At 50.8% G+C, this 72,089-nt stretch overlaps 1 protein-coding gene across 1 annotated transcript; it reads left to right on the plus strand.

Annotated features, from left to right (window-relative positions):
- Positions 1-15,944: 15,944 nt before the first annotated feature.
- LOC136465816 (uncharacterized) lies at positions 15,945-30,906 on the plus strand. The gene is made up of 3 exons (XM_066464405.1): positions 15,945-16,177; positions 16,768-17,311; positions 30,466-30,906. Exons 1-3 carry the CDS (start codon positions 15,945-15,947, stop codon positions 30,904-30,906), a joined length of 1,218 nt encoding a protein of 405 aa, XP_066320502.1.
- The last annotated feature ends 41,183 nt before the right edge of the window (positions 30,907-72,089 follow it).

The following is a 72,089-nucleotide window of genomic DNA, read 5'->3' on the forward strand; positions in this document are numbered from 1 at the left end:
AATAAACTTACACTTTTCCTTATCAGTTTTTGTCTTAACAGAACCCCGATCCTTAGTGACTTCCGACCCCTGCAAATCGTGAGGGGTCAGACCTCACTCGGGGGCTGGCATGTGATCGTAACATATGTCATGTGTAATACAAGTATTACGCTCGCAAAAAATTCCTGTGTTATACTTACAAACATTCTCTAAGTTTTCCATTCGCCTCATAAACGAGTCTCGAGGGCTAAGATCTTGGGAACCAATTCTGAATACAACTGGTAGGACTGCGAGACACCCACGCCCCAACGGCTGCAACCTCTTTGCTCACCAGTTCAATCAAAATTAGTTCGCCCATGTTCCTAGCTTCCTATGACTTAGACCATGAGAAGAGTTGGAAAGCGCTAAAATTGTTCCTACAGAAGGGAGAAAGATAAAAAAATGGCTTGCCATAAGCAAAGGATGTAATTTTGTTCATTTTTTGCACAAATTCACCACTTACAAAGCGATGTCATTACAAAAAGGAACGATATACTCAGAGGACTATTTACTCGGGGGCTTCCCCACAACGTTATTTCATTACAGTCTCGGCTCAGCTCTACCACAAGTGCTACTACAGTCGCCGCGCCACGCTCTCCATCGGTGATGTCCGGGGCGTGTACACGGGCCAGCTCGTCTACTATAGTCGCCGTGCCACGCTCTCCATCGATGACATCTTCGCTGGATCCTCGAAGGCGCCACCATCTACGACGCCTCCGCCGGAACGTCCGGGGACTACGCCATCGTCGTCAGCCGCAACCCCAGCAGCGACGCCACCGCCATGGCATCTGGGGACTATGCCATCATCCCTAGCCATAACCCTGACAACGGCGTATGGGCAGGAAACGCCTCCCGCCAAGGGAGGAGCACAGCGAACGACGGCGCAGTCAACGACGTACGACGCCCACCGACGCCTTTTTTCCTTCAGCAGCAGCGACTCCTCAGCAAGGGCCACGCGCACCATCTCATCTACATTGGATAACCTCCAGCTCAACATCACGCACCAAACTCACGAGCAAGTTTGTAAGTTCTCTATCTCTCTCTGGCATTACTCTTCCTCACTCAGGAACTGCCGCGACGCACGGACGCATTCGGCGGAAAGGAAGAAGAAGGAGAGATAGCGGCTCGGAGGCAGAAGAGGAGGTGGGATGAGAACTCCTCTCCCCCTCCCTATTTAAAGAGGAAGCGCTGTAACTAAGGAAAGGCAAAAGGTTGGACGAAAAACCCTCTCCCTTCCCCTTTTTAAAATACGCAATCAATGCTGATTGATATCTGAGGGGACGCGCCGGAACTGACGGGACAAACCCCGGTCGACGAGGCGTCCCTCTTTGGTCAAACTGAACACTGCCTGGGTATGGCCCGCCACTGACCCGCTCCGGACGCGGCGATTAAGGCACCCACATAGGCAGACAACTTTTTTGCCTCCCCATGCAGGACCACGGATGACCTAATGACGGGACCTGTCGGATCTCCTAGGCCGGCCGTTCGGCCCAGAAGACACGACGAACGAACGTCTAAAGAAAGATAAGCATCTCAGCTTTCTTACTCTATGCATTAAAATTAATTCATGAGCTTCCGGGGATGCCGAGGATGACAACCAGTCTAGACATCCCCCACACCCGACCCCTCAGTACGCTTGAAACTAAGGGCACGACATACAGGCACAAAGCTTTGAGTAAAACTGGACGAACTAGCAAACCTTACGCCCCGATAGCTATGGTGTTTCTGTTCACCAGAAAAATCATACTCAACGCCCTCCGCGTCTCTAGTTTCGACGTCTGCCTTCTCAAAGAAGGGATCGGAGGGGTCCACCTACAGAATCTCCCCCAAAGGAGAAGCTGTCAGTTAATCGAACGGCTCGGATCGTCACCGAGACACAAAAACAAAGAATAGCAATTCTTATGCAGGGTATTTCCAACCTCGTCACGAACGTCAGGGCCCAAACCCATCTGGTAGGAGCTTTTTCTGCCACTCATACCACCAAGGTAACGTTGCCGACCCCGCCTCTATTTTGATTAAATTTTGCATTCAAAACATTACATATGCAAAACATTGCATCCCAACGATTCGTGTCGCACCACGAAACGGCTGTCGCCTCATTCGATATAGGCGACCACAGGCCGAGGTTCGAAGGTCGGCCCGCGAAGGGCTCGAGGCCGCCTCACGCTGAACAGAGCCAGGGAGAGATAACCGAGACAAGCCCCAGCGGCCCTGCCTGACCCCGCTCAAAAGCGAACAGGAACGTCTCGACCTTCTCTCGTTCCATTCTAACCCCGAGCCAAACCCATAGAATCTCCAACGAGGAGAGGCCATTGGGCCCCCTGAGCTTATCGAACGACTCAGGCATCTGCCGAGAGGCGGGTTAAGAAGTTGTGGAGTGCCACCAGAGGGCTCTGCCGACCCCATCAGCAAATGATGGACCCGGATTCCACACGAACGTACCCGTTAGTGAGCTCGTTGAGCGCGACACTCGAGCCGTCGAGGCAAGTGTCGTTCACTCAGCCCCTCCGATTGCGAAAACCGAGGATGGGGTAACACGCAAACAACGGCTGACCCCTATTAGACCCTAACAAGGCTCGGGGGCTCGAGCCAAATAATACAGGGACGCAGGTTCAAAGGCCCCACCTTGCCGAGCCCATAGAGTCCCCAGTTGGGGATTTCTGTTGGAAGACAGGGCGGGGAATATGGCGATGACCTCCATGGACTTCGTCAACCTATCACCAAAACCACAGTTCCGATCTCCAGTAACCCCCGACCCCAGCACATGCAGGGGGTCGGACCTTACTCGGGGGCTGGTTAAGGTACGGCTACCTCCTTTCCTTCCTTCGGTACGGCTACCTCCTTTCCTTCCTTTGGTCTCCTCGCATTATAATCAGCGGCATAATTCAGGGGAACATATTGGTAAGATCGTAAAAAATCAAATCGCAAAAAATCAAACAAAACGAAATTAGGACGCAAAAGCACGAAAGGCGTCCAGACTCGAAAAATACCGACACTTGTCCACATATTACATATAAGTTGTTCTCAAAATTGTTCGATTAATTACTCCCGCGGAGGGAGAACCATCTCTTTCAGACTGTCTACCAGGTTCTTCGCAAGGGGAGCGACCATCTTCTCCATTTCCTCCAGCTCTTCATCCTCGTAGGTGGACGGAAAGCCTTCGCTCATCACCTTCAGGTTTATTTCCTTCTCGTAATGGGTGTGGGCGACGGTGAAGGCCTAGGTAATCCCAGCGTGAAAGGCACTCTCCTCAAGTTGGCCCACCCGAGCCGTGATACCTCCGACACGAGCCGCGAGCAGGCTGGTCTCCACCAGCTCTATCACATTCAGGGCGTTAAGGACCACCCCGACCGCAGCTTGTAGAAGATCATGCTCATCGCTCTCAACCTGAAGGGCCCTTTGCGTATAGGCAGCCTCTTTCTCCAGCTTGGCGGAGACGTTCTCAGCACTCAACCTTCCTTTCACCGTGTCACCAAGCTCCGCCCGGAGAGAGCGGACCACCTCGACGTCCTCATCCACCTTCTGCTGGAGGGCCACGGCCCTACTCTCGGCCTTCCGCCAGAGGTCCCGCTCCATCTCCAGCTCCTTCAGGACTTCGTCGGCCTTCTCATTGGCCGCGGCATTCCTCTGCAGCAGCTCGTCTCGCTCTTTTTGGAGTCTGGCAATCTCCTCTCCATCCAGCTTAGACCTCGCCGACAGGTCCTCGAACATCCCGTGCGCCTCTTCCGCATCCTGACGCGCCTGGGCCTCCCGCTCCTGGACGGTAGCAAGCTGGGCGCCCATGTCTGCCCGCAGCCGGGCCTCCTCGGAGAGGCGATCCCACTCCGCCTTCTGCTCATGGAGGAATTGGGATTTATTCTGGCTACGAGCAACAAGAACCTGAGGAGGAAGAAGACTGATATCAGAAATGCGAAAACACAAAAACATACGAAGAAAGAAGAAAGCCCAGAAAATACCTGAGTGGTAGGGATAACGATCTCATGGAGGGCTCCTCTGGCCTGGTCCAGGGCGTTCAGCATGGTTGAGATCCCGATGTCAAGACCCTCCCGCTCCATGCTCTCGGAATGATCATCGAGCGAGAAAAGAGCCGACGTCGGGTCCTGAGCGGCCATCCACTAGAGCGGCGGCTCCCCCCGTGCAAGGGAGCGGCTTCCTCCCGACAAAGGGGCCAGCGACGTCGGGTCCTGAGCGGCCATCCACTGGAGTGGCGGCTCCCCCCACGCAGGGGAGCGGCTTCCTCCCGACAAAGGGGCCGGTGGCAGCTCCCTCCTGACCCTGTGTGGCACCACCGCCGCACTCGAGGACCCTCCGGCTGGACCCTCCTCCGTCTGGGCCGCTTCGGGCGCCACGAGTGGATCCACATGGGCGCCTGGCGGCGCGGATTGCACCATGCCCTCGGGTGCCACCACGACCGCGCCCGGCTGATCCTGGCTTGGCGCAGTCACGATCACCTTCACCGGCGGTATGCGGTCCTTGACCGGCTGTTCCACGCCCGCCACGGAAGAGACCGCTCGCTCAGTAACCTCCGCGGGCGTGGGAGCCACCATGGACGCTGTCGGTTTGGCCAACGCGGCCCTGACATCGGCACCACTCCTGCCCAAAATAGGGGTGACTCCAGGCGACGCCGTCTGTCCCGCTTGAAGGGCGAGACTCTTCTTGGGCGCCAGCCCCAGGGGGTGACCCGTCCGCAAGAACCTACACAAAGGTAATAACCGTTAAGTCAAAATAAAAATGGAAAAAGGATGAAAACAGAGGAATCAACAGCTTACGTTGACGTCCTCGGCCGGCGGAAGCATTTTGGGGACGGATCCCCAGATCCCTGCCCCGACTCGTCCGGACGGGACCATTTCATGCCTGCCCCCTGCTCTGGGGCAGGGGGGTTCATCTTGTCGGGCGCAGCGCCGGAGTCGCTCCCCTCCATCGTCTCGTCGGGCATGGCACCGGAGCCGTCCCCCTCCATCGTCTCACAGGGCGCAGCACCGGAGCTGCTCCCCTCCATCGTCGCCTCGGGGATGGCGGTGGTAGGCCCGCCCTCCCCTATCCACCGGTCCTCGGCCAACACGCCGTGCGAAGTGGCGGACTCGCCGGCCTCCATTGACCTCATCGATCTACTTCCCTCCGCGTGGAAAGGGAAGGGCCCCTGCATGGATGGGTGGCCACTCATCAACGTGTCCTCGTCCTCCAGGATGCCCCAATCCACGCCGACGGCTACCTCGTCGTCGTCATCATCATCATCGTCATCGTCGTCATCCTCACTGCTCACGTCCTCTCCCCGATCCCGTGCCTCCTGCTTCAGTCGTTTCGCCTTTTTCATCTCTTCCCTTGCTTTCTTGTCCCGTTCGGCCGCGAGTCAATTCGCCGCCGCCACGACCTTGTCCTTCGGCAGTGGAACCGGGCTGTCCTTAAAGACCAGCACCCTCGGCTGGTCCCAACGTCATAAAGCAAGTGTTAAGAGAAAAAAGAACAAAGAAAAAAAGAAAAGAGCATGGGAGAGGAGGGCTTACGAATTCAAAGAACCCAGGCTCCGGCCGCATTGGGGGGTGTCTGGGCACCGGATACACAATGTCAAGGACTCTGCCCGCAGAATCCTTCGTCGGCTTCGTCACCTCCTTGATGCACTACGCCACTTCCGAGTAATGGAGCGCCTCATCAACAAGCACCGTCCCCTCGTACGATATCCCGGGCATCATCCGATGCAGGGGAAGCACACGTGCCATCAGGGGTGCCACCCTCCTAGCATGGTAGGCACCGACGATCCCTGTCCCCTTTACACCCCGGCCCTTCAGGGCTTGGAGGGCGGAAAGAAGGTCGGTGATATGTTTCTTGTCTTTGGACTGGACGCCCCAGCCCCACGACTCTGGAACTTCCACAATAAGACGCCCAGTATACTTCGGTAGGGTGGCACTCGCATCATCCCTAACATAAAACCACTGCGAGTGCCATCCCTTGTTGGATGTCGCCAGACGCATGTATGGGTAACCCTTCGACCGGGTATGGCGCAGATGAATACTGGCACATCCCATCGGCGCGTTCACTTCTTTCCCCCCAATCTTCCTCTTCGATAGACTAATGCTAAAGAAATACCGCCACAGATCAAAATGAGGATCGATCCCCAGGAAACCCTCGCACAGGGCAACAAACGCTGCCATATGCTGAATCCCATTGGGAGTTAGATGCTGCAGCTCTACCTCATAGTAATCTAATAGCCCCCAAAGGAATCTATGCGCGCGTACCCCGAATCCCCGCTCATGGAAGATGGCAAAAGAGACGACATACCCTTCAGGCGGCACCGGCTCACCCTCGTCGCCAGGAAGCAACCACTCCTGGACGGCGGACAGCGGGCAGAGAAGGCCACGACGGATGAGGCCCTCCAGACGCCGGGAGGTGATGCTTGATCTGCCCCACAACTCCATTAAAGCAGTAGGGGGGAAGGGCAGGCACGAGCTTGACGGCGGCTGGAACACGAACGCAGACCGGTCGACGGTGGCGATGTGGGCGCGAGAGGCTAGGAAGATTAGCGGCGGATGTTTCAGAACACAAAGGAAGGGGAGCGAAATACGGAACCCTGGGGGCGAACCCTGCAGTTTTATAAGGGGCGACGGACGCGAGAAGGGCAACCGTCCGCCTCGATCTCTGGGCCTGCCACGCGCGCCACCGCGTCATGTCGCGGGACACGCGCCCGCAGTCCCTATCCTCTCACCCCAAAAATCTCGGCGGACGGTTCGCCTTCCCCAAGCGAATCCGGACTCTCTACCCACCGGGGAAACGCAAGCCACAAAGGCCTGTTCTTTTCTCTTTGGCCCACCTAGGGCCCAGAAACTCGCCGGCCGGCCCAACTAAGAAGGGATCCACGAACGATCCACAATCAAGGGCAGAAGCACCAGTTAGGACAGCCCCGAATCAGTTCCCAGCGAACGGGACGCCACGACCCACTCGGAAAAACATCCAGTTGATAAAAAACTAAGTCCTTCAGCCTTACCCGCGAAGGGGCCGATATAACCCCCCAGGCGACTCTACTCGAATCACCCGGGGGCTCGGGGGCTACACCCATCGGGTGCGCTCGCGCGCACCCTCCAGCAAATTAACTTCGACAAAATCAAAAACACCCTCTAGGCGGTTCTACTCAAATCACCTAGAGGCTCGGGGGCTATTGTCGGGGACCTAATACCAGGGTACCCCAGAAGGTGGAGCCGATAACCACCGAACGTGAAAAACCTTTGGACGCATAAGGGCGCCATGTCATCCCTTGTTCAAGTGATGGGAGTTCGGTTCCGCCTCACCCGACACCTTTGGGACGGGCTCGATCTCGCCCGAGGGTCGAGGGATAAACTCCGTCTCGCCCGACGCCTTTAGGGCGGGCTTGGTCTCGCCCGAGGGCTGAGGGATGGATTCTGTCTCACCCGACCCCGGAGGGGCGGGGTCAGCCTCACCCGACGCCTTTGTGGGATAACCCTGCCTCGCCCAAAGGCTCAAGGCTAATCTTCGTCCCGCCCGACGCCTATAGGGCGGGCTTGGTCTCGCCCGAGGGCTGAGGGATGGATTCCGCCTCGCCCGATCTCAGAGGGATGGGGTTAGTCTCGCCCAAGAGATAGGGATTGGTCTCCGTCTCACCCAACGGCCAAAAACGAGCCTCGCCCTGGTCGATATCTATACCTCATAATAATGGGTACAGGACGAGACAAGATGTTCGGGTCAACCATGGCTCCAAGGACCATACCCTGCGCCCTAGCAGGAAAAGGACTGCCAGGGAATGACGAGACTGATGCTTTAGACCCTTCCGGGCGCCGCAGAACCCAAAAGGCATTACAGGTGCGTGCATCTCGCCCTGTAGAGTTGTAGGCGCCGCCTTCAGCTCTGGGACACAGAACCCGACGAAGATATACGACAACCGCTACGCTCCAGGAAAGGATTTGCTATCTCCACGAACGACGGATATTCCGTCACCACGCTGTGGACCCGAGGGAGCGGCGCCCGCTTCCCGACCCCTCAGGCCCACCTAGTCAGAAGGCCTTAGCCACGGCGCTACATCGACCCCTGACCCCGCGTTCCTCCAACGAGGACTCATGGGAACCAAAAGGCGTGTGGAGCAAGGCTAGGGGAGGCTCATAAGTCAAAACCACTGTACTACAGCCCATACCCTGCGTAGGGTAGCATTCTGTAAACTAACCTGACATCCTACAGAGACATCGACAACTGAGCCACAAGACTAAGTAGAGTACGCGTCCTAGAGCCCTCACCCTTGTAAAGCTAGCCCCTTCATCTATAAAAGGGGATGCGCTTCCTCCATCAAGGGGGACCCCGAAAAATAAGACCGAACAAGAGAACACACTCATACGCACAGTCAAGCGGCTACAAAGCTCTTGGCCACCTTTCAACCCTTCCATCAGAGACTTGGGACCAGTCCCTCTCTCGATAGTTTGTACCCCTTACTACAGACCGTTCACGGTGCTAATAACACAAGCAGCAGCAAACTGGACGTAGGGACGTTCCGCCTGAACCAGTATAAATCTTGTGTCCTTTAGCGCACCATCCGAGCCTAACGCGCATTACTATAAATTTACTTGCCGGTGCTCGTACGAAACACTGACAAAATTCCATTATGTTGTCTTATATTCCATTTGAACTACTAATGTATTATACCCATGTATCATGTACTCGGATTACCCATGTTCGATCTTAAGTGATCACATCTGTTTGTATCATGCGTTGAGAATTCTAAAATGAACGAAATCGACTAAAATTATCTCGAATACAGCGCCATAGCCCACTGGTTCTGCCATGCCATAGCCCAGGTTCTGCCACGCCAAAGTCCACTGTGCGTTAGTGACACGCCATAGACCATGGCGTGGCAGTGACGCGGGCAGAAACCGACCAGCCTCAATTGAGCTGTTGTCGATGCGGTAAAAAACTATAAGTGTTGTCACGACCGTGCGCAAGTTGAAACGAATATGAAGCAATAAATGGACGACAAGTTGCCACATAACATTTTCATTGGTTTATGAGTCTGTAAGTTTTCGTCGACAATATTTGTTCGACATAAGTTCAATGTAATGAACTAAGTCCTAGGAATGTAAGGATCCCTCGAACGTCTCTTGGAAACCTCGTCGTCCGGTGGAAGAAGTGGGTCGTCGTACGCCACCTCAAGAAGGGGGTACATCTGGTGCATGCGTGGGAGGGGCTATCCTGTTACAAATTGATAAACAAAGGGTTAGAGTATTGAAATTAACAATATTCAGATTAACATAATATAGCATTGCAAAATTTGAACTACTTGTTATACAATACGAACGCAAATATGAAAGCACATGCTGCCCTCGTCTTCTATGCCTACTAGCCTTGTGACCAGATTGTTTGCAAACGGAGCAAAGATTCCTACCATGGGTCTCGTTGAAGTCTCCCCCGTCGTACATGTCTTCGTCGTACCCTCTCATAGCGTCTATGTCCCCCTTGAGTCGCTTCTTCTTCCTCCTACCCTTTCCTACCTTCATTAGATAAGGATGCGGCATGTAGTCATAACCATTATAAGGTGGCCACTGTGTCGGGTCAAGGTATGGCTCGAAGCTCATCTCCCAAATACTAACGGTGTTCGAACGGAGATACAAAGGTGACATATATGGCAGATCCTCATAGCTATACCCACGAACCCTGCAGGCCATGATCATATGAGAGCAAGGGGCATGCATGATCTGAGAGACGTTGCAACTGCACTCTACCTTTTCAAGATCAACTCAGTAGTTTCATCCACCATAACGTTCGCTGCCCAAGCTTGTGCCACCCTTGCTCCATACACTAAAGATATGGCGGCGGGGTGCATATGGCTCGATGATGTGCTGCTTGGCCAATTCCTCAGTGTCATTCAAATGTTCAGCTCCGGCCTTTCCAAAACGCCCCTGCTCAGCTATATTCCTCTGCGCAAGTTTCCACCTCTTCACAAAATATTCGTTGCACTTATGAAAGGAGAACTCAATAATTCTAGACACAGGCAACGATTGAACTCCGGTGAATACACGGTTGAAGGACTCCGAGGAGTTAGTGGTCATGATGCCACACTTGAAACCCCCCTTGTTATAAGCTAATGCCTACTGAGCCTTCTGTTCCATCTGCGCCTCTAACCAGGCCTTTCCCGCTTCATTTACCATCTTGTCTAGTTCTCTCTTTGTCTCTTTGAACTGGTGCTCTGTACGTACACAACATAGAGCCTTTACCTTATCACATACCTCCTGCTTCCGTTGACACCACCAGAAATTAGCGGCAAAGTGTCTCATGCACCATCTATGTACTAGAGGCGGGAACCCATCTATATGCTCAGCTGTAGCATTAAGAAGCCCTACGTGATGGTCCAAGATCAAACATATAGTGCGAGATGGGCCAAGCACTTGTACATGTAGAAGCCGCATGAACCATGACCACGATTCATTGTTCTCTGCCTCTGCCAAAGCAAAAGCCATGGGTACTATCTGGTCCTCAGGATCAACAACAGCAGCCATCATCAAGGTGCCCCTATACTTTCCTATCAGAAAAGTGCCATCAACAAGTACGACTGGCCGACAAAACAGGAATGCATGTTCCGTTTGCGCGAACGACCAGAACACACGATAGAGGACATGCCTCATTGGGTCCCGAAAACACATCCCTCCGGTGTCCACAAACCATTTCAAGCCAGGGTTGTAGTAATGCATTGCACATAAGATGCGGGGCACCCTATTGTACGCTTCCTCCCAACTACCCCATCGAATTGCCAGAGTAATTTGCTTAGCACGCCAAGCCTTTTTGTACGTCATATTGTACTTAACAAATCCAGATATGGACTGTTGTAAAGAAGACACCGAAATGTCGTTATTGTCATCAACGAGCCCCAATATACGATGGGCAAGGTAACATGCAGTGAGCTGCTGATGATTTTTCTTCCCCCAATTGTCTAGGCAAGTGTGGGGTTCAATAACTTTAGTTATCCTCCACTTGACATCACTCTGTCTCTTCTGTGCATTTAACCTCCACATATAACCATTTTTGCATATCACATGGTACCTCAACTCCTGGTCTAAATGAGTGATGGTGTATGGCCTATGGTGGTACACAGCATAGTCCTGAAGGAAGAGTTTCATCTTTGACATTGTGTTGAATATCATCCCCTTCCTAAGGGTTTTTTCTCATGGTCATACAATGATTTCCTACACATCTAGAGACCGGTGTCACAAACTGCCATATCCATCATGCTGACATCCCTTTAGTTCAGAACGCCCATGAAAGGTACGTTCTTGGACCTTAGTTGCTCAAGCTCAGCTGCTGTGTAATGTGGTGGTGGAACATACTGCCGCGCTTCACTAATTCTAACCCATGAATCATAGGGGGTATCATCTGCAACCAAATCTATGACTAGTCTACCCTGAGCCAAGACACCATGTAAAACCATAGTTGGTACTAGTAATGGCATAGTATGAACCGATACTAGCATGGCATCAGCCGGTGTTGGCATAGCATCTGTACCTCCTTGGTCATCATCAGAATCGTTTGAATCACTGCTAACTACATCACCGATCTTGTCCTCCTCCTCCTCCTGCTCCTTATCTTCTCGTTCGAACTCATTCACATCGAAGTCATTACTGCAATTGAATGAAACTGCTCCTGCGTCAACTGACCGTCCAAATCCATGTTATCTTGAGTTGCTTCCCATTCGACCCCTAATTCATGTTCATTGCCTCCAAAACCATCAATGGACGGGCCGTCCTGAACACCCTACATCCTATACCCATTCTCTACCACCACCTCAGCCATGGGCACATTGGAACCTTGGAGAACCCTAGTGTAGTGGGACCAGTGAGCAGGGTCACGCAAGGGCGCAAGGGCATAAGGACATAGTGTGCCCTAGTCTTCCTAGTATCAAACCTCCCCTTCAGTGTGAAATCACCACCAAACTTTGCATTCAAACGGACACAAAGGTCGTTAAAGTTAGGAGGTTCATCAAACCATTCCAATTCTTCTTCCATATCCTCAAACATACCATCTTCTCTACTAACACTTCCTCCGTATAAAACTCTAACACAACAATCCATCTGCAAAACCATTTCAACAAACTTCATCAAGTCGTCAAATTCGTCGTACGTAATGTCCATAGTAATATTAATACATATTCTAACTATAACTATACTAACTAATCTAAAATTAACATCTATACAAGGCTAACTACAACAACTAATTAGACTAAATCCAATATATAACTAGACTCAATAACTGTACTAACTAAACTACCTCACTTTACTATCTATACTAACTTACTATATTACATATACTAACTAAACTAAATAACTTTATTAACTATACTAACTATACTTTACTAATTTTACTAACTTTATTAATGTCGGTGTTTTGGTCCGGCGGGTCCTCAACCGACTAGTGAAAGTGTACTGCGTGCCCCTAATTCCGGATGGTGACGCAAAGAGACACAAGGTTTATACTGGTTTAGGCAATAGGTGCCCTACGTCCAGTCTGAGAGAGCGATCTTGTATTCTTTGCACCGAGGTGCTTGTAGTAGGGGCTTACAAGCTGAGCGAGAGAGGGAGCTAGTCCCAGGTCTCTGCGTGGAGTGGCGTGGGTTGCTTGAGATGTTGATCTCTTGCAGTGAGGGAGCGTGTGTGTGTTACAGAGCGTTGTGCGTTGCTTGCCCGTGTGCCCTTGCCTAGAAGCGGCCCCGGTCACTCCCTTTTATAGTCGAAGGGAGGCACGGGGGCGATACATGGATTTGCTACGTGGCATTTTGTGAGCAGAGGCGGCATGTCTGAGCCCTATAGCTCGTCACTATGGCGGTATGGTTGGTGGAGCGGCCTTGTCCTCGGTGCACTAGAGCGACACACCGGTCACGCCTGATCCTATGCGACGTGGGAGCTCCTGTGGTGGCATGCGCGCCTTCTTTTGTTGGAGGCGTGCTGGTCACTGTACATTTGATCGGCGCGGAGAGCCGAGGTTGGGTAGAGGCGACGACGCGGGTGTGCTGACTTCAAGGACATAGGAGCTTGGCCCTATGCATGATGTGGGAGCTCCTGCGGCTTGACGCAGGGTATGGTGCGTACTGCAGACAACATGCTGGTCGCTGTATGTTGACAACATAGAGAGCCGAGGCCCAGTCGGTGCAGAGGCTAAACCATTATGGGGGGCTCGGCGGGCGCGAGTCCCGAGGCTACAGGGGCCCGGAAGCGGATAGCCGAGGCTCAGAGGGAGCAGTTGGTCTTGTACGTCGATTCCGAGGCTGCAGGGACCCGGACTTGACTCTCCACGCCGCGCTATCCTTGGAGCAGGGTTTAGGCGGCACAGTGCAGCACGGGTGTTAGTCGTGGGCACAGTGCCGAGCACAGTGCCCGATAACCCCTGCCCCGTCCTGTCCTGGACGGCATGGCATCGATGTGACTCACGTCTCGTCGGCCACTCCACTGTATCGAGCCGTCGTTTGGCTGACATTGTGGGAGTGGTTGAATGCGTTAGTTGGACATGACATCCTGTCAGAGAAGTCGGTCAAGATGGAGGTGACGGGGTTGATGCCGAGCCGGCCTCGAGTGAGTCGCAGAATCGGTACCTCGTCCGAGGCCTGACACGCAGGGCCTCGGGCGAGGCGGAGAATCGGTACCTCGTCCGAGGCCTTGTGGCACGGGGCCTCGGGTGAGGCGAACAATCGGTACCTCATCTGAGGCCTTATGAGCGGGACCTCGGACGAGGCGGAGAATCGGTACCTCATCCGAGGCCTTACGCGCGAGGCCTCGGGCGAGTCGGAGAATCGGTACCTTGTTCAAGGCCTTGCGCATGGGGCCTTGGGTGAGTCGAAGAATCGGTACCTCGTCCGAGGCCTTACGCGTGGGGCCTCGGGCGAGTCGGAGAATTGGTACCTCGTTCGAGGCCTTATGGGCGGGGCCTTGGGTGAGTCAGAGAATCGGTACCTCGTCCGAGGCCTTGTGGTTTCATTTTAGGCCGAGCCCGCTTCGGGTGAGCCTGGATATTGTTCGAGGTGGGCTGGGTGGTCCAGCCAAGCCTCGGATAAGGTGGGGATTTTGCCAGTGGTTGTCTCTTGGCTTCGATATTTACGAGGTCTAAGCGATTTTTTGGTTATTGCTTAGGGGACCCCTTTTCATGGTACCCGACCGTAGCCCCCGAGCCTTGGGGAGAGTGTGAGCGCTCTCTCTGAGGTTTTGACGAGACTTGGCTCGTGGTAGCTCCTGGCGGGATGGCATTTCATACTCAAGGCTTCGGTGGGTGCGCGCGAGCGCACCCACCAGGTGTAGCCCCCGAGGCCCTGGAGGAGTGGATTTATTCCTCTAGGGGCTTTTCTCATGTTGAGTGAGGGTTTTATCACGTTTACCGCGCCCATGAGTGCGAGTTTGGGTCGCTGGGCCTCGGTTTGGTTGCAGGAAGAGCCCTCGAGCCTCTGCTCGGAGCAAGAGGGCGATCAGGAGTTTTCCTGTCTTTTTTGTGCGGCCCTCGCGCATCCTTTTCGTTCAGAAGGAGGGGTGTTTATCGCGTTTGCCGAGCCCTAAAGTGCGAGTTTGGGTCACTGGGTCTCGGCTTGGTTGCAGGAAGAGCCCCTGAGCCTCTACTCGGAGCAAGAGGGCGATCAAGAGTTTCCCTATCTTTTTTGTGCGGCCCTCGCGCATCCTTTTCGTTTAGAAGGAGGGGTTTTATCGTGTTTGCCGAGCCCCCAAGTACGAGTTCAGGTCACTGGGTCTCGGCTTGGTTGTAGGAAGAGCCCCCGAGCCTCTGCTCAGAGCGAGAGGGCGATCAGGAGTTTCCCTGTCTTTTTTGTGTGGCCCTCGTGCATCCTTTTCGTTCAGAAGGAGGGGTGGAGTATGCCAGGCTACCCTCGGTGGGCGAGCAGTGACACCTCCGGTGAGCTATTACCGGGTAAGTCCGAGTGGAGGCCCGTGCCCCATTCGATAGGGGTTGGCTAGCGGTGCAGAGACGCACTCCAAAAGTACCAGAGGGCTTCTCTAGTGGGTCCCAGGGTTATTCGATTGGCCCAAGGGCTCGGTGCCTCCCTATGGTGGGATCCCATTCAGAGACCTCCCTGCCAGTCTTGGACATGACATAGGGCATCCCAAGCAATTGCTTGCTTGGGCCTCGTCCATGTACGGGCTCGCCCATAGTCATCCCTGACTCTGTTTGTCCTAGGGCGGCTGTCGAGACCCTTGGGGGCCCAGCCTTCGAACCCCTGGACCATAACGGGCTCGGTGCCCAGTTCCTTAGTCTGGAAGGAATCGGGTGGGGGATATTCCCTTCCCATCGGCTGGTGACGGCGGGTGCACCTTTTGAGGCGGTTCCTTGGGGAGACAGAATGGCACCTACCGCCGCTGCGGTCGAATGCGACATGACATCTGTGGATGGGATATTACCGTGCGCACGATTAATAAGAAAAAGGTGGACGCGTGGGCAGTTTGGTCGGATCTGGATTAACTGTGCTAGATCTAAGGGAAACTTCCCTGGTTTTGTCACCTGTCCATTTCGCCCTCTTCCCTCCCTCATAAATATGTGACGAGCCATGCCCTGCCCCTCCTTACCTTGCCTGCATTCGCCCTTTCTACCCTCGAGCGGTTGCTAAGAATAGAGGAAGAGAGCGCCGGGGAGAAGAAGGGAGAAGGGGGAGGAAAGGAGAGGGAGAGAGATAGCGAGAGCATGCCTTACCACTGTAGCCACACTCTCCACCACACCCATGGCTGGCGGCGTTGTTGTCCTCTAGGCGGATCCTTGGGGTCCGTCCGACGTGTCCGCGGCGATGCTGCAGTCGCTCGTCGACGACGGTCTCCTCCACTCAGTCACCGACCCCAATAGACCGGAGTGGATTGCTCCGAGGGGGGGGGGGCGAGCCAGAGCTGAGGCCACACGATGGCTACATCGTGAGCTTCGTGGCCTTCCATGAGCATGGTCTTGGCTTGCCGGTGGACCGGTTCATGCGGGCGCTCCCACATTACTATGGCGTGGAGCTCCACAATTTCAATCCCAACTCCATCACGCAGGTGACCATCTTCGTCGCCATCTATGAGGGGCACCTGGGCATCGCTCCCCACTGGGAGCTGTGGCTCCACTTCTTTTGGGTGGGGCTCAACACCAAGCCGGTGGGTACGGCGGGCACGCAGAAGGGGTTGAGGGCCGGCGGCTGCACTCTCCAAGTGCGCCAAGACAGGTAGCCCTTCTACATCCCAGCCCAGCTCACGTCGTCCAACCGCCGCTGGTACAACAACTGGTTCTACCTCCGCAATGATGACGGCAGGCTCCCCCCTATACCGAGCGGGTTGTGGAGAGCTAGCCGGATAGGTGGAGGTACGACGTCCTGTTGGCTGAACAGCCCAAGCTGTAGTCGCTCCTAAAGGCGCTGGAGAGGCTGCATAGCTGTGGCCTTATGGTGGCCATGGTCGTGGTGGCCTTCCACCCTCGGAGGGTGCTGCCGTTGATGGCTCAGCGGCAACGCCTGTTCGAGATGACATCGGGTGAGCCGATCGACGACATCCGGTTGTCCACCGCCGCCCTTTCCGACAAGGAGATTCTACGTCAGGTGAGAGAGACGGTGGAGGGGCGGCAGAGGAGTAGTGATCTGACCCTGTGCTTGATGCGCCCATCATGGGGGTACATCTCTCTGGTGAGTCACGCGTTGCTGCGGCCCCCGAGGCCTCCTTGCTCCTTACGTTTTCAATTTGTTCCCTTATTTGCGCTTGCCGTTCTTGCAGGAGATGAGGGATGTGTGAGCCTCCCCACCGCCTGTTCTTGAGGATGCAGGGTGCAAGCGGAGAATAGGGCGCACGCCGAGGCGTACAAGGAGCAGAAGGACACCGAGGAGGCAAGGCGCAAGAGGAAGAGCCTCGAGCGCGACGAGCTGAAAAAACATCATCGGCAACAGAGGCACGACGGTCTCCCGGAGGAGCCGTCTCCATCATCGTCGTTGAGGGATTCTTCGAGCGATAATGACGAGAGCGAGGCGGGGCAGGGTCCCCTGGACCATCTCCCAAACGTTAGGGAGACGGCTCCTGGGGCATCGGCGAGCGGCCTGGCATCTCTAGGAGGAGGAGAGGATGCCTTGGGGCTAGCGATCGCCTGCCCCAGGGCCAAAGCCAACATGCCTGAGACACAGGCATTGGCGAAATGCGCCGTCAGCCCGATGGGCTCGACGGTGGAGGTGGAGCGGGCGACGGCGGGGGTGACTCAACCGCCTCCGCAGAGGGTCGAGGGGGCATTGGAGTCCAGCGAGGGCTGGCTGGTACCGGCGGACACGGGGGCCGTGCCACCACCGCCGCCACCACCATTGTCGAGGACGAGGGACACAGTACGGAAGCTATTGTGTCCCCGTTCGAGGTAAGTGTTTTGTCAATGGAGTTTACAGCATCTCCCACTCGTTCTTTGGTCGTATGCTGACCTTGTGAGTGCTTTATCTTTTGCCGGAAGCATCAGGCGGAAGCATCCACCCTAGCGCCACGTAAGGTGCTCAAGGTGAGCACTAGCTCCACCGCCCGATGGGTGGTGGAGGCGCAGGCCACCATACAGCGTGGCGCAGCGTCGGCCAGGGCCGACTCGAAGGAGCCAGTCGCCCAAGGAGAGGCTACCGAGGTGGCTGTGGCAGAACCTCCTAAGTTATAGGGCCCACATGCACCTGTCACTGTCCGATGACCTTGGACATTTATGCATATGTTTCCATTAACTTAAAAAGACTGTCGGGTGTCCTCGGGGAACCCCGAATCATCCACGATTTCTGAGCAGGATCACGTTACAGAGTCATTGCAGTATTACAACATTTATTCAAATATCAATACCAGAGTAAAAACAGTGGAAGTCTTACAATAACATAATTTACAAAACAGTAGTTTCAAACCTCACAACTAAGTTCGATGTTTATTACAAAACGAAATAGTGGAGTGGCATTATAATACAATACAAAACACACAATGAAACTGCCCTGCCCAAGGGCCACACATTTACTTCTCATCGTCATCACAAGGAACAACTGTCATGCAGCACGATCCAAAATAGATCTGCTCATGAGGCTCACCTACAACAAGGGGTCAACGAACCCTGAGTACAAAAGTACTCAACAAGACTTAACCGAAATAAAACTGATAGAACTCAGGAATGCCGGCTCATGGGATTCAAGGTATGGCTTTAACAATAATCAAAGTTCTTTTGCATAAAAGCTCTTTAACAAAATTCTTTACTTCAAAGGTAAAACTTTATAAGTACCACATATGAATCTGCCATGATCCGTAATGAGAACATGAACTTCATATCAATCTCTTTCGTAGACCTTTCTCAAGTTCCAGTTATTAATACTATGATGATGAACAGTGAGTTGAGTCTCCATAACCGAGGAGCAACGATGATTCGAACCGATTAAAACCCAGCTAGGAATTCCAGACCACATGACATATGCAGATCCCCAACCTACATATACCAACCTGCACTCAGATCCTCTAAAATAAGAACGGGTCCGCGATACCCGAGAATACAGTACTCCACCAATCCAGCCCATGGCCACGTGGGTACATGCTATTCCCGCCATCTCTCCACTCCTAGTGCGTGAGTAGCCATTCTCGTAATAGACTAGCCAAGTTAAGGCTTACCGAAGTATGTGGTTAGTACTACAAATTCTCACCTCATGCAATTCAACAACGGACGTGCCTTAATCGACACAGGCGGAAAGAACCCGCTCACAAGACCTCCATGTCTGGTGGCTCACACTCACCGAGTCCGCCCGGTCTAGATTTATTACTCCACATTCCCATATCACATGATAACAAGTAACCAAGGTTCCATTAAAAACTTGCAGGTGGTAGGTAATCACCCGACTTTCATCGTTCTAAGCATAGCTAAGCAAAACTAGGCATATACGAATTTAAAACTGGTAATATGGTAAATATGGAATAACAAGGTTGGTAATGTACCAATTTGGCTTGTACTTGACTCCTAATCACTTAATGCAATAAAAAGAAGCAAAAGCAAAATCAATTTGTAAAATACAAGGTAGGGTTGTATGCATCCGGGGCTTGCCTTCGTTGACGGAAAAATCCGGTTCCTACGACGTTTCACAAGTATTCGATCCGACCTCAACAGACGGATTAACCTCCTCAACAACTTGATTAACTATCACATGTCCACCTTCGTTCACTACACGTAATAACAATGCCATGTTTAGCATGATGCGGAATACGAAACGTGATGCTCGATGATGGATGCAACAATTAACAATTTGAATACAACTTTCCTTCACGGTAAAGTTACAAGTCAAACAAACTAAATCTTTTTTGCAACACTTACATCAATTACCAAGGATCATTATCAACAAATGACCCAAGGTCATCACTCAATCAAAATTTCAAACAAAACCTAAATCATTAAAGGTTACTATTTGCTTTTATGAATTAATTATTTAATTCAAAATTATGAAATAAATCAACTTATTCTAATTGAGCTCAAAAATTTTGTAAATGTTCATTACATGATAAGTAAGTGGCAAAACAATTTCATAATTTTTGGACAATTAAATAAGCCTAGAAAAATCATGAAAAATCCATTTATTACTAAATTGAGCAATTTTTATCACATTCAAAAAGTACTAAAAACATTATTTCATATTTTTCTTAAATACTATACATCACAGAGAAGTCACACAAAAATTTTCATAATTTTTGGAGCTCTAAATAAATCTACACAAAAATAACAAATTACATCACTATTCATTCAAATCTAAAAATAGAAAAAATCCATTTGAACGCTGAGTCGCTGACACCATGACCCCACATGTCATCTTCAACCTCCGACGTTGACTACGATGATGATGGTGCTGACCGGCGCAAACTCGCCGACGGTGAGATCACCGGCGATAGACAAAGCTCTAATACGTTCACGACAATAGGACGCATCGATTGGTGGCAAAATCAAGACCCAACCATGACTGGACCGAGCACAACGCTAGCCATGGCGGACGCGAATGTACGGCGGTGCTATGCCGGCAACAACAGGCCGGTAGCAGTTAAACAAAAGGTCTGGGAAGCATCAGTAGCTTACCCCAAACGGTTTGGAGTCAATTACCGAGCCTAAGGAGCAACAACAAGGTGGTTCGACGATCAGCGCAAGCACGGCGGAGCAAAACGTCATCGGCGATGGTGTACCGGTGACTGCAGTGGTCAAAATGAGCAACCAACTAAGGATTAAGTACCACAGCATCGAGACGAAATGGAATCAACCAAAACCAAGGACGGAGATGCACCGTGGAGCTCTGGCCGTGGCGAATCGTGCTCGGCGAAGGGGTTGCCGGCCGCGAGGAAGAAGACGACGCAACTCGAGTTCCCGACGAAGACAAGCCGAATTGGTGGGTCGACTGGATGTGCAAGGAGTAAGCAAAGTTGGAACTAGCTTATCAGCGATGGTGGAGCACAACAACGATGGCGCGGGCTCGCCAGAGATGAGCAAGGCGACGGGAAAAACAGAGCAAGGAGAAAGGGCAAAGACGACGGCGGCTCAAGCTATAAAGGGGGCCAAGAAGCTCGAGGAAGCCGTGCTGTGGCCTTTACCACGCCAGCGCGACGCCAAAACGGCCATGACCACGCCTGGAACGCCGAAGAAGGAAACGCCGGCAATGTAGCTTCAGCGGTGGACACTGTTCACAAAAATTACAGATTTGCCATTCGCCAAAATTCATAAATTACTCTTAAATTTTCATAACAACTCAAAAATCTCCAAAAACAAAAGTTGTTCAAAATCAAAAGGTCTACAACTTTGCTTTTATAACCATCTCCTAATTCGGTCTAGATTTTGAAATGAACTTTTGAATTTGAATAGGGAAATTTACCGAATTACGCCTTTTTGAATTACTCCAAATTTTTCTAAACAACTTGGAAAACTCCAAAAACAAACTTTGTATAACTTGTCAAGCTCTACACTTTTGCTTTTGGGCTCAACCCCAAAATATGCTTAGATTTTGAAATGGATTTTCAGAGTAGGGTTTAAATATTGAAAATCAGGGTTTTCGGAATTTCAAATCAATACAAAGATTTCGAACTTGATTCAAACAATACCAAGCAATGCTTATAACATAAATGTAAACTTATTTTAGTGAATGCATACAAAGTTTTTAATATGACCAAATGCCTTGCAATGCATATGATGACATGGCAGTTTTAATATTTAAACACCCGGGGTGTTACAATCCTTCCCCTAAAAGAAATCTCGCCCCGAGATTCAAAGCCATAGAGTAAGTAATGGAAAAGGAAATGTGTCAGTCCAAAAACATCCAAAACTTGTCCATAAAACAGCTGTGGTTCCTTTACAAAACACAATTTGTAGCAACCGAGCTCAACTAACATTACTCTATTCTATATTGACGCTAGAAACTCTAGAAACTTCTCTAACAAGTAATCTTCTGATTCCCAAGTAGCTTCCTCTTTTGAATGTTGATTCCATTGTATTTTATAGAACTTGATTGTCCGTCTTCGAGTAACACGATCTTTCTGATCTAACACGCGGATAGGATATTTGGAATAAGTTAAATCCGGTTCTAGTTCCACTCCTTCAACTTCAATATTCTGTTTAGGCACTCGGAGACACTTCTTCAATTGAGAAACATGGAACACATCATGCACAGCTGCAAGATGTTCAGGTAATTTCAAGCGATAAGCCACTTTTCCATACCTCTCTAAAATTTGATACGGTCCAATGTATCGGGGTGCCAACTTTCCTTTAACACCAAAACGGGTAACTCCCTTCATTGGTGATACTTTCAGATATACAAAATCTCCTTTGTTAAATACCAATGGTCTCCGTCTTCTATCCGCATAACTCTTTTGGCAGGACTGAGCTATCTTCTAATTACTCTGTATTTGCCTAACCTTGTCTTCTGTTTCTTTCACAAGGTCAACTCCAAAGAATCTTCTTTCTCCAGGCTCAGACCAACTCAACGATGTTCTGCATCTACGACCATAGAGTGCTTCAAATGGCGCCATTCTAATGCTTTCCTGATAACTATTATTGTATGAGAACTCAGCCAAAGGTAAACATTCATCCCACTTATTGGAATAGTTAAGGACACAACACCTTAACATATCTTCAAGTACTTGATTGACTCTTTCAGTCTGTTCATCAGTCTGCAGATGATAAGCTATACTATATAGAAGTTTGGTACCCAACGAAGCATGTAAGTGTTTCCAAAAGCTGGAGACAAACTGTGTACCCCTATCTGACACTATGGTCTTTGGTACACCATGCAAACTCATGATTCTTGCTAAGTACATCTTGGCATATTGGATCATAGGATATATAGTCTTGACAGGAAGAAAATGTGCTGACTTAGTGAGTCGATCTACAATAACCCATACTGAGTCAAATCCCTTTGATGTCTTGGGTAGACCAACAATAAAGTCCATACTTATGTCCTCCCACTTCTAAGATGGAATAGGTAATGGTTGTAATTCACCAGCAGACCTCAAATGTATAGCTTTCACCTTTTGACAAGTATCACACTTCGCTATATATCTAGCAATCTCTATTTTCATTTTAGTCCACCAGAATCTTTGCTTCAAGTCATGGTACATCTTGTTGCTTCCCGGATGGATAGATAACCTAGTAGCATGTGCCTCATCTAGAATTGACTGCCGCAACTCAGGAACTTTTGGTACCACCAGGCGATCCTTGAACCATAACACATCTTCATCATCTATGCTAAAGCATTCCACTTTTCCATTCTTGACTCTTTCCTTGATATGGGCTATACCCTTGTTTTCCTTCTGAGCAACAATAACTTGATCTCGAATAGTGGCTTCAACAATTATGTTGGTCAAACTACCTTGTTGAATTACTTCTACATTCAACTTCTCCATTTCTTGACATAAATTCAGACCCATTGTTCTCACTGTCAGACAATTGCAATAATTTTGCGACTGAGGGCATCTGCAACTACATTTGCTTTACTGGGGTGATAATGTACTTCCAAGTCATAATCTTTAATTAGTTCTAACCATCTTCTTTGTCGTATGTTCAACTCTGACTAAGTAAAGATATACTTTAAGCTCTTGTGGTCTGTATACATATGGCACGTATTACCAAGCAGGTAATGCCGCTAAATCTTCAGAGCATGAACCACAGCTGCTAACTCCAGACCATGAGTCGGATAGTGTTCTTCGTGTTGCTTAAGTTGCCTGGATGCATAAGCAATGACTCGGCCTTCTTGCATCAGCACACATCCAATACCAATACCTGAAGCATCACAATAAACATCAAATGGCTTTTCGATATCAGGTTGGGCTAGCACTGGTGCAGTAGTCAACAGTCTTTTTAAAGTCTGGAAAGCCTCTTCACAATCAGATGACCAGACAAACTTGACTTGGTTTTTCAACAGTTTAGTTATGGGCTTTGATATTTTAGAGAAATCTGGAATAAACCGACGGTAATACCCTGCCAAACCCAAAAAACTCCGAACTTGATGAACTGTGGTTGGTGGTTTCCAATCAAGCACATCCTTCACTTTGCTTGGATCAACTGCAATGCCTTCAGCTGATAAGACATGTCCAAGAAATTGTACTTCCTTGAGCCAAAAATCACATTTGCTGAACTTGGCATATAGTTGATGTTCCCTCAAGCGGGTCAGAACAATTCTGAGATGTTTCGCATGTTCTTTCTTATTCTTGGAATATACTAAAATGTCATCAATAAACACCACTACAAACTTGTCTAGCTCAGGCATGAATACTGAGTTCATCAGATACATAAAATGAGCTGGAGCTTTTGTCAATCCAAAAGACATTACCAAGTATTCATATAATCCATATCTTGTGGTAAATGCCGTTTTGGGAATATCTTCAGGCTTTATCTTAATTTGGTGATATCCTGACCTCAAATCTATCTTGGAGAAAACTTTGGCTCCGGCCAATTGATCAAAAAGCAAATCTAAGGTAATGGATACTTATTCTTGATGGTCACTTCATTCAACGGATGATAGTCAACACATAACCTCAGGGTCTCATCTTTCTTTTTCACAAAAATTGCCGAACATCCCTAAGGTGAGGAACTAGGTTGGATAAACCCCTTCTCAATCAATTCTTGTAACTGAGTCTTCAACTCGGCCAATTCCTTAGGTGGCATCCTATAAGCTCTCTGAGAAATCGGAGCTATTCCAGGTTGTAACTCTATGTTAAACTGTACATCCCTATTAGGTGGTAGACCAGGTAGATCTTCTGGAAATACATCCGGAAATTCACACACTACCAGAATATCTCTAATCTCTTTGACAACAGTTGCACAAACCTTGCCTACTGATCTTCTTAGGGTTGGAAGTTGGATGAGAAGTTGAGAATTACTATCAGACAAACTCACCCTTAATGTCCTATTCAAAGCATCTATAATAGCCTTATGCTGATACATCCAATTCATTCCCAAGATTACATCTATATCCTGATCCTTAAGGATAATCATGGTAGTGGGAAAAATATGCCCACCCAGGTTTACGGGTACCTGGTATACCATTTCCTTAGTACACAAACGTCCCCCGGGCGACTGTATAAATAAACTTTCCTTTGTTGCCCCAATTGAAATTTCATACTTCACAATAAATGTTCTATTGATGAATGGATGCGATGCGCCAGAATCAAAAAGTATAACTGCAGGGTGATTGGCAACAGAAAACATACCTATCATCACTGGCTCCCCTTCTGGAATTTCTCCAGCTTGAATATAGAACACCAAACCTGTCTTCCTCTCATCTTTGCCTTTCTGAGCATTCAGATTGGGGTTCTTGTTTGGTGCCTGACCCTGTTGTTGATTGGCAGGGGTCTTCTGATAATTTTGATTAGCCTACCTAGGATATGGACATTCCCTGGAGAAATGACCAGTCCTTCCACAATTGTAACATGGATAGTTGTGACCCTAGGACGTTGTAGCATTGCCACCAGGAGCATTGGTTGACTGTGAATTTGGATAGGTTATAGCAGGACGGATATTTGACTGTTGCCCGGCTTGGAACTGTGGCGGATGATAAGGAGGACGATTATGATGTACTGGATGATAAATCACCCTCTGCCTCTTCTAATTTCCCCCAAAAGATCTGGACGGCATACTCTTTTTCTTTTTGAGCTCCTTATGCTGCCGATACTTTGACTCTGAAGCAATTGCAATATTTATGGCCTCATGATAAGTGACATTGGTGCAAGTTGTCATCATTATTTGCAGCTTGGTATTCAAACCTCTCATAAACCACCTCTTCTTCTTTGCATCAGTATTGACATGTTCTGATGCATATTGTGACAGGTGATTAAATCTTCCCACATACTGCATCACGATTTGATCTCCTTGCTTCAAAGCAAGGAATTCATCTAGTTTCATTGCCATCACTCCTTCAGGGATATAATGGGCTCTGAAGGCAGTACGAAACTCAGCCCAAGTTATTGGAATGCCAGCTGGTTGCATAGCCACCAAGTTTGCCCACCAAGCACTTGCTGCTCCTCTAAGTTGCTGGGCGGCGAACGTAGGTTTCTGATACTCCGTGCATGGGATAAGATCAAATTTCTGCTCCATGGTTCGGAGCCAGTCATCAGCCTCCAATGGTTCATCTGCCTTGGTGAACACCGGTGGTCTTGTGTCTGTAAAATCAACATATGTAGCCTCCTGTCTGTTGTGGTGGCGACCACGGTTTTCGTGTATCTGATTCTGATTACTCTGAGCTATCTCATGAAGCAAACAAGAATTTTCGATCGTCACATTGACAAGTGCAGTTATAGCATCAGCCAGATTTGTTGGAACTGGTGGCGGATCTGGAATACCATCCTCATCTTGTGAAGTTCCAGGAATATACGAACCCCGCGTATGACGCATCTGCTCATAACAAACCAAACTTTATTCACAAGCCTTTATTGAATTGCACAAAAGCTTACTCCAGACACATTACATAGGGTTTACTAATATAAAAACCAGAACCCGTAAGTACCAAAACAAAACTACATAACTTAACTATAACTAACTATTATACAACTCTACTCTTTTCTGTGATTACTTCAAACTTTAGGCTCGGTATCCATTCCAGAATTATTACCGCCTTCATCATCACTCTCATTGATCATTACTAATTCTTTAGGATCTTCTTCTTCTTCCTCTTCCGATTCGTTATCATCGGCAAGGATGACACCGGGGTCCATGGCATCAGCTTGGGGCTCATGATTCGGATTTAGTAGATTGCTAAGCCTATGAACTTCCTCATGTAGATAGGTATTATGTTCTTCTAAATCTTCTACATAGAATTTTAGCTCATGAGTTCTAGCTCTAGCTACATTTTCCCTGTGCCAAGCTTCATTTCTTCCCTCCACCATACGAACTAACATACTTTCGCAGTTCCTGTGCGCGGTGGTGAGACGCCTCAATTGATCCTGTAATTCTCCTACCTGAATAGCATCCAAAGCCCTATCTCTAGTAGCTTGTGCTAATTCTGCAGAAATCCTCTGTATCTCTACTTGGGGATCAGGCCTAGAACTGCTACTGCTAGCACCGTCATTTCGAGGGGCAAGTTGGTGACGAGGAACGCCTTTGGGTCCAGTGGACTTATGGGGCGTCATCTTGGCACGAGCCATACTGTATGAAGCCAATTTAATCCAAGTAAGATCATTTGATCAAAGTCTAAAGAGCCGCTATGATGGATTACATTACTCAAATCAGACTCACTACTCAACTCCAGACTAAGAGGTGAAGGAAGTAATGAGTGAATTAATTATGATGCATGAATCGTTCTTACGAACAAAAACATCAAAGTTTATAATGCACATAAACAACATTTATTTTTATATAGGGCATAGTAAGATTACTACTCCACCACACAAAACCTTTTTAATCAAATACGGAATGATGAGGAAGAAATAAGATAAGTCAGAAGCAATTTGGACCAAACTATCAAGTTAAATTTAGTCATCCCAAATTATTTTGAAGTTTTTGTAAAACAATACAACAAAAACCTTGTAACGATCGCTCTGATACCATTCTATGGCAGAACCTCCTAAGTTATAGGGCCCACATGCACCTATCACTGTCCGACAACCTTTGACATTTATGCATATGTTTCCATTAACTTAAAAAGACTGTCGGGTGTCCTCGGGGAACCCCGAATCATCCATGATTTCTGAGCAGGATCACATTACAGAGTCATTGCAGTATTACAACATTTATTCAAATATCAATACCAGAGTAAAAACAGCGGAAGTCTTACAATAACATAATTTACAAAATAGTAGTTTCAAACCTCACAACTAAGTTCGATGTTTATTACAAAATGAAATAGTGGAGTGGCATTATAATATAATACAAAACACACAATGAAACTGCCCTGCCCAAGGGCCACACATTTACTTCTCATCGTCATCACAAGGAACAACTGTCATGCAGCACGATCCAAAATAGATCTGCTCATGAGGCTCACCTGCAACAAGGGGTCAACGAACCCTGAGTACAAAAGTACTCAACAAGACTTAACCGAAATAAAACTGATAGAACTCAGGAATGCCGGCTCATGGGATTCAGGTATGGCTTTAACAATAATCAAAGTTCTTTTGCGTAAAAGCTCTTTAACAAAATTCTTTACTTCAAAGGTAAAACTTTATAAGTACCACATATGAATCTGCCATGATTCGTAATGAGAACATGAACTTCATATCAATCTCTTTCGCAGACCTTTCTCAAGTTCCAGTTATTAATACTATGATGATGAACAGTGAGTTGAGTCTCCATAACCGAGGAGCAACGATGATTCGAACCGATTAAAACCCAGCTGGGAATTCCAGACCACACGACATATGCAGATCCCCGACCTACATATACCAACCTGCACTCAGATCCTCTAAAACAAGAATGGGTCCGCGCCACCCGAGAATACAGTACTCCACCAATCCAGCCCATTGCCACGTGGGTACACGCTATTCCCGCCATCTCTCCACTCCCAGTGGGCGAGTAGCCATTCTCGTAATAGACTAGCCAAGTTAAGGCTTACCGAAGTATGTGGTTAGTACTACAAATTCTCACCTCATGCAATTCAACAACGGACCTGCCTTAATCGACACAGGCGGAAAGAACCCGCTCACAAGACCTCCATGTCTGGTGGCTCACACTCACCGAGTCCGCCCGGTCTAGATTTATTACTCCACATTCCCATATCACATGATAACAAGTAACCAAGGTTCCATTAAAAACTTGCAGGTGGCAGGTAATCACCCGACTTTCATCGTTCTAAGCATAGCTAAGCAAAACTAGGCATATACGAATTTAAAACTGGTAATATGGTAAATATGGAATAACAAGGTTGGTAATGTACCAATTTGGCTTGTACTTGACTCCTAATCACTTAGTGCAGTAAAAAGAAGCAAAAGCGAAATCAATTTGTAAAATACAAGGTAGGGTTGTATGCATCCGGGGCTTGCCTTCGTTGACGGAAAAATCCGGTTCCTGCGACGTTTCACAAGTATTCGATCCGACCTCAACAGACGGATTAACCTCCTCAACAACTTGGTTAACTATCACGTGTCCACCTGCATTCACTACACGTAATAACAATGCCATGTTTAGCATGATGCGGAATACGAAACGTGATGCTCGATGATGGATGCAACAATTAACAATTTGAATACAACTTTCCTTCACGGTAAAGTTACAAGTCAAACAAACTAAATCTTTTTTGCAACACTTACATCAATTACCAAGGATCATTATCAACAAATGACCCAAGGTCATCACTCAAAATTTAATTCAACTTATTCAAAATTTTTGTAAATGTTCATTACAAGATAAGTAAGTGGCAAAACAAATTTCATAATTTTTGGACAATTAAATAAGCCTAGAAAAATCATGGAAATCCATTTATTAATAAATTGAGCAATTTTTATCACATTCAAAAAGTACTGAAAAACATTATTACATATTTTTGTTAAATACTATACATCACAGAGAAGTCACATAAAAATTTTCATAATTTTTGGAGCTATAAATAAATCTACACAAAAATAACAAATTACATCACTATTCATTCAAATCTGAAAATAGAAAAAAATCCATTTGAACGCTGAGTCGCTGACACCATGACCCCACATGTCATCTTCAACCTCCGACGTTGACTACGATGACGACGGTGCTGACCGGCGCAAACTCGCCGACGGTGAGATCACCGGCGACAGACAAAGCTCTACTACGTTCACGAGAACAGGACGCATCGATTGGTGGCAAAATCAAGACCCAACCGTGACTGGACCGAGCACAACGCTGGCCATGGCGGACCCAAATGCACGGCGGCACTATGCCGGCGATAACAGGCCGATAGCAGTTAAACAAAAGGTCTGGGAAGCATCAGTAGCTTACCCCGAACGGTTTGGAGTCAATTACCGAGCCTAAGGAGCAACAGCAAGGTGGTTCGACGATCAGTGCAAGCACGGCGGAGCAAAACATCGTCGGCGATGGTGTACCGGCGACTGCAGTGGTCAAAATGAGCAACCAACTAAGGATTAAGTACCACAGCATCGAGACGAAACGGAATCAACCAAAACCAAGGACGGAGATGCACCGTGGAGCTCTAGCCGCAGCGAATCGTGCTCGGCGGAGGGGTTGCCGGCCGCGAGGAAGAAGACGACGCAACTCGAGTTCTCGACGAAGACAAGCCGAATTGGTGGGTCGGCTGGATGCGCAAGGAGTAAGCGAAGTTGGAACTAGCTTATCAGCGACGGTGGAGCACAACAACGACGGCGCGGGCTCGCCGGAGATGAGCAAGGCGACGGGAAAAAACAGAGAAGGAGAAAGGGCAAAGACGACGTCGGCTCAGGCTATAAAGGGGGGCAAGAAGCTCGAGGAAGCCACGCTATGGCCTTTACCACACCAGCACGATGCCAAAACGGCCACGACCGCGCCTGGAACGCCGAAGAAGGAAACGCCGGCAATGTAGCTTCGGCGGTGGACACTGTTCACAAAAATTACAGATTTGCCATTCGCCAAAATTCACAAATTACTCTTAAATTTTCATAACAACTCAAAAATCTCCAAAAACAAAAGTTGTTCAAAATCAAAAGTTCTACAACTTTTCTTTTATAACCATCTCCTAATTTGGTCTAGATTTTGAAATGAACTTTTGAATTTGAATAGGGAAATTTACCGAATTACGCCTTTTTGAATTACTCCAAATTTTTCTAAACAGCTTGAAAAACTCCAAAAACAAACTTTGTATAACTTGTCAAGCTCTACACTTTTGCTTTTGGACTCAACCCCAAAATATGCTTAGATTTTGAAATGGATTTTCAGAGTAGGGTTTAAATATTGAAAATCAGGGTTTTCGGAATTTCAAATCAATACAAAGATTTCGAACTTGATTCAAACAATACCAAGCAATGCTTATAACATAAATGTAAACTTATTTTAGTGAATGCATATAAAGTTTTTAATATGACCAAATGCCTTGCAATGCATATGATGACATGGCAGTTTTAGTATTTAAACACCCGGGGTGTTACAGTGGCCACGAAGCCGGTGGGGGAGGAGGCACCTACGCCATGCGAGGCGGGGGCCCTCGAGTCAAGGGAAGCCAAGGCGCCTTCAATCGTTGAGGCCACCGAGGGCGAGGTCGAGGCCCCTAGGACCTCCGAGGTCGAGGTGGTGGAGGCCAGGGCTTCCAAGGCTTCTGAAGCTGAGGTGGCGGACACCGAGGCTCCTAGGACCACCGAGGCCGAGGTGGCAGAGGCTGGAGCTCCTAGGACCACTGAGGCCGAGGTGGCGGAGGCTGGCTTGGGCGCGGCGGAGCCAGCGGCCCAGGATGCGGAGATGGAGGCGGGGCAAGCTTCGGTACCGCCCCCATTTCAAGACCTGCCACCGTCACAGGAGAGCGCCCGGGAGGTGGAGGTTCATTCAATCTCCTCCGATGATACTTCCTAGGGGAAGGAGGTGGCAGACGCCGAGGTGGCTAGCACCACGGAGCAGCTAGCTTCGACTTCTGGCGAGGGAAGCTCGACCCTCGTCCGGGTACAACCCGAGCCCCGTGGGTGGGATCACCCGCGTGTCTTGTGGCGGAGCTAGGATGACCCTGAGGGGGAGCCTCTGTTCGCCCTTGAGGACATGGCCGAGGGGGGCGCTGGGGCTCCTTTGAGCAATTCCACCATCTAGCAGAGCGGTTGCTGCAGACAGCGCTATCCATCATGGCTAACGACCTGCCCGACGTTGCCCAGGTACATGCTTTCTTTCCTTATGCTATGTCGTCTTTTCCCGAGTTTTCTCGTAGTGCTTGATGTTTATTCTGCCTATCCAGGAGCTCGAGGCCCGGTCCCTCGGAAAGTCGATGTTCCTTCAGTGGGAGAGGGACATCTAGGACCAGCTCCGGCAGTAGAAGGACTTGCTCGTCAATGCCAATGAGCTTCTATTGGTGCGGAGCGCGGAGGTGGAGGACCTCCGCCTTCGCTGTGCTGATATGAAGGCCGAGGCGGCCATGGCTCGGGAGCAAGATGCCCCTTTGGCAGCGCGGATCAAGGAGCTAGAGGAGGAGCTGACCTGGGTGGCCGACGAACGGGACACCTTTAGGTCCCGGGCCGAACAAGTGGCGGCCTCTGTCAAGGTCGTCGTCGGGCAGCTGGGGGCAGAGCAGGGCGCGCACCTGCTGATGAAAGGTGCCCTGGCGGAGGCTGTCAAGGTGGCCGAGGCCTCCCGGGTCGAGGCCTTAACCTAGAAGGAAAAGGCCGAGGGTGAGTCCTGTTGAGCCACACCCCTTGTTTTATTTGTTTTTCTTGCGGTCGACCCCTAACTCCCCGATGCGACGCAGAGCTGGAGAGGGGGGCTTCCAGGGCGGTCGAGGCCTCTCGGGTTGAGGTCCAAAACTAGAGGGAGAAAGCCATGGGTGAGTCTCATAGGCTTGCGCCCCTGTTCGGCTTGTTTTCTTTCATGCTTCACCCCATCCCGCCTGTCTTGGCGTAGGGTTGGAGAAGGAGGTCACCCGAGCAGCCGAGGCCTCCGTCGTAGTGTAGGCAGTGCTCGAGGCCGAGATCCAAGAGCACAACGCGCTGTAGAGCACCACCCATACCGCCTACAAGGCCCTGGAGGTCGGAGGGGTCGAGTCGGGTAGCTCCCTTGGGAGCCGCTTGATCGCGTTGAGCGGCCGACTCCAAGAGCGACTTCGAGGGGCGCTGCATATGGGCGTTAAGCGCACCCTGGCCGTTGTCTCCTCGCACTACGCCGACATCAACCTTGAGGCCGTCAGCGATGGTTACATCATGGCTGAGGATGACGAGAAGGCCGAGGAGGAGGTCATGAAGCTGGTGGAGGGGGCTGAGGCCCCTGGCACGACACTAGCCAGGTTGTTCAAAGAGGAGATGGTTCCTCCCACGCCGATCGCCGACGCTGGCGACCCTGAGTTTTGACCTGGGCCAAAGGGGCCATGTAAGTAGATTAGGACTTACATTATTGTACCATAACACTTGTGGCCGTCAAGGCCTTTTAAAGTACTTGTGTGTATATGCTTTTTAATTGTTTTTTATTGTATTTCCAAGCCTCTGCCCTCTGTCTTGTCTTTGAACATATCTCTTGCAAAAAACTTCCTCGGAGCCTAAGCTGCCCTTCGGGCAAAAGGTGGTGAGGGAGTTGCCATCGCCTAGAGGCGTAGGCCATCTCGCGGCTCGGCCGGTCTTTTGGCCCTGAGACAGACTTTCGGTCCTTAAGTTTTTTACAATCGATTTGTCAGAGTACACGAGAGAGTTTGGTGTAGAATTTTTTTCAAAAAACAACTAAAAATGGTGTCTGGGACTTAGGTGGGGTCCCCCCTTCTAGGCCTCGAGGGAGGCTCAGTTCTGTAGAGGCAGAGCCGAGTCTTGTTCGAGCCCCGCGGTGGGCACCTCTGTAGAGGCAGAGCCAAGTCTCCCTTATAGCGTTATCGTAATGCCGATCCCCCATCAATGGGCTCGGGTGGTTTCTCAAAAAATTAGAACAACTAAAGAATGCTTCTTTATTGTATTTCGAGAAACAATGTATACAATGCTTGGAAATTTAAGGGTAGAAGCGATGTAGCTGTTCTATGTTCCAAGCGTTGGTGAGGATTTCGCCCTTCTCGTTGGCTAGCTTGTAGGTCCCGAGCTTTAGCACTTGGGCGACGATGTACGACCCTTCCCATGGCAGGGTCAGCTTGTGGCAGCCCTTATTGCTCTACCTCAGTCTCAGCACCAGGTCACCCACTTTCAGGTCTCGGCTTCAAATTCACCGTGCTTGATAGCATCGTAGGGCTTGCTGGTACTTGGCCGAGTGTAGCAGCGCAACATCTCGGGCTTCCTCCAGTTGGTCGAGGGCGTCCTCGTGGGTAGTGTGGTTGCTTTGCTCGTTGTAGGCCTATAGCCTCGGGGAACCGTACTCCAAGTCAGTGGGGAGGATGGCCTCAGCTCCATAGACTAGGAAGAACGGTGTGAACCCTGTGGCTTGGCTCGGAGTGTTCCTTAGGATCTAGATGACCGAAGGGAGTTCAGCAAGCCATTTCTTGCCAAATTTCTTCAATCGGTTGTTTATTCTTGGTTTGAGGCCCTATAGGATCATGCCGTTGGCACGTTCTACTTGGCCGTTTGTCCTAGGGTGTCCTACGGCCGACTAGGCCACACGGATGTGGTGGCCGTTGTAGAACATTAGGAACTTGTGGCCGGTGAATTGTGTTCCATTGTCAGTGATGATGGTGTTTGGAACCCCAAACCTGTGGATGATATCAGTGAAGAACAGCACCGCTTGCTCGGATTTGATTCGAGTGATCGGACGAGCCTTGATCCACTTGGAGAACTTGTCGATCGCTACCAGCAAATGGGTATAGCCCCCGGGGGCCTTCTGTAGAGGCCCAACCATGTCTAGCCCCCACACGGCGAACGGCCATGTAATGGGGATGGTTTGGAGGGCTTGGGCTAGGAGGTGCGTCTACCGCGCATAGTACTGGCATCCCCCGCAGGAGCGTACCAGCTTGGTGGCGTCAGCAACCGCCGTTGGCCAGTAGAACCCTTGGTGGAAGGCGTTTCCGACGAGCGTCTAAGGCGCTACATGGTGCCCATAGGCTCCTGCGTGCAAGTCCCAAAGTAGGGCTTGGCCTGCCTCGGTGGTGATGCACCATTGAAGGACGCCAGATGGGCTTCGCCTGTACAACTCGCCATTGCTAAGGACATAAGTTTTGGCTCGTCACGCAAGCCATCGAGCTTCAGTCCTATCTGTAGGAAGCTCTCCTCGAACGAGGCAATCAAGGAATGTGACTCGCTAGTCCATGCCCTGGTCGACCTCAGGAGGCTCCGTGTTGATTTCCATGGCCTCAAGCTCGGCCACAGGGGCCTCGATGATAGAGGGGGCCTCGGGCCCTGCGGTGGGCTCGACCGGTGGGCCCTCTTCTGCCACCAAGGCATAGTCGATGGAAGGCTTATGGAGGTCTCTGGCGAAGATGTTCCGGGGGACCGGGGCTCGTGCCGACGCCATCTTGGCTAGTTTGTCCGTGGCCTCGTTCAATTTTCGCGCAATGTGGTTGAGTCCGAGACCATCGAACTTGCCTTCTAGGCGACCTACCAACTTGCAATATGCCTCCATTTTGGGGTCATGGCAGTTCGACTCCTTCGTCACTTGATCGACGACGAGCTACGAATCACCCCGTATGTCGAGACGCCGTATTCCAAGTTCGATGGCGATCTGCAAGCCGTTGATGAGGGCTTCGTACTCGGCTACATTGTTGGAGGCGGTGAAGTGGAGCCGAATCAGGTAGCGCATGTGCACTCTGAGGGGTGAGATGAAGAGCAGACCCGTGCCTGCCCCAGTCTTCATCAGGGACCCATCAACGTACATGGTCCAGCATTCCGCCTGGACTTGAGCAGGTGGTAGTTGGGTGTCGGTCTACTCAGCCACAAAATTAGCCAAGACCTGAGATTTAATTGCATTCCAAGGCACAAAAGACAGGGCTTCCCCCCTGAGTTTGATGGCCCACTTGGCTATCCTACCCGAGGCCTCCCGGTTCAAGATTATCTCTCCCAGAGGGAAAGACGACACCACGCTCACCGGGTGGGACTCGAAGTAGTGACATAGCTTGCATCGAGCCAAGACTACGGCGTAGATCAGTTTCTGGATGTGGGGGTAGCATGTCTTAGTCTCAGAAAGCACATCACTGATGAAGTAAATAGGTCATTGGATGGGTAGAGCATTCCCCTCTTCCTGCCTCTCAGTCACTACGGCCGCGCTGACCACTTGGGTCATTGCGGCGACGTAGAGTAAGAGGGCCTCGCCCTTGGTCGGCGGCACCAGGACGAGAGGATTGGTGAGCAGTGCCTTGAGCTTGGTGAGGGCTTCTTCGGCCTCGGGGGTCCAAGAAAAGCGTTCGGATTTTCTCAAGAGGCAGTATAGAGGTGTCGGGTACCATAAAATAGGGTACCCCGAGCGTATACCGAAAGAATCACTTAAACCCCATAAAAAAACAAAGCCAAAAGGTAAACCATTGGTTAACCCCTGGCCTTGCCCGAGCCCACCGGCTCTCCACCTCGCTCGAGGCCTCGTACGGGAGGCCTCGATGGCCTGCCAAATCTCTGCCTCGCTCAAGGCCTCGCACGCGAGGCGTCGACGGGGAACCAATTCTCCGCCTCGCCCGAGGCCCTGCGCGTAAAGCCTCAAACGAGATGACGATTCTCCGTATCACTCGAGGCTGGCTCGGCAATAACCCGTCGCTTCTGCCTCGACTAGTCTCCCCGACCGAACGTCACATCCCATTAATATGCCAACCACTCCCACGATATCAGCCGGATGACAGCTCGACACTACGGAGTGGCCGACGAGATGGGAAGTCGCATCAATGCCCTACCGTCCAGGACAGGACAGGGTAGGGGTTACCGGCCACTGTGCTCTGGTGCTATGGCCCATGATCTGCGCCCACACCACACTATGCCACCCAACCCCTGCCCTAGGAACAACACGGCATGGGAGTCAAGCCCGAGTCACCATAGCCTCGGAATCAGTGTACGAGACCAGCTGCTCCCCCCGAGCCTCGACAATATACTTTAGGGTCTCGGCAACCTCGGGATTCGCGCCCACCGAGCCTCCCACGATGGCTCGGCCTCGGCACCAACTGAGCCTCAACTTCTCACGAGGTCGACACATAGTGACCAGCACGATGACCGTCGCACCCTGCTTCAAGCTTTCACTGGAGCTCCCACGACGCACAGGATCGGATGTGACCGGCGCGTCACCCTAGTACTTCAAGGATGGGACCACTCCATCGACCACGCCACCACAGTAACAGGCTACAGGGCTCGGACATGCCGCCTCTATTCGCACGATGCCGTGTAGCTAGTGCATGTATCACCCTTGTCCCCCTTCAACTATAAAAGGGAGGGACTAGGGCCGTTTCTAGGGGGATCGGACGTTTTATGATTTAGGCCTACGCCATGCGATGAACTCACACATAAACACATAGACGAACACACAAGCTTCTTCGCTGCTTGAGATCAACATCTTAAGCAACCCATGCCACTCCATGTAGAGACTTGGGACTAGCTCCCTCTCTCGCCCTACTACGAGCATTTCGGTGCAAGGAATACAAGATCAATCTCTTAGACTGGACATAGGGTACCCATTGCCCGAACCAGTATAAACCTTGTGTCTCTTTACATCACCATACAGGATCGGGAACATGTAGTAGAAATTCACTAGTTGGTTGAGGGCTTGCCGGTCCAAAACACCGACAATTGGCGCGCCAGGTAGGGGCATCTGCGTGTCAGCTTCGTCATCCCCAACCAGTTCTGGATGGCAGACCCCGTACGACCGCTACGTCTCAGCACGGTGATCTAGTTCGGGAGCCTAGAGTTCATGTCTCTAGGATCTGAGTACGACATGGTACTCCACACCCCCGAGCCCCACTGACCGATGACGACGTCACACACCAGCAGCCCAGGCGTAGGCGGCGCCAGGGTCGCCGCCCCCATCATGCCCACCAAGCGCGACGCAGACGGAACCACCCTGACACTGCACAAACCCAAGGCGACGTGCCACGCCCCACCGGTATCCCAATGCCTAGCTATTGGCACAAGGTCCCTGGTTGGGGACCTATCGAGCCTGAGCCTGGACAAGGGAAAACGTCGGTGGCATGCGGTGACGCCCCATCATCAAGCTGTGCCCCACGACATCCTGAGGAGCCAACTCCGGCAGAGCAGGACCCGGCGATGGCACCATCCCCGTACCCTTTCGGGTTGAGAAATGCCACCGCCTCCTATGCTTATGCCTATGCTTCCACTCACGCGGATCCCTCAGGACGCCGCCATCGCTTCGCCCTCGACTTCAACGCCACGGATTCGACCCACACCCATGCTGACTCCTCAAAGGAGGATGAGGCATGGGCCAGAGTGGATTTCTCTGGACTCCATGACCCTGAAGACATGCGCCGCTTCTTGGCCGCGAGCGACTACTGCTTCGGCTACTCCGACTCTGACGACGAAGGCACTTACGACCCCACTCACGAGTGTTTCCACGTCGGGCTTGGGATGCCAAGAGCGGGTGAGGAGGACGAGGGGGTAGGCAACCATTCCCCGCTTCGCCAGGGAGCAGGCACCGCCACACCTCCACGCGTCGTCCCACCGGCAGTGCGGAACAGGAACCTTACCCCTGCACAACCTCAACGCCCGGACCTTGAATAGCTCCTTGAGCTCTAGGCCAAGGTCGAACAAGATCGACTCCTCCTGTAGCAGCTTCGAGACACTCTTGAGCAGGAGCAGCGAGGTCACGGTGATGGCGGAGGAGCCCAACGGAGGGCCCATGACGTCCACCACCGCATCCACGACGATGAAGGGAGTGAGCAACCCCCAATCTTCAATCGCGCTAGCCAGAACGTCGTGGCTACGGCGATGCTAGTCCGCATGATGCTCGAGCCCTCTACCATGGAGGGACGATGGGTCCACGGCGAGCTCCAGGATCTCCTCAAGACCACCATGGTGCAGCAAGGCGAGAGTTCTGCCTCCCAACAGTGCGTGGGTGCCTCAGACCTTCCCACGGCACCACCTCGGCAGGATAGGGAGGCCTTGGTTCGTCCCGAGCCTGCTCGGGCACCAATAGCCCATAGGGTCCCCTTGCTGCTCGACCGCCTTGGCAACCGACGCAAGGTGCAGGGTGACCAAGAGGTGGTCAGCAGGCAACGATGCCACGACAATGAGGGGCCTGCCCGGGGCTACCATCCGCACCGAGGTGTCCTGCTACGATAGTGGGGAGGACCGTAGCCCTTACCCTGAACCACCTGGCCCCGCGTAGTTTTTAGTAGGGCCATCCACGTCGCTCAGTTTCTTAGCCTGGTTTCGCCAAACCGGCCAACCTCACAAAATACAGTGACAAAACCAACCCCCGAGCTTTGGCTGGCCGATATTACCACCTAGCTTATCTGCTAGCAGCGCGGATGACGACCTACTCATCATCCGTACCTCCCCTTGCACTGTCATACTCGGCGCGAGCCTGGCTCGAACACCTTCCTTCCTCACAGATCCACGACTGGCGTGACTTACTCAGGGTCTTTGTCGGGAATTTCTAGGGCACATATGTGTGCCCGAAACTCCTGGACCTTAAAAGCTATCGCCAGAAGCCGGACGAGTCTCTCCGAGACTTCATTCGGTGGCTTCTCCAAACAGTGCACCGAGTTGCCCAGCGTTGGTGACTCAGAAATCGTCCAGGCTTTCCTCTCCAAGCACCACCTGCGAGACCCTGGTCCGAGAGTTAGGCTGAAACATGCCAACCTTAGCTGCCGTGCTCCTCGACATCGCCACCAACTTCGCCTCGGGCGAAGAGGCCATCAGGGCCATCTTCCTCGACGGTGACTCCAAGGGGAAGTGGAGGGACGAGGCCCCCGGGGCCTCGGCTCCCCACCTCCCCAAGAAAAACAAAAAGGGTCGCCCGGGGAAACAGGAGGTCCTCGAGGCCGATCTAGTCACGGCCGCAGAATGCAAGAATCCTCGAGGCCCCGGGCTCTTTGACGACATGCTGAAGAAGCCCTGCCCTTACCACCAGGGCCCGGTGAGGCACGCCCTCGAGGATTGCACCATGCTCCGGCATTACTACACCAAGCTCGGGCTCCCCGATGACGATGCCAAGAAGAGGGGCGCCAATGACCGGGACGATGACAAGGACGACGGGTTCCTAGAGGTGCACAATGCCTTCATGATCTTTAGCGGACCCTTAGCGTGCCTTACGACGCGCCAGCAAAAGAGGGAACGCCAAGAAGTCTTCTCGGTTAAGGTGGCCTCTCCCCGGTACCTCGACTGGTCTCGGGAGGTGATCACCTTTGATCGGGATGACCACCCTGACCATGTCCCGAATCCCGGGCAGTACCCACTCGTTGTTGACCCGATCATCGGCAACACCTGACTCACCAAGGTGTTGATGGACGGAGACAGCGGCCTCAACATCCTCTACGCCAACACCCTAGAGCTCATGGTGCTTGACCAGTCGTGGCTCCGAGGTGACGCCGTGCCTTTCCACGACATCGTGACAGGGAAACGCACGTGACCCCTTGGGTGCATCGACCTGCCCGTCTGCTTTGGTACTCCCTCCAACTACCGCAAGGATGTCCTTACCTTCGAGGTGGTTGGGTTCAAGGGAACTTACCACACCATCCTAGGGCGGCCGTGCTACACCAAGTTCATGGCGGTCCCCAACTACACGTACCTCAAGCTCAAGATGCTAGGCCCCAACGGTGTCATCATGATTGAGTCCATGTACGAGCATGCTTACGATTGCGACATCGAGTGCATCGAGTACGCTGAGGCTCTCATAGAGGCCGAGACCCTCATTGCTGACCTCGATCGACTCGGTATCCAGCTGCCCGAGCCCAAGCGTCATGCCGGGACTTTCGAGCCCGCGGAGACCATCAAACTCATCCTGGTTGACCCCACCTACCCCGATGACCGGGCGCTGAGGATCAGCGCCACCCTCAACATCAAATAGGAAGCCGTGCTCGTCAACTTTCTCCGCACGAATATCGATATGTTCACATGGAGTCCCTCGGACATGCTGGGCATACCGAGGGAGGTCGCCGAGCATGCCATGGACATTCGGGCCGGCTCCAGGCCGGTGAAGCAGCGCCTGCACCGATTCGACGAGGAAAAGTGCAGGACCATCGGCGAGGAGGTGCAGAAACTTCTGGTGGCTGGATTCGTCAATTAAGTATCCCATCTAGAGTGGTTAGCTACCCCTGTGTTAGTCAAGAAGAAAAATGGGAAGTGGAGGATGTGTGTAGACTACACCGGTTTGAATAAAGCCTGTCCGAAAGTCCCTTTCCCATTACCTCGAATCGACCAAATCGTTGACTCCACTGTGGGATGTGAGACCCTGTCTTTCCTTGATGCGTATTCCGATTACCATCAAATCAAGATGAAAGAGTCCGACCAGCTCGCGACTTCTTTTATCACACCATTTGGCATGTACTGCTATGTGACTATGCCTTTCAGCCTCAGAAACGTAGGGGCCACTTACCAGCGGTGCATGACCCAGGTCTTTGGTGAACACATTGGGCAAACCATCGAGGCCTACATGGACGACATCGTGGTCAAGTCTAGAAAGGCCAGGGATCTCGTCGATGACCTGGAGATAGCCTTCAAATGCCTTAGAGAGAAGGGCATCAAACTCAACCCCGAGAAGTGTGTCTTCAGGGTCCCCCGAGGCATGCTCTTGGGATTCATAGTCTCAGAGCGTGGCATCAAGGCCAACCCAGAGAAGGTCTCGAAGGTGACCAGCATGGGACCAATCCGAGACCTCAAGGGAGTGCATAGGGTCATGGGATGCCTTGTGGCCCTAAGTCGCTTCATCTCATGCCTTGGCAAAAAAGGCTTGCCTCTGTACCGCCTCTTGAGGAAACCCGAACGCTTTTCTTGGACCCCCGAGGCTGAAGAAGCCCTTGCCAAGCTCAAGGCAATGCTCACCAATCCTCCCGTCTTGGTACCGCCAGCCAAGGACAAGGCCCTCTTACTCTACGTCGCCGCAATGACCCAAGTGGTCAGCGCGGCCGTGGTAGTGGAGAGGTAGGAAGAGAGGCATGCTCTACCCATCCAACGATCTATTTACTTCATCAGCGAAGTGCTCTCTGAGACCAAAACACGCTATCCCCACATCTAGAAGCTAATCTATGTCATAGTCTTGGCTCAGCGCAAGCTGCGACACTACTTCGAGTCCCACTCGGTGACTGTGGTGTCATCTTTCCCCCTAGGAGAGATAATCTATAACCGGGAGGCCTCAGGTAGGATAGCCAAGTGGGCCATTGAACTCATGGGGGAAGCCCTGTCCTTTGTGCCTCAGAAAGTAATAAAGTCTCAGGCCTTGGCCGATTTTGTGGCTGAGTGGACCAACACCCAGCTGCCACCTGCTCAAGTCTAGGCGGAGTGCTGGACCATGTACTTCGACAGGTCCCTGATGAAGACCGGGGCAGGCACGGGTCTGCTCTTCATCTTGCCCCTCAGAGTACACATGCGCTATATGGTTCGGCTCCACTTCGCTGCCTCCAACAATGCAGCCGAGTACGAAGCCCTCGTCAACGGCTTGCAGATCGCCATCGAACTTGGAGCATGGCGTCTCGACATCCAGGGCAACTCGCAGCTCATCGTCGATCAAGTCATGAAGGAGTCAAATTGCCTCGACCCCAAAATGGAGGCATACTGCAAGTTAGTACGTTGCCTAGAAGACAAGTTCGACGGTCTCGAACTCAACCACACCATGCGGAATTACAATGAGGCCACGGACGAACTGACAAAGATGGCGTCGGCACGGGCTTCGGTCCCCCCGAACGTCTTTGCCAGAGACCTCCACAAACCTTCCATCGACTATGCCTCGACAGTGGAGGAGGGCCCACCATCCGAACCCACCGCAGGGCTCGACGCCCTCTCTACCGCCGAGACTCCTTCGGCCGAGCCTGAGGTCATGGAAGTCGACACGGAGCCTCCCGAGACCGACTAGGGCACGGACTGGCAAGTCCCGTTCCTTGATTGGCTCGCTCGGGGAGAGCTTCCCATAGATAGGACCAAAGCCCGACAGCTTGCGCAACAAGCCAAAACTTATGTCCTCTGCAACGGCGAGTTGTATAGGCGAAGTCCATCTAGCGTCCTCCAACGATGCATCACCACCGAGGTAGGCTAAGCCCTACTTTAGGACTTACACGTGGGGGCCTGCGGGCACCATGCGGCGCCTTGGACGCTCATCGGAAACGCTTTCCGCCAAGGGTTCTACTGGCTGGCGACGGTTGCTGACGCCACCAAGTTAGTACACTCCTGCGAGGGATGTCAGTACTATGCGAGGTAGACGCACCTCCCGGCCCAAGCCCTCCAAACCATCCCCATTACATGGCCGTTTGCCGTATGGGGGCTTGACATGGTCGGGCCTCTACAGAAGGCCCCCGAGGGCTACAACCATCTACTGGTAGCAATCGATAAGTTCTCCAAATGGATCGAGGCCTATCTGATCAACCAAATCAAATCCGAGCAAGCGGTGCTATTCTTCATGGACATCATCCACAGGTTCGGGGTTCCGAACACCATCATCACCGACAACAGGACACAGTTCACCAACCAAAAATTCCTGACATTCTATGATGACCACCACATCCGAGTGGCCTGGTCGGCCATAGGACACCCAAGGACAAACGACCAAGTAGAACGTGCCAACAGCATGATCCTACAAGGCCTCAAGCCAAGAATTTACAACTGGTTGAAAAAGTTTGGCAAGAAATGGCTCGCCGAACTCCCGTCGGTCATCTAGAGCCTGAGGAACACTCTGAGCTAGGCCACGGGGTTCACACCATTCTTCCTAGTCTATGGGGTTGAGGCTATCCTCCCCACTGACTTGGAATATGGTTTCTCGAGGCTACAGGCCTACAACGAGCAAAGCAACCACACCGCCCGTGAGGACGCCCTCGACCAACTGGAGGAAGCCCGAGACATTGCGCTGCTACATTCGGCCAAGTACCAGTAGGCTCTACGGCGCTATCAAGCCCGGCGCATTCGAAGCTGAGACCTAAAGGTAGGCGACCTGGTGTTGAGGCTGAGGTAGAGCAACAAGGGCCACCACAAGCTGACCCCACCATGGGAAGGACCATACGTCGTCACCCAAGTGCTGAAGCCCGGGACCTACAAGCTAGCCAACGAGAATGGCGAAATCCTCAACAATGCTTGGAACATAGAACAGCTATGTTGCTTTTACCCTTAAATTTCCAAGCATTGTATACATTGTTTCTCGAAATACAATTAAGAAACGTTCTTTAGTTGTTCTAATTTTTCGAGAAACCCCCCGAGCCCATCGCGGGCCTCAGCATTACGATAACACCACAAGGGAGACACGGCTCTGCCTCTGCAGAACCAAGCCTCCCTCGGGGGCTAGATGGGGGTCTCCCCCCTAAGTCCCACGCACCATTTTTTTAGTCGTTTTTTGAAAAAAAATCCTACGCCAAACTCTCTAGCATGCTCTGACAAATCGGTTGTGAAAAACCCAAGGACCGAAAGTCCGTCTCAGGGCTAGAAGGCCGGTAGAGTCGCGAGACAGCCTACGCCTCTGGGCTATGGCGCTCCCTCACCACCTTTCGCCCAAGGGACGGCTTAGGTTCCAAGGATGTTTTTTGCAAAGAAATCTGATCAGAGACAACAGAGGGCAGAGGCTCGGAAATACAAGAAAAATGATTAAGAAGCACGAGTACTTTAAAAAAGGCCTCGACGGCCACAAGCGTTACAATACAAAGTTAATCCCTATTCTATTTACATGCCTCTTGGGCCCAGGTCATGGCTCAGGGTCTCCAGCACCGACGGACGGTGTGGAGGGGACCACCTCTTCAAATAACTTGGCCAGCACCGTGCCGAGGCCCTCCGCCACCTCCATCAGCTTTGCGACCGCCTCATCGGCCTTCTCGTCATCGTCGGGCAGGACGTAGCCATCGCTGATGGCCTGGAGGTCAACGCCGATGTAGTGCGAGGCGATGACAGCCAGGGCGCGCTTGACGCCCGTGTGCAGCGCTCCTCGAAGCTGCTCACGCACTTGGCCGCTCAGCGTAATCAGGCGGCTCTCGAGGGAGCTGCCCGACTGGACCCCCTCGGCCTCTAGGGCCTCGCAAGCGGTACGAGCAGCACTTTTCAGCGCGTCGTGCTCCCTGATCTCGGTCTCGAGCACCGCCTACATGGCGATAGAGGCCACGGCTGCCCGAGTGACCTCCTTCTCCAGCTCTGCGCCAAAAGAAACAAAATGGGGTTGAGCGCAAAGGAAAACAAGCCAAATAAGGGTAGAAGCCTACGGGACTCACCCTTGGCTTTCTCCTCCCGGCGTCGGGCCTCGACCCAAGAAGCCTCGGCTTTCTCCTTCCAGCGTTGGGCCTCGACCCAAGAAGCCACGGCCTTCTCCTTCAGGCATCGGGCCTCGACCTAGGAAGCCTCGGTCGCCCTAGAAGCCTCTCCCTCTAGCTCTGTATCACAGCAAGGAGTCGGGGGCTAAACACAAGAAAAACAAATTAAACTAAGGGAATAAGACTCAACCTCGGCCTTTCCCCTCCAGACCACAGCCTTGGTCCGGGAAGCCTCGGCCGCCTTGAGGGCCTCATCCAAGGCACCTTTCATCAGCTGGTGTGCACCCTGCTCCGTCCCTAGCTGTCCAGAAAGGGCCTTGACAGAGGTCGTGGCTTCTTTAGCCCGGGACCTGAAGGCATCCCGATCACCGGCCATGCGAGTCAGCTCCTCCTCCAACTCCTTGACCCGTGCCACCAAAGGGGCGACCTGCTCCTAGGCCGTGGCCGCCTCGACCTTTGCATCGGCACAACGAAGGCGGAGGTCCTCCACCTCCGCGCTCCGCGCCGACAGGAGCTCGTTGGCGCCGGCAAGCAGGCCCTTCTGCCACTAAAGCTGGTCCCAGACGTCCCTCTCCTGTCAGAGAAAGACTGACTTCCCAAGGGACCAGGTCTCAAGCTCCTGGGTAAGCAGAACAGGGGTCATTCACTACAAGAAAACTCAGAAAAAGATGACACCACATGAGAAAAGAAGGCGCGAACCTAGGCGACGCCGGGCAGATCATCGGCCACCACGGACAGCGCCGTCCGCAGTGATCGCTCCGCCAGCTGGCGGTATTGCTCGAAGGTGCCCCAGCGCTCGTCCTCGGCCGTGTCCTCGAGGGCGAATAGAGGCTCCCCCTCGAGGTCATCTTGGCTCTACCACAGAACACGCGGGTGATCCCACCCGTGGGGCTCGGGTCATACCCACACGAGGGCCAAGCTTCCCTCGCCCGGGGTCGGAGCCGGCTGTTCCACGGCATCGACCACCTCGGCGTCGACCACCTCCTGCGCCCGGGAAGTATCGTCAAAGGAGATCGGGTAGACCTCTGCCTCCTGGATGCTCTCCCGTAACGGCGACAGGCCTTGGAGCAGGGGCGCCATCGAGGCCTCCGCCGCCTTCATCTCCACTTCCTGGGCCGATGGCTTCACTGCAATCACATCGGCCTTGGTGGCCCCAGGGGCTCTGGCCTCCGCCATCATGGCCTCGATGGTCCCGAGGGCTCCAGCCCCCGCCGCTGCGCCCTCGGCGGTCTTGGGTGCCCCGGCCTCCATCGCATTAGCCTCGGAGGCCTAGGGGCCTCGACCTCAGGGGCCTCGGCAACTAAGGTCGCCTTGGCCCCATCTGACTCACGATCCTCATCCTCACAGGGCGGAGGTGCTCCCTCCCCCATCTGTGTCGGGGTCGCCTCGGCAGCCCCTCCTTGGGCGGCCGGCTCCTTCGGGTCGGCCCTTGCCAACGCCGCGCCATGTTGTATGGCGGCTTGCGCCTCCGCCACCCAGTGGGCGGTGGAGCCGGGGCTCACCTTGAGCGCCTTAACGGGCACCAAGGTGGGCACCTCCGCAGGTCACTTCCGGCTAAAGACAAAATACTTGCGGGGTCAGCATGAGATCGAAGAACGAATGAAAAATGTTGCGACTCTGTCAAAAATACGCTTACCTCGAGCGGGGCTGCAACCGCTTTGGCACGGCAACCCTCCTCTACGGAGGCGGTGGCGGTGGCAGAGGCACGGCCTCTATATCCGCCAGCGCCGGCCGGTCCTCGATGGACCCCAGCGCCCCCTCGGTCCTCTATGGGGGCAGTTGCGTCGCCCCCGCCGCCACCTGCTCCACCACTGCCGTCGAGCCCACTGGGCTGACGGCGCGCTTTTCCAATGCCCGTGCCTTGGGCGTGTCGGCCTCGGCCCTAGGGAGGGCAATTGCCGGCCCTGAGGCAGCTCCTCCTCCTCCCCTAGGTGCACCGGGCTGCTTGTCGACGCCCCGAGCACCGTCTCCCCAATGTTCGGGAGATGGTCCAGGGGACCCCACCCCATCTCGCCCTCGTCATCTCCATCCGAAGCATCCATCGATAGCGACAATGATGGGGATGCCACCAACGGGAGACCGTCCTACCGTTGCTGCCGGCGACGCTTCTCTAGGTCCTCGCACGTGAGGATCTTCCTCGTGCACTTTGCCACCTTGGCGTCCTTCCACCTCTTCTGTGCCTCGGCGTGCGCCCGATTGACCGCTCGCCACCTTGTGTCCTCAGGAACGGGCGGCAGGGAGTCTCGCACGCCCATCATCCCCTACAGGAACGGCAAACACGGATAAGGGAACAAGAAATGATGAGAAATAGGGAGGCCTCAGGGGCTGCAGCGGCGCATGACTTACCAGCGAGAGGAACCCCCACGACGAGCGCATCGCGAAGGGGGTCAGGCCACCACTCCTCAGCTTCGCCTCCACCGTCTCCCTCACCCAGCGAAGAATTTCCTCATCGGAGAGGGCGGAGGCAGACATCCAGATGCCCTCGATCGGCTCATCCGGCCTCATCTCGAACAGGTGCTGCTGTCGAGCCATCAGCGGTAGCACCCTCTAGCGGTGGAAGGCGGCCATGACCACAGCCGCAGTAAGGCCGTGGCCCCACAGCCTCTCCAGCCCCTCTAGGAGCAGCTATAGCTTGGGCTGATCCTCCCTTAGGATGCCATACTTCCACCTCTCCGGGTAGCTCCCCATGATCCGCCCGGTGTAAGGTGGAAGTCCATCATCGTTGTTGCGAAGATAGAACCAGCTCGTGTACCAGCGGCGATTCATTGACGCAAGCTGGGCTAGGATGTAGAGGTGCTGATGGTCCTGGCGCACTTGGAGAGTGCAGCCACCGACCCTCACCGCCTTCCTCGTGCCCGACGTACCCGTCGGCTTAGTGGTATGCCCCGCCCAGAAGAGGTGGAGCCACAGCTCCCAATGGGGAGCAATCCCCAGATACCCCTCGCAGACGGCGATGAAGATGGCCGCCTACGCGATGGAATTGGGGTTGAAGTTGTGGAGCTCCACGCTGTAGTAGTGCGGGAGCACCCGCATGAACCGATCCGCCGGAAGGCCAAGGCCGCGCTCGTGAAAAGACACAAAGCTCATGACGTAGCCATCGCGGGGCCTCAGCTCCAGCTCACCCGACGGAGCAATCCACTTCGGCCTGTTGGGGTCAGTAGCCAGACGGAGAAGACCGCCGTCGATGAGCGACTGGATCATCTCCACGGATACATCGGATGGACCCCAATGGTCTGCCTCGATGACAACAATGTTGCCGGCCATGAGTGTGGTGGAGGGTTCGACTACGGCGGTGAGTCTCTCTCTCTCTCTCTCTCTCTCTCTCTCTCTCTACCTCGCCCTTCTCCCTTCTTCCCGGTGCTCTCTGCTCTAGTGATGGCTCAAGGGCGGCAAAGCTAATGCAGGCAAGGTAAGGAGGGGAGGGGCGAGGCTCGTTGCGTATTTATGCAGGATGAAGGCGAAACAGACAGGCGACGAAATCGAGGAAGTTTCCCTTAGATCTGGCACAATTAATCCTGATCCGACTTTACCGCCCACGTGCCGACCTTTTCCTCATTAAACGCGTGAACAGTTATGTTCCATCCGCTAACACGACGTCATGTCCAACCGCTGCAGTGGCAGGCGCCGTTTCGCCTCTCCGAGAAAATCGCCTCAAAAGGCGCGCCTGCCGTTGTCTAGCCAACGGGGGAGATATCCCCCCACCCGATTCCTTTCGGACGAAGGGACTAGGCGCCGAGCCCGTTACGGTCTAGGGGTTCGAAGGCTGGGCCCCCGAGGGTTTCGACAGCCGCCCCAGGGCAACAGAGTCAGGGACGACTATGGGTGAGCCCGTACGGGGCTGAGGCCCAAGCAAGCGAAACGCTTGGGACATCTTAGGTCGTGTTCGAGACCGGCATGGAGGTCTCTGAATGGGATCCCACCGTAGGGAGGCATCGAGCCACTGGGGCCCAGCGAACGGCCCCGGCACCCACTAGAGAAGCCCTCTGGTACTCTTGGAGTGCATTTCTGGACCGCTAGCCGACCCCTAGCTAACGGGGCATGGGCCTCCACTCGGACTTACCCGATAACAGCTCACCGGAAATGTCACCGCTTGCGCCCACCGAGGGTAGCCTGGCATATTCCACCCCTTCCGTGCAAAAAGGAAGCGCGAGGGTCATACAAAAAAGCCAGGGGAACCCCTGATGGCCCTCTCGCTCCATGCAGAGGCTAGGGGGCTCTTCCTACAAATCTTGCCGAGACCCAGTGACCCAGGCTCGCACTCGAGGGGGCTCAGCAAAACAAACCCTCCTTCCGAGCGAAAAGGACAAGCGAGGGTCGTACAAAAAGCCAAGGGAACTCCTGACGGTCCTCTCGCTCCGTGTAGAGGCTAGGGAGCTCTTCCTGCAGATATGCTGAGACCCCATGACCCAGGCTCGCACCCGAGGGGGCTCGGCAAACAAACCCTCACGCGCAAGGGGCGTACAAAAAGCCAGGGGAACTCCTGATCGCCCTCTCGCTCTGTGTAGAGGCTCGGGGGCTCTTCCTACAAGTTTGCTGAGACCCAGCGACCCAGGCTCGCACTCGAGGGGGCACGGAAAACAACCCCTCCATCCGAACAAAAAGGATGTGCGAGGGTAGAACAAAAAGGTCAAGGGGACCCTCGACCGCCCTCTTGCCCTGTGCGGAGGCTCGAGGGCTCCTCCTGCACCCAAGACAAAGACAAGCGACCCAAGCCCGCACTTGAAGACTCAGAAAAACACGATAAAGGGCATCGAGCCTGTTATGGTCTAGGGGTTCGAAGGCTGGGCCCCTGAGGGTTTCTATAGCCACCCCAGGGCAACAGAGTCTGGGATGACTATGAGCGAGCCCGTACGGGGCTGAGGCCCAAGCAAGTGAAATGCTTGGGACATCCTAGGTCGTGTCCGAGACCGGTAGGGAGGTCTCCGAATGGGATCCCACCGTAGGGAGGCATCGAGCCACCGGGGCCCAGCGAATGGCCCCGGCACCCACTAGAATAGCCCTCTGGTACTCTTGGAGTGCGTCTCTGGACCGCTAGCCGACCCCTAGCGAACGAGGCATGGGACTCCACTCGGACTTACCTGATAACAGCTCATCGGAAATGTCACCACTCGCGCCCAGCGAGGGTAGCCTGGCATATTCCACCCCTCCTTCCGAGCGAAAAGGAAGCACGAGGGTCGCATAAAAAGTTAGGGGAACTCCTGATCGCCCTCTCACTCTGTGCAGAGGCTCGGGGGCTCTTCCTGCGATCTTGCCGAGACCCCGCGACCTGAACTCGCACTTGTGGGCTTGGCGAATACGATAAAATCCCTCGCTCAACGTGAGAAAAAGACCCTGGAGGAATGAATCCACTCCCCTAGGGCCTCGGAGGCTACACCCAGCAGGTGCGCTCACGCGCACCCACCAAGGCCTCAAAATACGAAACACTATCCCGCCAGGAGCTACCGCAAGTCAAACCTCGTCAAAACCTCAAGAAGAGCGCTCACGCTCTCCCTAAGGCTCGGGGGCTACTGTCGGGTACCATAAAACGGGGTACCCCGAGCATATGCCGAAAGAATCACTTAAACCCCATAAAAAACAAAGCCAAAAGGTAAACCATTGGCTAACCCTTGGCCTTGCCCGAGCCCACCGGCTCTCCGCCTCGCTCAAGGCCTCATACGAGAGGCCTTGACGGCCTGCCAAATCTTTGCCTCGCTCGAGGCCTCGCACGTGAGGCCTCGACGGGGAACCAATTCTCTGCCTCGCCCGAGGCCCCACGCGTAAAGCCTCAAATGAGATGACGATTCTCCATATCGCTCGAGACTGGCTTGGCAATAACCCGTCGCTTCTGCCTCGACCAGTCTCCCCGACCGAACGTCACGTCCCATTAATACGCCAACCACTCCCACGATATCAGCCGGATGATGGCTCGACACTATGGAGCGGCCGACGAGATAGGAAGTCGTATCAATGCCCTACCGTCTAGGACAGGACGGGGTAGGGGTTACCAGCCACTGTGCTCTGGTGCTGTGCTCACGATCAGCGCCCACACTACACTATCCCACCCAACCCCTACCCTAGGAACAACGTGGCATGGGGAGTCAAGTCCGGGTCACCATAGCCTCAGAATCAGTGTACGAGACTAGCTGCTCCCCCCGAGCCTCAGCAATATACTTTAGGGTCTCGGCAACCTTGGGATTCGTGTCCGTTGAGCCTCCCACGATGGCTCAGCCTCGGCACCAACTGAGCCTCGACTTCTCATGAGGTCAACACACAGTGACCAGCACGACGACCGCCGCACCCTGCTTCAAGCTTTCACTGGAGCTCCCACGACGCACAGGATCAGATGTGACCGGCGCGTCACCCCAGTACTTCAAGGATGGGACCACTCCATCGACCATGCCACCATAGTAATAGGCTACAGGGCTCGGACATGCCACCTCCATTCACACGACACCGTGTAGCTAGCGCATGTATCACCCTTGTCCCCCTTCAACTATAAAAGGGAGGGACCAGGGCCGTTTCTAGGGGGATCGGACATTTTACGATTTAGGCCTACGCCATGCGATGAACTCACACATAAACACACAGACGAACACACAAGCTTCTTCGCTGCTTGAGATCAACATCTCAAGCAACCCACGCCGCTCCACGTAGAGACTTGGGACTAGCTCCCTCTCTCGCCCTGCTTGTAATCCCCTACTATGAGCATTTCGGTGCAAGGAATACAAGATCGATCTCTCAGACTGGACGTAGGGTACCCATTGCCTAAACCAGTATAAACCTTGTGTCTCTTTGCATCACCATCCGGGATCGGGAACACACAGTACAAATTCACTAGTTGGTTGAGGGCTCACCGGTCCAAAACACCGACAAGAGGCAAGCCTTTTTCGCCAAGGCGCGAGATGAAGCAGCTTAGGGCTGCCAGGCATCCCATAACCCTCTGCACCCCCTTGAGGTCTTGGATTGGTCCCATGTTGGTCACGGCTGAGACCTTCTCTGGGTTGGCCTCGATGCCGCGCTCCGAGACTATGAATTCCAAGAGCATGCCTCGGGGGACCCCAAAGACACACTTCTCAGGGTTGAGCTTGATGCCTTTCTCTCTGAGGCATTTGAAGGCTATCTCTAAGTCATCGACGAGATCACTGGCCTTTCTAGACTTGACCATGATGTCATCCACATAGTCCTCGACGGTTCACCCGATGTGCTCGCCAAAGACCTAGGTCATGCACCGCTGGTATGTGGCCCCTACATTTCTGAGGCCGAATGGCATAGTCACATAGCAGTACATGCCGAATGGGGTGATGAAAGAAGTCACGAGCTGGTCGGATTCTTTCATCTTGATTTGATGGTAACCGAAATACGCATCAAGGAAAGATAGGGTTTCGCATCCCGTAGTGGAGTCAATGATTTGGTCGATTCGAGGTAATGGGAATGGGACTTTTAGACATGCTTTATTCAAATCGGTGTAGTCTACACACATCCTCCACTTCCCATTTTCTTCTTAACTAATACGAGATTAGCTAACCACTCTAGATGGGACACTTCCTTGATGAATCCGGCCGCCAAAAGCTTCTGCACCTCTTCGCCGATGGCCCTGCGCTTTTCCTTGTCGAATCGGCGCAGGCGCTGCTTCACCGGTCTAGAGCCGACCTGGATGTCCAAGGCATGCTCGGTGACCTCCCTCGGTATGCCTGGCATGTCCGAGGGATTCCATGCGAATACATCGGCATTCGCGCGGAGGAAGTCGATGAGCATAGCTTCCTATTTGCTGTCGAGGGTGGCGCTGATCCTCAGCGCCCAGTCATTGGAGCAGGTGGGGTCGATCGGGACGAGCTTGACGACCTCCATGGGCTCGAAAGTCTTGGCGCGATGCTTGGAGTCGGGCGCCTCGCTACCAAGTCGGTCAAGGTTGACGATGAGGGTCTCGGCCTCCACGAGAGCCTCGGCGTACTCGATGCATTCGACGTCGCAGTCGTATGCATGCTCATACGTGGACTCGACAGTGATGACGCCGTTGGGGCCCGACATCTTGAGCTTGAGGTAGGTGTAGTTGGGGATCACCATGAACTTGGCGTAGCACGGGTGCCCTAGGATGGCATGATAGGTCCCCTTGAACCCAACCACCTCGAAGGTGAGGACCTCCTTATGGTAGTTGGAGGGAGTGCCAAAGCAGACGGGCAAGTCAATGCGCCCAAGGGGTCACGTGCGTTTCCTTGGCATGATGCCATGGAAGGGCGTGGCATTGCCTCGGAGCCATGACTGTTTGAGCTCTAGGAGCTCCAGGGTGTTGGCGTAGAGGATGTTGAGACCGCTGCCTCCGTCCATCAACACCTTGGTGAGCCGGGTGTTGCCGATGATCGGGTCGACGATGAGTGGGTACTGCCTAGGGTTTGGGACATAATCGGGGTGATCATCCTGATCAAAGGTGATCACCTCCCGAGACTAGTCGAGGTACCGGGGAGTGGCCACCTTAACCGAGAAGACCTCCCGGTGCTCCTTCTTTCGCTAGCGTGCCGTGAGGCACGCTGAAGGCCCGCCAAAGATCATGAAGGCGTTGTGCACCTCAGGGAACCCGTCGTCCTTGTCGTCGTCCCTATCACCGGCGCCCTTCTTCTTGGCATCGTCATTGGGGAGCCCGAGCTTGGCGTAGTAACACCGGAGCATGGTGCACTCTTCAAGGGTGTGCTTCACCGGGCCCTGGTGGTAAGGGCAGGGCTTCTTAAGCATGTTATCGAAGAGCCCGAGGCCTCTGGCGGGGCCTCGGGGATTCTTGCAATCTACGGCTGTGACTAGATCAGCCTCAAGGACCACCTGCTTCCCCTAGTGTCGGGTACCAAAAAACGGGGTACCCCGAGCGTATATCAAAAAGAATCAATTAAACCCCATCAAAGACAAAGCCAAAGGGTAAGCCATTTCTTAAACCCCGGCCTCATCCGAGCCAACCGGCTCTCCGCCTCGCTCCTGGTGTAGCACCCGGTTTTAAAGACAAAACCAGATACACACTATATGTGAGCCAGAAAGTCAAATCTCACATATAGCCACAAATAAGAGTAATATCAAGAGACAATACTTATTACATAATGTATTAGTAAAAGGAAATTAACCTCAGAGTATAGATAGCGGAAAGTTGACTCCAATCTTCTGGCGAAGACTCCAAATCCACAGGGACGACTGACTGGTTGACCACAAGCCTAACTTCTCCAAACCAGCAATCTGGTACCCATCCAGGATTTTTATCCAAAGTATAGAAAAGTAAAACAAGCGTAAGTACATGTCATACTTAACAATTATATCATGGGGTTCACGAGGCTCAAAAGGGCTGACACTGGTTTAACTGCGATTAGCTTTAATAGATCATCTTTTAAAGCAGTTGGGTGGCAAAGAATTTATCATTCCCATAAACACATGATCAGGTAAACATGATAATGTATAGCATAAACAGTTGATCATTAGTACCATTATCCATTAGTGATCATCTCTATTCCATAAGGGTCCAAGGCCGCTCGTGACCGTAAGCACGGCTGTTATAACAGTTTTAAACTCTGCAGAGGTTGTACACATTCACTGTGAGTCATGATTTACCCTTTCGCCCGATGTAGCTAATCTCTTGACCCACTTCCAAGGAAGGTCGGCAGGGTTCACTATGAAGCCTTTCAAAGGATTCGTCTAACAAGTTAGGGCCGCTAGGCATATGTGGCCCATCTCTAGGAGTGGCATGCGTGGGCATCGCAGCACGGTACACACTTCCCAGGAGCAAAGGAAACATACCCTGCGCCTTAAAGGTAACCACTAACAAGCTAGAAAAGATCCTCATACTGAGCTAAAGCCAGAGCCATATAGCCCTCACAGCTGTACTGTAAGTCCCGGATGATCGCTTACAGATAAGTCCTTAGGGAGAGGAATCTGAAGCATATAAACACTTCAGCCCCCTGTTTCCATATTACTAAAAAGTCATGTTTTAATGTTTATTGCATATACCATTAGTCAAGTTACAAGATCATGGTTTTGATTAAGCACTAGCAAAAACTACCCAATGCAATATCCCAAAGGTTTCAAGGTGCAAGATATCAAATATCTAGGATATCCTATTTGGCAACAAGGTAGACACATGCAATATGAATTAAGTGTTTAAATGTGAATAGGTAACAAGGATGTCCCATGCTATACTTGCCTTAACTTGCTTTTCCCCCAAAGCAATACGCTCAAAAGCCTTTAGTATTCCACTTTCAATCTTCTGCTTCCAATTCTCAGCTTCTAGTCTCCAGAGAACTGCTTCTTAATCACCATGTAAACCTCACCGATTGACTGAACCATATATCACCATACAAACATCCATACATGGCATACAAACAAGAATATATGAGAACAGTACACCAACCAATAAAATAAGCAAAACGGCGTATCGCTACGAACACACAAACGTAAAAGACACGCTATATGCGATTCAACGAAAAAGCGACTATCGAAGGATTTTTGGTGCAATGGAAAATGAAACCTATCAATTTAACTTATTTTAACTGTAGAAACACATGTGAATATTTTCATTAATCAACTTGATTCATTGCTTAAGAAAGAGCATAGTATAAAACCTATATTGACTTTATATTCTGAAAACGATGCAAGTGATAGTATTAATACAATTAACTTTTTAACTGCCAAAACATATTTGAGTAACATGAGAACCACTAACGCCACTGCGTAGAACACGCCGATAACGAAACTATCGTTAAGAAGAAACAACTACCGAACAGTTTTATATATATTACAAAAGAAACATTTACGAGCTTGATTCATGTTAATTAAGAAAAACTATGTGAGTAGTACCCACTCGGATTACTCAGAACGTATTCAATTTGAAAAGTTGAGTTAAAGCTAATTATATTTTATTTATAAAAATATCTCATATCATTTAAGTCATTTGAACATTTAACTGGAAAGATTAAAGGACATGTGACAAAAGCCATACGAAAGCATCATGTGTTGAAGTTGAACTGAGCATGCTATAAATTAAAAATGTATTAATGTCGATATTAATCATAATGATAGTGATTTATGAAAGACTGATGTATTCACCTAAGTTGCTTTTAATTATAAACCCAGTTGCATAACCATTAAATAAATTATCATTTAACTTATAAAATTTTGAGATATGAGACATGCTAAACGTCACTGCATTAGTCAAATTATATTTTAATTTATAAACTAAGTTAGAGTAATCACGTTTTATTTATAAATGTTGCCAGGTAGATTAAGCAAGTTAAAATTAAACTTGCAACAGTAAAATGCACGTGAGAGCATCTATACAAGTTTATCATATATACAACGGGTTTAAGCTAACCAAACTTATAATTGAAAAGAATATTAATATCAACAATTAATCATATTAATATTATACATGAATTGCCGAGATATAAAACATATATTACTTAATTGTAAAACTATTTGCATGCATACTTAATTATTTTAATATTTAATTATAAAAGCGTAATAAGGTAACATGGAACACATCGTCATGAACACGTATCACCCATTACGATGAAAACTCGGGCAATCAATTCGAAATTAAAAATCTAAATCGACTTTAATTAATTAGCAATTAATTAATTATAGACACAATTAACATTTTAATAAAATAAATTTATAAATATGTGATATGAAAACTAATAGCGCTACTACGTAGATCTCCACGACATGAAACTAATGCAACTGGAATGAACTGAAACTGAATTAAAACGAAGAAATTGCGGAGATTAACGAACCAGTGGCAAACTCGTAATTAAGTCATCTTCCTCCTTGGTCTGTACGTACAGAGCATAAACACGGATGGAGTTCCGGCTGGTGCAGGTCAGCCGGGGAGCAGCTTGGCCTTGGGGCGAAGACCGAAGGCTGGACGGGCATGGCCACGGCAACGCGCTGGCCCGCATGGGACCCATGGTGGCGGCTAGGCCTGGCCCGGCGGCTCCCAACCGAGCCAGCCACGTACGTACGTGCAGGCAGCGTATGGCGGTGGTGCACAGGGCAGGCCGGGGCAAGGCGATGGCTTGCTGCGCGAGAGAGGCGAGCGTCGGGCGCGAGGCATCGGGACCGAGAGTAGGCTGGACGAGCAAGGACCGGGGTGGCCGGTAAACGAAGAACACGCAGTCGTCCATGGAGGTTCGCCGGAAACCTATCGGAACAGAGAAAGAGGAAAGGGAACGTGGTCAACCGGTGAAGGATTCGCAAAACGAAAAGCGTGACGGTGTAGAGAACGACGAGATCTACCTTGTGGTGGTGGTCGTTGACGCCGGAACGCGATGGTTTGGTCGGAAAAGCTCGCCGAAGAGTTCACCGGAAACATAGCTGTGCCAAACTTCGGTGTCCAATCTGCGGGGCTACGAGTGGCGGCTCGAAAAACGGGTTGTACTTCTGGAATCCTCGCGTCGAGGGCAACGCTGGCATATATATACACGTAGGGTTTGGAGATTTTGGAAAGTGAAGATATTTATTAATTATTGATTTTCGGAATTAAAGTAATTACAGAAAATTGGGAATTACTATTTAGGCTATGAAAAATATCTCTGAGCTCCGAAAAATTCCAGAAAAATTCCTAGGGATAGATGGAAGGATAAGGAACACAACCAAAGTGGTTTTAGCTCCCGAAAAGACTTTTGGATTGATGGAGAAAAAAGACAAGGCTCCAAGAAATAGGAATTTAATTCCAAAAAAAGGTCGGAAAGATTCCCGGAAAGAGAGGCATCGTTCTAACGCGTCTTAAAACATTTTTCTAGCCTTTGGATTTTAAAAACAAAGCATCTTATCTAACTTTTGTTTTTGTAAGTTTTCAATTTCTTTTTAAACCACTACTTGAAAATAATATTTTGAAGATTGAGATTTGAATTTATTTTCCAAACCACTCATCACAAAAGTGCCAATGCAACAGCATCCAAACCACTCATCACAAAAGTACCAATGCAACTGCATGTATACGCAAACATGTTGCTACCCTTATGTTGGATTTCATTTAAAGAAAGTTTTCTTTTACCTATGTTTTTATGAGCACAAAACAATTAACAGAAATCGTTTTACTCTTTTTATAAAGTAGCTAATTTTAGGGTGTTACAATTCTACCCCCCTTAAGATGAATCTCGTCCTCGAGATTCGGAGAAGAGCAAAGAAGACAGGGATACTTCAACTTGAGATCTTCTTCACTTCCTTGAGCAACACCATCTTGATACTCACCTTGTGTTGTATGAGAACTCATCACGTGGCTACTCTTGCAGATTCTTGTTCCATCTTATTCCAAGTCCGATCTTGTTGCTTCTCTTAATTTGTTCCAGTGAATCTTATCATCCATATGTTAAGCTTCTAAAAGATCTTGCTTAGCTTGAATTAGAACTTTGAATTCTATGGTTCATCTTTTATGCATTTTAAAATGTTTTACTTTTCAAAAGGAAGACTTTCAATCAAAACCGAACAAATTTTCTTTTTCAACTCCTTTTGAAATAGCTTTCAAAATATGTTTTATGTTTAGAACTCAAGAAAATATTTCAACCATGTTTTGAAACTCTTTTGAATAAATGTTTTTAAGGTTTTGAAATAAACCCAACCATTTTCAAATCGTTGGAAACTCAGGTAAACATACTAAGCTTTGTTTTTCAAACTCTTTTGAAAACTCAACTTTATAATCAAATGTCAGATAAAGAGTAGACAAATCAACTTAGGTTCTTTTGAAATCTGTTTCAAACAAGGGATTTTCAAGATTTTAGAAAACAAATGAAACATTCGAACTTCATTTTCAAATCATTTTGAATGAACTCTTTTGGGATTTCTAAAATCAAACCAAATCAATTTCAAAACTACTTTAGAAATAAAGAGAATAAGTTTTCAATTCCCATTTTCTTTTGAAGTCAAACAAAAGACTTAAAACACATGTTCAAGTTCTTTTTGGAATAAAACTTTTAGGGAATCAAATCAAATAATTTTCAACCCTTTCAAACCATTTTGGAAGACTCCTTTTTGAAATACACTTTTGAAATCAACTCAAACCTTTTCTTTTCAAATTTTGTTTTGAAATCAAACTTAATTCTAATTCAAAGCCAAAAGTGCTCAGTTTCCAAATGCAAATTGTTGCAAACTTTTGAACCAAAATTTTCAAACTTTTGTAAAATATCTTGAAAGCATTTTGAACACCTTTCAAATAAAATTTGAACTAAGACAACTCAAGTTGTTTTTTTTTCAATCGGTCTTTTCCAAACAACCCATTTTAAAAACACTTTAGAGTCATTTTCAAAGTGTTTTAGAATAAAATGGTTCAAAAGTGTTTTTAGAATAACACTTTGAAGAGTAACCGAATACATTTTACTCTTTTTGAAATTTAGTTCAAAGCAAAGTGGGTTTTCAAATCTGATTTCACTTTCAACTTTTTTGAAGTTTTAGAAATAAGATACTTTCAAACTTTTTATGAATATCTGTTTTTAAACTAAAACCTATTTTCTTTTGAATGAGCAAAAGAGTCTTTCAAAATTCCAATCAAAACTTTTGAAATGTCTCAAATATAGTCTTTAGCAACTCTTTGTATACATCTATATCCTAGGTACGTGAAGATCGAACTCCCAACCATAGCTAGCTCAAAGATCAATCTAGACGTAGATCCAAACTCCTTGTGGTTCACCAACTCACAACACTCTTAGCTTGGCTACCCCCCTTAAGAAGAGATGAGATAGGGGCACCAACATCCAACATGTAACTTTCTTCAAAGTGTATTATCATCCTCTGACATCCTAGAGAGCTTGTGGACATAGATAAGAATAAGAAAAATTGATCCTTCCCGTAGATACAAAACAGCAGCGCAGAAAAACATCCATATCTCGAGTTCCATTTATCCAATAAAGTTTCATCTTAAACTGTTGGAAAGCTTATAAAATTCCCCACATCTTTCTTTTAGACCATTCCTTCAGATTCTATAGCTAACTTGGTCGAAATGTTTGCTTAACAGAAACTATTCTAGATTCCAGACAGCACATATGTATTGCCTTGTGATTTTCATATCTCCCAAACCAGAAATGCTATCATGGTGACTCCTGTGGGAAAAGAAAGATCTTGAAGTCTACTTTCACCCAGAATTTTCTCAGAATTTTTAGTCGCCCAGAGGTTAGAGACATTGGCCATAGAAGTCAGACTGCTCCAGAAGATAGAAAGCAGGAAACAAGAGAAAGAGAACCTAGACTATTTATTTCCTTATCCCTTATACCTTAAACCTTTAATATAAATGAAATTGTGAGCATAACCCACAAATTCACTGCACTCATTACAAAGATCTAGCTCAACCATAACATAAATATAAACCATTCAAACATGAAATACAAGCTCGTTACTAATCGTTCCTTCTAGCTACTTGGTAGGCATTCTTAAGGGAAAACTTTCTTATCGGGGCTTTGGTAATTTGAATTAAGGTGAGACCAGAAAGTTTTGCAAGAGATCAAGAACAACAACTCAAGGAGATAAAAAAAATTTAGCTCAAAGGGAGCTATCAAGGAGAGGAGACAATAGGACAAGGATTGAAAATATTCAATTCAATGAGTCAAGGAGGTGGAGAAATAGTTTTATAGTAAAATAGGTTTTTAGAAACGACCAGTGCTAACTAGGCTTGCGTCCTACAGTCAGTATTGCTCTGATACCACTTTGTAGCACCCGGTTTTAAAGACAAAACCAGATACACACTATATGTGAGCCCAGAAAGTCAAATCTCACATATAGCCACAAATAAGGGTAATATCAAGAGACAATACTTATTACATAACGTATTAGTAAAAGGAAATTAACCTCAGAGTATAGACAGCGGAAAGTTGACTCCAATCTTCTGGCGAAGACTCCAAATCCACAGGGACGACTGACTGGTTGACCACAAGCCTAACTTCTCCAAACCAGCAATCTGGTACCCATCCGGAATTTTTATCCAAAGTATAGACAAGTAAAACAAGCGTAAGTACATGTCGTACTTAACAATTATATCATGGGGTTCATGAGGCTCAAAAGGGCTGACACTGGTTTAACTGCGATTAGCTTTAATAGATCATCTTTTAAAGCAGTTGGGTGGCAAAGAATTTATCATTCCCATAAACACATGATCAGGTAAACATGATAATGTATAGCATAAACAGTTGATCATTAATACCATTATCCATTAGTGATCATCTCTATTCCATAAGGGTCCAAGGCCGCTCGTAACCGTAAGCACGGCTGTTATAACAGTTTTAAACTCTGCAGAGGTTGTACACATTCACTGTGAGTCATGATTTACCCTTTCGCCCGATGTAGCTAATCTCTTGACCCACTTCCAAGGAAGGTCGGCAGGGTTCACTATGAAGCCTTTCAAATGATTCGTCTAACAAGTTAGGGCCGCTAGGCATATGTGGCCCATCTCTAGGAGTGGCACGCGTGGGCATCGCAGCACGGTACACACTTCCCAGGAGCAAAGGAAACATACCCTGCGCCTTAAAGGTAACCACTAACAAGCTAGAAAAGATCCTCATACTGAGCTAAAGCCAGAGCCATATAGCCCTCACAGCTGTACTGTAAGTCCCGGATGATCGCTTACAGATAAGTCCTTAGAGAGAGGAATCTGAAGCATATAAACACTTCAGCCCCCTGTTTCCATATTACTAAAAAGTCATGTTTTAATGTTTATTGCATATACCATTAGTCCAGTTACAAGATCATGGTTTTGATTAAGCACTAGCAAAAACTACCCAATGCAATATCCCAAAGGTTTCAAGGTGCAAGATATCAAATATCTAGGATATCCTATTTGGCAACAAGGTAGACACATGCAATATGAATTAAGTGTTTAAATGTGAATAGGTAACAAGGATGTCCCATGCTATACTTGCCTTAACTTGCTTTTCCCCTAAAGCAATACGCTCAAAAGCCTTTAGTATTCCACTTTCAATCTTCTGCTTCCAATTCTCAGCTTCTAGTCTCCAGAGAACTGCTTCTTAATCACCATGTAAACCTCACCGATTGACTGAACCATATATCACCATACAAACATCCATACATGGCATACAAACAAGAATATATGAGAACAGTACACCAACCAATAAAATAAGCAAAACGGCGTATCGCTACGAACACACAAACGTAAAAGACACGCTATATGCGATTCAACGAAAAAGCGACTATCGAAGGATTTTTGGTGCAATGGAAAATGAAACCTATCAATTTAACTTATTTTAACTGTAGAAACACATGTGAATATTTTCATTAATCAACTTGATTCATTGCTTAAGAAAGAGCATAGTATAAAACCTATATTGACTTTATATTCTGAAAACGATGCAAGTGATAGTATTAATACAATTAACTTTTTAACTGCCAAAACATATTTGAGTAACATGAGAACCACTAACGCCACTGCGTAGAACACGCCGATAACGAAACTATCGTTAAGAAGAAACAACTACCGAACAGTTTTATATATATTACAAAAGAAACATTTACGAGCTTGATTCATGTTAATTAAGAAAAACTATGTGAGTAGTACCCACTCGGATTACTCAGAACGTATTCAATTTGAAAAGTTGAGTTAAAGCTAATTATATTTTATTTATAAAAATATCTCATATCATTTAAGTCATTTGAACATTTAACTGGAAAGATTAAAGGACATGTGACAAAAGCCATACGAAAGCATCATGTGTTGAAGTTGAACTGAGCATGCTATAAATTAAAAATGTATTAATGTCGATATTAATCATAATGATAGTGATTTATGAAAGACTGGTGTATTCACCTAAGTTGCTTTTAATTATAAACCCAGTTGCATAACCATTAAACAAATTATCATTTAACTTATAAAATTTTGAGATATGAGACATGCTAAACGTCACTGCATTAGTCAAATTATATTTTAATTGATAAACTGAGTTAGAGTAATCACGTTTTATTTATAAATGTTGCCAGGTAGATTAAGCAAGTTAAAATTAAACTTGCAACAGTAAAATGCATGTGAGAGCATCTATACAAGTTTATCATATATACAACGGGTTTAAGCTAACCAAACTTATAATTGAAAAGAATATTAATATCAACAATTAATCATATTAATATTATACATGAATTGCCGAGATATAAAACATATATTACTTAATTGTAAAACTATTTGCATGCATACTTAATCATTTTAATATTTAATTATAAAAGCGTAATAAGGTAACATGGAACACATCGTCATGAACACGTATCACCCATTGCGATGAAAACTCGGGCAATCAATTCGAAATTAAAAATCTAAATCGACTTTAATTAATCAGCGATTAATTAATTATAGACACAATTAACATTTTAATAAAATAAATTTATAAACATGTGATATGAAAACTAATAGCGCTACTATGTAGATCTCCACGACATGAAACTAATGCAACTGGAATGAACTGAAACGGAATTAAAACGAAGAAATTGCGAAGATTAACGAACCAGTGGCAAACTCGTAATTAAGTCACCTTCCTCCTTGGTCTGTACGTACAGAGCATAAACACGGATGGAGTTCCGGCTGGTGCAGGTCAGCCGGGGAGCAGCTTGGCCTTGGGGCGAAGACCGAAGGCTGGACGGGCATGGCCACGGCAACGCGCTGGCCCGCATGGGACCCATGGTGGCGGCTAGGCCTAGCCCGGCGGCTCCCAACCGAGTCAGCCACGTACGTACGTGCAGGCAGGGTATGGCGGTGGTGCACAGGGCAGGCCAGGGCGAGGCGATGGCTTGCTGCGCGAGAGAGGCGAGTGTCGGGCGCAAGGCATCGGGACCGAGAGTAGGCTGGACGAGCAAGGACCGGGGTGGCCGGTAAACGAAGAACACGTAGTCGTCCATGGAGGTTCGCCGGAAACCTATCGGAACAGAGAAAGAGGAAAGTGAACGCGGTCAACCGGTGAAGGATTCGCAAAACGAAAAGCATAACGGTGTAGAGAACGACGAGATCTACCTTGTGGTGGTGGTCGTTGATGCCGGAACTCGATGGTTTGGTCGAAAAAGCTCACCGAAGAGTTCGCCGGAAACCTAGCTGTGCCAAACTTCGGCGTCCGATCTACGGGGCTACGAGTGGCTGCTCGAAAAACGGGCTGTACTTCTGGAATCCTCGCGTCGAGGGCTACGCCGGCATATATATATATATATATATATATATATATATATATATATATATATATATATATATATATATACACACACGTAGGGTTTGGAGATTTTGGAAAGTAAAGATATTTATTAATTATTGATTTTCGGAATTAAAGTAATTATAGAAAATCGGGAATTACTATTTAGGCTATGAAAAATATCTCTGAGCTCCGAAAAATTCCAGAAAAATTCCTTGGGATAGATGGAAGGATAAGGAACACAACCAAAGTGGTTTTAGCTCCCGAAAAGACTTTTGGATTGATGGAGAAAAAAGACAAGGCTCCAAGAAATAGGAATTTAATTCCAAAAAAAGGTCGGAAAGATTCCCAGAAAGAGAGGCATCGTTCTAACGCGTCTTAAAACATTTTTCTAGCCTTTGGATTTTAAAAACAAAGCATCTTATCTAACTTTTATTTTTGCAAGTTTTCAATTTCTTTTTAAACCACTACTTGAAAATAATATTTTGAAGATCGAGATTTGAATTTATTTTCCAAACCACTCATCACAAAAGTGCCAATGCAACAGCATCCAAACCACTCATCACAAAAGTATCAATGCAACTGCATGTATACGTAAACATGTTGCTACCCCTATGTTGGATTTAATTTAAAGAAAGTTTTCTTTTACCTATGTTTTTATGAGCACAAAACAATTAACAGAAATCGTTTTACTCTTTTTATAAAGTAGCTAATTTTAGGGTGTTACACCTGGCCTCGCACGGGAGGCCTCGGTGGCCTGCCAAATCTCCGTCTCGCCCGAGGCCCCGCGCAAAAAGCCTCGATCGAGATGTCGATTCTCCGTGTCGCTCGGAGCCGGCTCGGCAACAACCCGTCGCGTCCCATTAATGCGCCAACCACTCCCGCAATATTAGCCGGACGACGGCTCGACACTGTGGAGCGGCCGACGAGACGAGAAGTCACGTCAACGCCATACCGTCCTAGATAGGGTGCGGTAGGGATTACCGGCCACTGTGCTCTGGTGCTGTGCCTACGATCAGCGCCTGCACTACACTGTGCCACCTAACCCCCATCCCAGAGACAACGCGGCATGGGGAGTCAAGTCCGGGTCACCATAGCCTCGGAATCAGCGTATGAGACCAACTACTCCCTCCAAGCCTCAGCAATCCACTTCAGGGTCTCGGCAACCCCGGGATTCATGTCTATCGAGACTCCCACGATGGCTCGGCCTTGGCACCAACTAAGCCTCGGCTTCTTGCGCGCAATCAACACACAGTGACCAGCACGCCGACCACCACGCCTGCTTCTAGATAACACTGGAGCTCCCACGACGCACAGGATCGGATGTGACTGGTGCGTTGCCCCAGTACTTCAAGGACGAGACCGCTCCGTCGCCCACGCCGCCACAGTAATAGGCTACAGGGCTCGGACATGCCGCCTCCGTTCGCACGACGCCATGTAGCTAGCGCATGTATCACCCTTGTCGCCCCTTCAAACTATAAAAGGGAGGGACCAGGGTTGTTTCTATAGGAAAAAAAACGATGAGGCCTATGCCCACGCAACGAACCCACGCATGAACACAAAGACGAACGCTCGAGCTTCCCCGCTGTCTGAGATCAACATCTCAAGCAATCTATGCCGCTCCATGTAGAGACCTGGGACTAGCTCCCTCTCTCGCCCTGCTTGTAACCCCCTACTATGAGCACTTCGGTGCAAGGAATACAAGATCGATCTCTCAAACTGGATGTAGGGTGCTCATCACCCAAACCAGTATAAACCTTGTGTCTCTTTGCATCACCATCCGGGATTGGGAACACGCAGTACAAATTTACTAGTTGGTTGAGGGTCGTCGGTCTGAAACACCGACAGTTGGCGTGCCAGGTAGGGGCGTCTGCGTGTCAGCTTCGTCATCCCAACAAGTTCCGGATGGCAGACCCCGTATGACCACTGCATCTCGGCACGGTGGTCTGGTTTGGGAGCCTAGAGTTCATGTCTCTAGGGCATGAGTATGACATGGTACTCCTCACACCCCGAGCCCCACCGGCCAACGACGACGTCACGCACCCACAGCCCAGGCGCAGGCGGCGCCTGGGTGGCCGCTCTCGTCGCGCTCGCTAGGCATGACGCGAGCGGGGCCACGCCGACATCATGTGAACCTAGGGCAACACGCCGTGCTCCACCGGTATCCGATGCCCAGCTGTTGGCGCAAGGTCCCTGGTTGGGGATCTGTGTAGCCTGAGCCTGGACAAGGGAAAGACGCCGGTGGCGTGCGGCAACGCCCTGTCACCAAGCTCTGCCCCGCCACCTCCTGAGGAGCTAGCTCTGGCGAAGCAGAACCCGGCGATGGCACCATCTCCGTACCCCTTCGGGTTGAGAAATGCCGCCGCCTCCTATGCTTATGCCTACGCTTCCACTCACGCGGAGCCCTCGGGACACCACCAACGTTTCGCCCTCGACTTCGGTACCACGACTTCGACTCACTCCCACGCCGACTCCTCGGAGGAGGACGAGGCGTGGGCTAGAGCGGATTACTCTAGGCTTCATGACCCTGAAGCCATGCACCGCTTCCTGGCTGCGAGTGACTATTGCTTCAGCTACTCTGACTCTGACGATGAGGGCACTTATGACCCTGCTCGTGTGTGCTTCCACGTCGGACTCAAGATGCCAAGCGTGGGTGATGAGGACGAGGGGGAAGGCAACCGTACCCTGCTTCGCCAGGGAACGGGCGATGCCACGCCCTCACGCATTGTCCTACCAGCAGCGCGGAATGAGAACCTTGCCCTTGGATAGCTTCGACACCTGGACCTAGAGCAGCTCCGAGAGCTTCAGGCCAAGGTTAAGCAAGATTGACTCCTTCTGCAGCAGCTCTGAGATACTCTCAAGCAGGAGTAGCAGGGTCACGGTGATGGCGGAGGAGCCCGGTGGCGAGCCCGTGACGTCCACCATCGCATCAACGACGACGAAGGGGGCGATCATCCCCCAATCTTCAATCGCGCTAGCCAGAATGTCGTGGCTGCGGCGATGCTAGTGCGCGCGATGCCCGAGCCCTCTACCACGGAGGGGCGACGGGTTTGCGGCGAGCTCCGGGATCTCCTCGAGACTGCCGTGGTGCAGCAGGCCGAGAGTTCCACCTCCCGGCGGCGTGGAGCCACCTCGGACCTCCCCTCGGCACCGCGTCGGCAAGATAGGAAGGCCTCAGTTCATCCTGAGCCCGCTCGGGGGCCAACAATCAATAGGGTCCCCTTGTTGCATGACTGCCTCGACAACCGACGCGAGGCACGGGACGACCACGAGGTGGTCAGCAGGCAACGATGCCACGACAATGAGGGGCCCGCCTGCGGCTACCATCCACACCGAGGTGGCCACTACGATAGTGGGGAGGACCGTAGCCCCTCTCCTAAGCCACCAGGCCCCTGAGTTTTTAGCAGGGCCATCCGTGGTGCTCAATTTCCAGCCCGGTTTCGCCAACCGGCCAACCTCACGAAATACAGCGGCAAAACCAACCCTGAGCTTTGGCTGGCTGATTACCGCCTAGCTTGTCAGCTAGGCGGCGCGGAAGATGACCTGCTCATCATCCGTAACCTCCCCTTGCTCTTGTCGGACTCGGCACGAGCCTGGCTCGAACACCTTCCTCCCTCACAGATCCACGACTGGCGCGACTTGGTTAGGATCTTCGTCGAGAATTTCCAGGGCATATACGTGCGCCCTGGAAACTCCTAGGACCTTAAGAGCTGTCGCTAGAAACCGGGCGAGTCTCTCCGAGACTTCATCCGGCGTTTCTCCAAACAGTGCACCGAGTTGCCCAGCATCGGTGACTCAGAAATCGTCCAGGCTTTCCTCTCTGGCACCACCTGCCGAGACTTGGTCCGAGAGTTAGGCCGAAACATGCCGCGCTCGGCCGCCGCGCTGCTCGACATCGCCACCAACTCCGCCTTGGGCGAAGAGGCAGTTGGGGCCATCTTTCCCGACAACGATGCCAAGGGGAAGCGGAGGGACGATGCCACCGAGGCCTTGGCTCCCCGCCTCCCCAGGAAAAAGAAAAAGGGTCGCTAGGGGAAGTAGGACATCCTCGAGGTCGATTTAGTCGTGGCCGCGGAACGCAAGAATCCCCGAGGCCCCAGGGGCCTCGGGCTCTTTGACGACATGCTAAAGAAGCCCTGCCCTTATCACCAGGGCCCGGTGAAGCACGCCCTCGAGGATTGCACCATGCTCCGGTGTTATTACGCCAAGCTCGGGCTCCCCGACAACGATGCCAAGAAGAGGGGCACCGGCGACCGGGACGACGATAAGGACGAAGGGTTCCCCGAGGTGCACAATGCCTTCATGATCTTTGGCGGACCCTCGGCGTGCCTTACGGCGCGCCAGCGAAAGAGGGAACGCCGAGAGGTCTTCTCGGTTAAGGTGGCCACTCCCTGATACATCGACTGGTCTCGGGAAGCAATCACCTTTGATCGGGATGACCACCCCGACCATGTCCCGGATCCCGGGAAGAACCCACTTGTTGTCGACCCGATCATCGGCAACACCCGACTCACCAAGGTGTTGATGGACGGAGGCAGCGGCCTCAACATCCTCTATGCCAACACCCTAGAGCTCCTGGAGATCGACCGGTCGTGGCTCCGGGGTGACGCCGCGCCTTTCCACGGCATCGTGCTAGGGAAACACACGCGACCCCTTGGGCGCATCGACCTTCTTGTTTGCTTCGGCACCCCCTCCAACTACCGCAAGGAGGTCCTTACCTTCAAGGTGGTTGGGTTCAAAGGAATCTACCATGCCATCCTAGGGTGGCTGTGCTATGCCAAGTTCATGGCGGTCCCCAACTACACCTACCTCAAACTCAAGATGCTGGGTCCCAACGGCGTCATCACGATTGAGTCCACGTACGAACATGCATACGACTGCGACGTCGAGTGCATCGAGTACACCGAGGCTCTTGTGGAGGCTGAGACCCTCATTGTCGACCTTGACCGACTTGGCAGCCAGCTGCCCAAGCCCAAGTGTCGAGCTAGGACTTTTGAGCCCACGGAGGCTGTCAAACTCGTCCTAGTCGACCCTGCATGCCCCGACGACCGAGCGCTGAGGATCAGTGCCACTCTCGACATCAAATAGGAAGTCGTGCTTGTCGACTTTCTCCGCGCGAATGCCGATATGTTCGCATGGAGTCCCTCGAACATGCCGGGCATACCGAGGGAGGTCGCCGAGCACGCCTTGGACATCCGGGCCGGCGCTAGGCCGGTGAAGCAAGCGCCTACACCGATTCGACGAGGAAAAACACAGGACCATCGGTGAGGAGGTGTAGAAGCTCTTGGCGGCCGGATTCATCAAGGAAGTGTCCCATCCCAAGTGGTTGGCTAACCCCGTGTTAGTCAAGAAGAAAAATGGGAAGTGGAGGATGTGTGTAGACTACACCGATTTGAATAAAGCCTGTCCGAAAGTCCCCTTCCCATTACCTCGAATCGATCAAATCATTGACTCCACTACGGGATGCGAGACCCTGTCTTTCCTTGATGCATATTCCGGTTACCATCAAATCAAGATGAAAGAGTCTGACTAGCTCGCGACTTCTTTTATCACCCCTTTTGGCATGTACTGCTACGTGACTATGCCTTTCAGCCTCAAAAACGCAGGGGCCACATACCAGCGGTGCATGACCTAGGTCTTTGGCGAGCACATCAGGCGAACCGTCGAGGCCTATTTGGACGACATTGTGGTCAAGTCTAGAAAGGCTGGGGATCTCATCGACGACCTGGAGATAGCCTTCAAATGCCTTAGAGAGAAGGGCATCAAGCTCAACCCTAAGAAGTGTGTGTTCGAGGTCCCCCGAGGCATGCTCTTGGGATTCATAGTCTCGGAACGCGGCATCAAGGCCAACCCGGAGAAGGTCTCGGCCGTAACCAGCATGGGGCCAATCCGAGACCTCAAGGGAGTGCAAAGGGTCATGGGATGCCTTGCGGCCCTAAGCCGCTTCATCTCGCGCCTTGGCGAAAAAGGCTTGCCTCTATACCGCCTCTTTAGAAAATCCGAACGCTTTTCTTGGACCCCCGAGGCCGAAGAAGCCCTCACCAAGCTCAAGGCACTGCTCACCAATCCTCCTATCCTGGTACTGCCAGCCAGGGACGAGGTCCTCTTACTCTACGTCACCACAACGACCCAAGTGGTCAGTGCGGCCGTGGTAGTGGAGAGGCAGGAAGAGGGGCATGCTCTACCCATCCAATGACCTGTTTACTTCATCAGCGAAGTGCTCTCCTAGACCAAAATGCGCTACCCCCACATCTAGAAGCTGGTCTACACCGTAGTTCTAGCCTGGCGCAAACTACGTCACTACTTCGAGTCCCACCTAGTGACCGTGGTATCGTCTTTCCCCTTAGGAGAGATAATCCATAACCAGGAGGCCTCGGGTAGGATAGCCAAGTGGGCCGTCGAGCTTATGGGGGAAGCCTTGACTTTTGCGCCTCGGAAAGCGATTAAGTCTCAGGTCTTGGCTGATTTTGTGGCTGAGTGGACCGACACCCAACTACCAACTGCTCAAATTCAGATGGAGTGCTGGACCATGTACTTCGACGGCTCCCTGATGAAGACCGAGGCAGGCACGGGTCTGCTCTTCATCTCACCCCTCGGAGTACACATGTGCTACATAGTTCAGCTCCACTTCGCCACCTCCAACAATGTAGCCGAGTATGAAGCCCTCATCAATGGCTTGCAAATCGCCATCGAACTTGGGGTACGGCATCTCGACGTTCGGGGCGACTCACAGCTCGTCATCGATCAAGTCATGAAGGAGTCAAACTGCCTCAACCCCAAAATGGAGGCATACTGCAAGTTGGTATGTCGCCTAGAAGACAAGTTCGATGGTCTTGAACTCAAGCACATCGCGTAGAAATACAATGAGGCCGTGGACGAACTGGCAAAGATGGCATCGGCACGGGCTCCGGTCCCCCAAACATCTTTGCCAGAGACCTCCACAAGCCTTCCATCGACTATGCCTCGGCAGCGGAAGAGGGCCCACCAGTCGAACCTATCGTGGGGCTCGACGCCCCCTCTACCGCCGAGACTCCTTCGGCCGAGCCCGAGGTCATGGAAGTCGACACGGAGCCTCCCCAGACCGACCAGGACATGGACTGGCGAGTCCCATTCCTTGATTGGCTCGCTCGGGGAGAGCTTCCTAGTGACAGAACCAAAGCCCGACGGCTTGCGCGACAAGCCAAAACTTACATCCTCTGCAATGGCGAGTTGTACAGGCGAAGTCCATCTGGCGTCCTCCAATGATGCATCACCACCGAGGCAGGCTAGGCCCTACTTTGGGACTTGCACGCAGGGGCCTGCGGGCACCATGCGGCGCCTCGGACGCTCGTCGGAAATGCCTTCCGCCAAGGGTTCTACTGGCCGATGGCGGTTGCTGACGCCACCAAGTTAGTACGCTCATGCGAAGGATGCTAGTACTATGCGCGGCAGACGCACCTCGCGGCCCAAGCCCTCCAAACCATCCCCATTACATGGCCGTTTGCCATGTGGGGGCTCGACATGGTCAGGCCTCTGTAGAAGGCCCCCGAGGGCTACACCCATCTGCTGGTAGCCATCGATAAGTTCTCCAAATGGATCGAGGCTCGCCCGATCAATCAAATCAAATCCTAGCAAGCGGTGCTATTCTTCACTGACATCATCCACAGGTTCGGGGTTCCGAACACCATCATCACCGACAACGGGACGTAGTTCACCGGCCAAAAATTCCTGACATTCTGCTATGACCACCACATCCGTGTGGCCTAGTCGGCCGTAGGACACCCAAGGACAAACGGCCAAGTAGAACATGCTAACAGCATGATCCTACAAGACCTCAAGCCAAGAATTTACAACCGGTTTGAAGAAGTTTAGCAAGAAATGGCTTGCCGAACTCTTGTCGGTCATCTAGAGCCTGAGGAACACTCCAAGCCAAGCCACGGGGTTCACACCTTTCTTCCTGGTCTATCGAGCCGAGGCTATCCTCCCCACTGACTTGGAATATGGTTCCCCGAGGCTACAGGCCTACAACGAGCAAAGCAACCGCACTACCCACGAGGACGCCCTCGACCAACTGGAGGAGGCCCAAGATGTTGCGTTGCTACATTCAGCCAAATACCAGCAAGCTCTACGGCGCTACCAAGCCCGGCGCATTCGGAGCCGAGACCTAAAGGTGGGCAACCTAGTGCTGAGGCTGAGGCAGAGCAACAAGGGTCACCACAAGCTGACCCCGCCATGGGAAGGACCATACATCGTCGCCCAAGTGCTGAAGCCAAGGACCTACAAGCTAGCCAACGAGAAGGGCGAAATCCTCACCAATGCTTGCAACATAGAACAGCTACGTCGCTTTTACCCTTAAGTTTCCAAGCATTGTATATATCATTTCTCAAAATACAATTAAGAAGCGTTCTTCAGTTGTTCTAATTCCTCGAGAAACCCCCCGAGCCCCATCACGGGCCTCGGCAGTGCGATAACGTCACAAGGGAGACACGGCTCTGCTTCTACAGAACCAAGCCTCCCTCGGGGGCTAGATGGGGGACTCCCCCCTAAGTCCCACGCACCATTTTTAGTTGTTTTTCGAAAAAATTCCTTTGCCAAACTTTCTAGCACGCTCTGACGAATCAGTTGTGAAAAACCCAAGGACCGAAAGCCTGTCTCAGGGCTAGAAGGCCAGTAGAGTCGCAAGACGGCCTACGCCTCCAGGCTACGACACT

The sequence above is a fragment of the Miscanthus floridulus genome, chromosome 7 (genome assembly GCF_019320115.1).
Source record: "Miscanthus floridulus cultivar M001 chromosome 7, ASM1932011v1, whole genome shotgun sequence".
Taxonomy (NCBI): Eukaryota; Viridiplantae; Streptophyta; class Magnoliopsida; order Poales; family Poaceae; genus Miscanthus; species Miscanthus floridulus.

What these genes read in the sequence shown, in the direction of transcription:
- LOC136465816 (XM_066464405.1), top strand. Translation starts at nt 15,945, where the DNA reads ATGCGGGCGCTCCCACATTACTATGGCGTGGAGCTCCACAATTTCAAT. An exon ending in CTCCAAGTGCGCCAAGACAG is followed by an intron (nt 16,178 to 16,767) that starts GTAGCCCTTCTA and finishes TTGAGGATGCAG; the next exon opens with GGTGCAAGCGGAGAATAGGG. An exon ending in TGTCGAGGACGAGGGACACA is followed by an intron (nt 17,312 to 30,465) that starts GTACGGAAGCTA and finishes TGGCAGTTTTAG; the next exon opens with TATTTAAACACCCGGGGTGT.